The 72,089-nt window shown below is 32.0% G+C and overlaps 3 protein-coding genes and 1 pseudogene across 3 annotated transcripts; all 4 read left to right on the forward strand.

Moving 5' to 3' along the window:
* Positions 1-28,886: 28,886 nt before the first annotated feature.
* LOC114179596 (calcium-dependent mitochondrial ATP-magnesium/phosphate carrier protein 3-like) lies at positions 28,887-32,495 on the forward strand. Its single transcript, XM_028066002.2, has 5 exons — positions 28,887-29,162; positions 29,292-29,662; positions 30,862-31,650; positions 31,737-31,827; positions 31,946-32,495. The coding sequence occupies exons 2-5, from the start codon at positions 29,299-29,301 to the stop codon at positions 32,121-32,123; spliced, it is 1,422 nt and encodes a 473-aa protein (XP_027921803.2). The 5' UTR covers positions 28,887-29,162; positions 29,292-29,298; the 3' UTR covers positions 32,124-32,495.
* Positions 32,496-42,171: 9,676 nt separating this feature from the next.
* On the forward strand, positions 42,172-43,320 carry LOC114175185 (small ribosomal subunit protein eS27y-like). Its single transcript, XM_028059950.2, has 4 exons — positions 42,172-42,314; positions 42,528-42,629; positions 42,748-42,776; positions 43,051-43,320. Exons 1-4 carry the CDS (start codon positions 42,228-42,230, stop codon positions 43,175-43,177), a joined length of 345 nt encoding a protein of 114 aa, XP_027915751.2. The 5' UTR covers positions 42,172-42,227; the 3' UTR covers positions 43,178-43,320.
* Positions 43,321-51,183: 7,863 nt separating this feature from the next.
* Positions 51,184-51,736, forward strand: LOC146888828 (uncharacterized; annotated as a pseudogene).
* An 18,133-nt stretch (positions 51,737-69,869) lies between these two features.
* Positions 69,870-71,513, forward strand: LOC146888829 (uncharacterized). Its single transcript, XM_085666420.1, has 5 exons — positions 69,870-69,887; positions 70,001-70,183; positions 70,277-70,369; positions 70,471-70,578; positions 71,262-71,513. The coding sequence occupies exons 1-5, from the start codon at positions 69,870-69,872 to the stop codon at positions 71,511-71,513; spliced, it is 654 nt and encodes a 217-aa protein (XP_085522546.1).
* Positions 71,514-72,089: the final 576 nt, after the last annotated feature.

A 72,089-nucleotide genomic window follows, 5' to 3' on the forward strand; every position in this document is an offset into this window, starting at 1 on the left:
ATAAAATAAAATAACTAAAATATTAACCTTAACTAACTCACACTTTCTTTTGATTTAATTTATAAAATATAATAATATATTATTAATATATAATAACAATAATAATATTATTATTAAATAATTATTAATAGTGTTATTATTATATATTAATAATATTAATACTAATAATAATTAATAATAATTATATATTAATATATCAGTAATTATATTATTATTAATATATAATTATAATACTATTAATAATTATATATAAGAAATATTATTATATATTAATAATAATAATAATATTAATAAAAATATTATTAAATTATTATTATTATTATTATTATTAAGTATTAGTAATATTATTTTATATTAATAATAATATTAGTAATATAATATTAATAATAATGATATTATCATTATTATCTAATTATATTAATTATTACTCATATCACTAATAATAACTAATAATAATAATAATAATATAATATATAATAATATTATTATTATTATTTTATATTAATAATTTATTATTACATATTATAAATTAAATTAAAAGAAAGTGTTAGTTAGGTGACACTAGTATTTTATTTATAAAAGAAAATAACATGTGGCATGTTGTGTAAAATCTTAGAAAATTATATTTTAGAAGTGATAGTGGTTTAAAAATAGTGAGACTCCATTATTTTAATATTAAAAAGGTTTTAGTATAAATAGAATTGTTATAAATGAGTTTCATTATTTTAAAACACACAATCTCTCTAGAAACCACTTTTCTAGAACTCTTTGATTTCTCTCTAAAAGTTATGTCTTTATGGTCGTTTAATTGAAGAACTGAGATCGTAGAGTTGATCCTCTCTGTGAGCTCTTCAATTTGGACCGATCAGTTTCTACGCACATAAGTTAAGTTCCTGCTGTCTTTTTGGATTTTCTATTTTTGGTTGCATGTAAGCCCTCTTTCACTTGCATGCGTCGTTTTATTTATCAGTATGAGTCCCTGCTGATTAGTGATCATAATGATATGTCCTGATCATTCTTGTGATGTTTTTATGTGTAGATAGAACATCTTGTGGAGCTAGAGACGTCTGACGTCTATAGAGTTGTTTAATCAGGATACCAGGTAAGGGAAACTAATGTCTATTATGTCTCACAAACCTGTTATGAATGTTATTATATGATTATTCTGTAATTGACCGATGTGTTTAATATGTGAATTGGGTTGTGATGTTTGGAAACGATAAATACTTAGGTTTTATCTGTTATTTGAGAATAATTGTATGTTACGGATGCAATTGGATGCAATTTATGTGAATATTTTGATAGAATTAATGTTTGATACTCGAATGGTCTCTGATGGGGGGTTTTGGAGTTGTATGGATTGGTTGAATAGGTATAATTTTGCTTAAATAAGTTTTTGTAAAATTATGCAGATTTGCTTACTCGTTGGGCGAATGAGTTGATCTATAGAATTATGCAAAATACTGATCTGCAGAATTATACAGATTCGCATACTCGTTGGGCGAGTGCTACTCGCTGGGTGAATTTCCAAATCAGGAACTTCCAAACCTGGACTAGTGGTTGGGCGAGTGGTACTAATTGAGCAAGCATGGGCCAGTGGTTGGGCGAGTGTTACTCGCTGAGTGAGTAAGTCAGAACCTGAAACTTGTATTTTTGAGCTAAATTGGGTGGTATTTTAGTTATCATAAAAGCTTTGTAATTATTATGAATGATGAGTATATGATATGAGATTTTTATATGAGACTGAGTTGAGATTGGTTGATGCTAACCCAAGGAGGATTAGCAGTGATTGTGGTAGTGTATGCATTGAGGTAGGGATTGTCTTGGCAGTTATCTTGACGCTCTAATAACCATTCAAATTCTCAAGTAGAGAGGAATGGGGTATATGGTGAGAGGAGCAGGAGGTTCTAGCCTAGGGTTTTTCCTTGACCATAGGTGTTAACGGACTAACCTTGTATGTGGCAGAGTTTTGACTCTTAATATGTCGCTCTACAGAGGATGAGATGCCACTACAAGTGCAGAACTGACTAGATCCGACCTCAATGCATGTATCCGAATTAGTTGGGTCGTGTCCTATAAACATATGTATGTGAATATTTGCATGTTTGTAGTTGTTATATATATATTAATATTATATGGTTTAAGAAAATTCTTTAAAAGTCATTAGCTTACCCTTCTTCTATGTTTTTGTCTTATGTTGTATGTTTTCCTTTTGCGTTGATCACCTATTCGGTGGGAGCAGTGGTGGTTGCAGTTTCAAAGGCACCTCTAGAGGTTGAGAAGCCATCTTTTAGGTTAGAATGAGGTATCAGTGGGAAGCTGTTGTAAGTGGTTAGATTGTGTTTAGAGTTAGAAATATGTATAATTAATATATTTATATAGTTTGATTATTTGTAAGACTGTATTAATATACTTTATATATTTGTTTATCTGATTTGAACACTAAGGTGGAATATCGTATTTTATTAGTTTTAAACGGCTAAAATTGGGATGTTACATTTTGTTTGCCATATAGGATTATTTTTTAACGTCGTCCAAAAACAGGGACTAAAAATACTAATTTTGAAAGTGTAGGATCAAACATTGACAAAGTTTTAACCATGAACCATTTTTAAATTAAGGTCAAATTTCAGGAAAAAAAACATATTTTTTCTCCAAAAATATTACAATCTTGAAATCCACTTTCAGGAAAAAAAAAAACATATTTTTTCTCCAAAAATATTACAATCTTGAAATCCACTTCAAGGTAGTGGTGACATTAGCATACTACAATAAGTAATATAACCCATTCCACCTCAAAATAACAATCAAATTAGTATAATGATAAATATGTTCAAAGTAAAGGAAATAATAACATAGCTATTATTACAAATAAAAATACTTTAAGAACCCAAATAATATCTAAATTAAAAAAATTTAAATTATATTAGAACATTATTGTTTATAGAATTAGCAAAGCTTATAAGAATCCTAAAATGAAAACATGTACTTCAAATAACACATAAACACATATATAATATAAGCAACACATGCACATAAAAACTAATAATGCATAGTAAAACAATTAAAGGCAAAATAATCAACACGGTAAAGTTAATCAACTCTTAAAACCATAAAACAGAAGTAAGACGCATAGATAAAGTTCTCAACAGGAACGAGATGCCAACTAAAATAGATAATAACAACCATTTTGAAACCATGGAAGCAAATTCCAACTCAATGTACTTAATCTCAAACTATTACCTCTTTATTCAAAGGAACTTGCACCTAATATTTTTTTTTTTTGACAAAAAAAAGTCAGTATCATTATACAAAGCTAGAATCACAATCAAATAAGTGAAAAAGCAACTTCAAAGCATATCTATTTACTACTTGTCAATTAAATTCAATCATAACCATATTATAAATATTGTTTGAAAAACATCTCAAACAAAGTTATTAAATAATATAACCACAAAAAATTGATTTATGCAAGGAGTACAACAGGTATAAGCCCCATACTCATTTTCTTGAAATCATTTACAAATGTATATTGTCTTATATTAATTTTAAAGTCTTGCCTCTTGATTCACTTGCGTATTTTGAAGATAATATCCTTGTTTTTTCTCAAGGAAAGTCCAAACCTAAAATATTACAATTCTAAAATCAACTTCAAAGTAACTACATATGATATTAGCATGATACAATAAGTATTATAACCAAATCCACCTCAAAATAACGATTAAATTGTACGAATATAAAAAGGTACAAAGTAAAGAAACATAATAACATATTAATTATTGCAACTAAAACCATATGGTAAAAAATCATTGGGATCCCAAAATGAAAACATGTACTCCATGTAGCACATAAAACCATATGGTAAAAGTAACACTATAATAAAACAATTAAAGGTGAATAATCAACTCCTTAAAATTAACTAAGACTAAAATCCACAAAAAGAAGAAGAAGATAGTAATACATGGACATAATGTTCCCAATATGCACATGATACCAACTAAAATGAACATTAATAGCCATTTTAAACCATGGAAGCAAATATCCAACTCAATATACCTAATCTCAAATATTTACCTCTTTTTAAAGGAACATGCACCCAATATTCTTTTTGACAAAAAAAAAAACACAAATGTAATGATATAAAGCAAGAACCAGAATCAAAGAATTAAAAAGCAACTTAAAAGTGTGTTTATTTACCACTTGTTCAACTAAATTCAATCCTAACCATTTAATTGTTTTGAAACACAAAGTTGTCAAATAATATAACCACTCAAAATGATTTATGCAAGGAGTACAACATGTATAAGCCCCATATGCATACTTTTTGTTGAAATCATTTGCATATGTATATTCTTTTATCTCAATTTGAAAGTCTTACCTTTTGATTAGGTTTAATATTTTGGCGATTTATCCTTGTTTTTCTAAAGGAAAGTCCAAACCTAAATTATTAGAACTCGAAATCCACTTCAAAGTAATAGTGGCATTAGCACACTACAATAAGCATTATAACCAAATTCATATCAAAATAACAATTCAATCAGTATACATATAAAAATACACAAAGTAAAGGAAACATAATAATGTATTAATGATTACAACTAAAACAATATGAAAACAAAAATAACACTAGATTGAAATTATTATATCATAGCACTAATATTTACAAAATTAGAAAAGATTATTGAAATCCCAAAATAAAAACATGTACTTCAGATACCACATAAAATCATATAACATATTCAACACATGTACATAAAAGTTTCAACACGCACAAAAACATAGAAAGCTAAAAATCAACATCTTAAAATTAACTAACACTTAAAACTATAAAACAAAAGTAAAACATGAACATAAAGTTCTCAACATGCACCAAATACCAATTGAAATGGACACCAAAACAACCTCTTCTTCAAAGTAATAATGACATTAACAAATTACAACAAGTACTGTAACCAAATCCACTTCAAAATAACAATTTGTTGGTGTATGGTCGGGTACGTCCCGGCCCAGTAAGGGAAAAATGGTCGGGATCATCCCGACCCGAGTGAGGAATTTCTCATGCTCTGGCCCAATTGTTGGGGCATTGATCCAGCATGACGGAGACAACCCAATAAGTGTGATGACCGGGTACATCCCGGCCCTTTTGGCCGTGTACATCCCGGCCCAAGGGAGTGACAGACAAAAAATGGGATTATGGCGCAAGGGTACATAGGAGCAGTGCGCAATCTCAGCCAAAAAAGGAAGGAGTTGATATTTGGAGAAGTACAGACGGGCAAACCCCAAAAAGGAAGGAGTTGATATTTGGAGAAGTACAGACGGGCAAACCCCAAAAAGGAAGGAGTTAATATTTGGAGAAGTACAGACGGGCAAACCCCAAAAAGGAAGGAGTTGATAGTTAGAGAAGTACAAACGAGTAAATCCCAAAAAGGAAGGAGTTGATCTTTGGCAAAGCAGCAACATGCAATCTCAGTCAGAAAGGAAAGAATCGACGCGTATAAACTTAGTCAGAAAGGAAATAGTGGATTCTCGAATACAAATGGCCCACAAATAACAATAGCAGGTCCGTCAAGAAACTAGTATAAATTAAGACCTAGTGAGCACGTAAAGGTATGCTTTTCTCACTTTACCAATTACACCTCATATCGAATCATTATTTGACTTGAGCGTTGGAATGCCTACAGGTACGCCCGCCCTCGGAGTGCAGACGGTAGGGAGATCTAGGAGGAGTCCAGAGAGGAATAGAAGGAGGTTCGACACATAAGGTTCTTAAGATCGTCTGGTTCCGCACTAAAATAATATCGATCAGGTACAATTGACGCCTACTGTGGGGCTAGGCTATTCTCAAGAAAGATGGTGTCGACAAGAGCAGCGGTCGATCAAAATACAGTAGCAGCGAAGATGCAACGAGAGATGAATTGTCAGTTGGAGGAATTAAGACGAAGGAACGAGGAAGAGTTAAACGCCCTAAGAGAGGAGAACCAACGAATGCGAATGCAAATTGAGCAGAACTCCCAACAAAGGGAAGAATCCCATGCCAATGAAGAAGGAGAGGACGACACGGGGCGAGACGAGTCCCGAGTACAGCCCACCACCAACCAAACGGGCGCGAGACCCAGAGCAGCCAGACGCCACCCCTTTGTGGACGGGATCATGGAGGTGGAACTTCCCGCGCGCTAGAAGGGGTTGATTATGAGCCAATACGATGGCATTACTGATCCGGAGGAGCACGTGTACGTATTCACCACTCAAGTAGGGTTGTATACTTCAGATGATGCAATCCTCTGTCGTGTGTTCCCAACATGCCTAAAGGGACCTGCACTCAACTGGTTCACATGATTACCACCTAACTCTATCGATTGTTTCGATACGTTGCCTACCCGTTTTGGCATATAGTTTGCCACCAATAAACCATACCATCTCACTTCTCTAGCATTGGTGAATATACAACAGGAAAAAGAAGAGTCTTTGCGGGAGTTTGTGGAGTGATTTGGAAAGATATCTTTGAATATCTCTAATCTGAATCCTGAGGTCGCCATGCACCACCTTATAAGAGCATTGAAGCCTGGTCCCTTCGTTGACAGTCTATGCAAGAAGCCCGTGAGCAATTTGGATGAGCTTTGGACCAAGGCCACAAAATTCATGCAGATGGAGGAACTGAAAGAGCTCTGCAATACAACTCGATCAGACGCCCATGAGAAGAGGCACCATGATAGAGAACGGATGTTAGCACCCCGACCTAGCAACAGGTTTAAAGACTCTAGGCAATTGAAATACAGTAGATACACGCCTCTTATGTTCAATAGAGCCAGAATTCTAGAGGAAGCACTGAACACTGATATAATAACAGCCCCTCAAAGGGTTCTAACTCCCCCAAATGCAGATATCACTAAGCATTGTCGGTATCATCGAAATTATGGGCACACAACGAAAGATTGTTTTACCTTAAGAGACAAAATCGAGGAATTGATACAGGCGGGATACCTGAGAAGATTTGTGAAGCGGAAAGGAGGGGGATTCTCTTCCAAGAGAGAATGAGAGAGGCGCTATGAGGAGCAACCACGAAGGGCATCAGGATACCAAGAGAGGGAAGGAGAAGGCACCCGAAAAAGGGTCGAACCCAAAAAAGATGATGAGTGGGATATGAGAGAAAGACCGCTGAGAGGAGTAATCAATTATATTTCAGGAGGCTTTGCAAGACGTGGAGCCACTACGTCCGCAAGAAAGAAGTACGTACGAGTGATTCAAAGCGTTAATGATGTATCAGTATGTCCAAAGTGGCACATGCCACCCATCACGTTCTGAGACGATGATTTCTAAGCGATCGACCCCCAGCATGACGACCCAATGGTGATATCAGTAGAAATTGAGGACTTTGCGGTAAGGAAAACCTTGGTGGACCTGGGCAGTTCAATGGACATCCTATACTAGGACACTTTCAGAAAGCTTAGAATTCCAGAAGAGGAAATCCAACAGTACTCAGAGTCAATCGTGGGCTTTTCACGAGAGCGAGTGAATACGAAATGCTACATTGATTTGTTCACCAAGTTCGGGATAGGGGCATGATGCGAACAGTAAAAATTCAATACCTTATTGTTGACGCTCACATCTCTTATAACATTTTGCTAGGGAGACCCTCGATGAATACGCTTGGTGCAGTGGTATCTCCATATCACCTGGCCATGAAGTTTCCGTCAACTTCAGGGGACATAATCACTGTGCACGTAGACCAGCTGACTGCTCGCAGATGCTATGCAGACAGTTTGAGAGAAAGAACTAGGTCACCTCCCCGATGAATAGTGAATAATGTTGAGAAAGTCCTAGGGGAAGAAGGAGTAGACTTGGATCCTCGAGTCAGCAACGAGGTAAGAGTGGAACCAATCGAAAGCACGGAAAAATTACAGAGGAACATTGATTTGTTCACCTGGAGTGGATCCTCGAGTCAGCAACGAGGTAAGAGTGGATCCTCGAGTCAGCAACGAGCATCGATACACCCATGTCAGCCATACACTCGTAAATACCCTCGAGATGCAGGAAGTATTACAGAGGAACATTGATTTGTTCATCTGGAGCGCGACAGACATGCCAAGCATTGACCCGAGAGTAGTCAGCCATAAACTGTCTATTTTTCGAGAAGCTCCGCCCGTCGCTTAGAAGAGAAGAAATATAGGGTGAGAAGAAAGGGAGGCAGCAAAAGCAGAAGTACAAAAACTAATTTCGGCAGGATTCATCAAGGAGGCCATCTACACGACCTGACTAGCCAACGTAGTACTGGTGAAAAAGGCAAATGGCAAGTGGCGGATGTGTACAAACTACACCAACCTTAACAAAGCATGCCCTAAAGACACGTATCCTCTCCCCACTATCGACAGACTGGTAGACGGAGCGGCTGGGCACAAGATACTCAGTTTTTTGGATGCATACTCTAAGTACAATCAAATCCCAATGTATCCTCCTAATAAAGAGAAAACGACGTTCATCACAAAAGAAGCTAACTTCTATTATGAAGTCATGCCTTTTGGCCTAAAAAATGTTGGAGGCACATACCAGTGGCTGATGGACAAGGTGTTTCGTCATCTTATAGAAAGGTGTATGGAGGTCTACGTCGACGACATGGTGGTCATGTCGGATTCACTTGAGCAACACGTAAAAGATTTGGACGAGGTTTTGACGACCATACAGAAGTATGATATGAGACTGAATTCAGAAAAGTGTGTTTTCGGGGTTGCAGGCGGGAAATTCCTGGGTTTCATGTTAACCCACAGGGGAATAGAAGCCAATCCCGACAAGTGTCAAGCAGTTGTTGACATGCGAAGTCCAGCCAACATCAAGGAGATACATAGATTGGTGGAGAGGCTGACTGCATTATCACGTTTCATGCCTAAGTTAGCATAAAGGATTCAGCCAATGCTTAGGCTCATGAAGAAAGCACAAAGGTTCGTATGGGACGAAGTTTGCGAACAATGTTTTCAGGCGTTGAAGGAATACCTGTCCTCTCCCCTAGTATTGCAAAAGCCTAGCAAGGGAAAACCCCTTCTGGTATATCTGGCCATCTCCACCAATGCTATTAGCACAAACATTGTACAAGATCAGGAGGGGGACCAACGACTAGTGTACTTTATTAGCAAAGTCCTACATGACGTGGAATTGCAATACCAGACAGTAGAAAAGGTGATCCTGGCACTCGTAATAACAACCAGGTGACTACGACCGTATTTTCAAAGGTAAGAAGCAATAGTCAAATCTGACTATCCAATACACAAAGTATTGAGACGACCCGATTTAGCAGGCCGAATGGTCGGATTGTCCGTAGAACTGTCCGAGTATCATCTTCGATGCGAAGCCCGGAGGCCGATTAAAGCACAATGCCTCGCAGATTTTGTCCACGAATTAACAGGAGATCCTGACATGAGCGAGGAGGGTTGGATTCTGTCGGTGGATGGTTCCTCCAACACGAAAGGCGGGGGTGCTGGAATTGTTTTGCAGGGGCCAAATGATTTACTACTCGAGCAAGCCTTGCGATTTGGCTTCAAACCCTCTAATAACCAAGCAGAATATGAGGCGTTAATAGCAGGGTTGACCCTCACAGCGAACATGGGAGCGGATACAGTGACATGCAAAACTGATTCCTAGCTAATAGTAGGACACTTGGACGATACCTTCCAGGTAAGGACCCCCTCCTATTACGGTATTATAACGTTGTGCAAGGCATGTTGAACATGTTCAAAACAGCAAGCGTGAAGGATGTTGGCAAGTCTCAGAATTCCAGAGCCGACTTGCTCTCAAAATTGGCAATTACCAAAATAGAGGGGCAACATCATACAGTGATCCATGTCACACTCGACCGTCCTACTATAACTTTGGTAGATTACAATACTCCTGAGACAGTCGCACCAGAGGATGAGGAATGGATGGCTCCCATTATGCAGTTCATACAACATGGCGACAAAGGCGGAGATGACAACCCTGTCATGCGTAAAAAGGCTTCTCGATTCATGTTGATTGGCGAAGAATTGTACAAACGAGGCTTTTCCAACCCTTTGTTAAAATGCGTGACAAACAGCCAAGCTCAATATATTATGGAGGAGTTGCACACGAGGATTTGTGGCTTACATTCAGGATCTCGATCCATGACAGCCCGGGTGTTGCGAGCAGGATACTATTGGTCGACTGTAAATGAAGATTGCGAGAAGTACGTGAGGAAGTGGGCCCAATGCCAACAACCTGGTAACATGATACACCTCAAGTCAGAAGAATTGTATGGCATTACCTCCCCCTGGCCATTCGCCAAGTGGGGCATGGATATCCTAGGGCTCTTCAGCCCAGGGAAGGGTCAGGTGAAGTTTCTGTTGGTGGCCATAGACTACTTCACTAAGTGGATTGAGGAAGAGCCACTTGCCCTTATCACGGCCCACCAGGTGCAGAAGTTCGTCTAGAAGAATGTAGTGTGCAGGTTTGGCGTACCAAGCATCATCATAACAGATAATGGTAGACAATTTATCGACAAGGGGCTAGCTGAGTTCTATAAGGGACCCCATATCCAACATATTACCAGCTCGATCGAGCATCCACAAACAAATGGGCAAGTTGAAGTAGCAAACAAAGTCATATTGCGAAAGCTTAAGAAGAGGTTGGGAGATGCCAAAGGCAGGTGGGCTGACGAATTATTAGAGGTCCTATGGGCATATCACTGCACCCCGTAGTCTACAACGCAAGAGACACCCTACAAACTAGCCTATGGAGTAGACGCGATGATCCCAGTCGAGATTGGGGAGCCCTCTCTACGAAGGCACATGTTCAATACGCGCCTTAATGAAGAAAGTATGCTAATAAGCCTAGACCCTATTCAAGAATTCTGAGATCAAGTACGTATTCGGGAAGAGGAATCCAAGCTAAGAGCCCAGCACCACCACAATACCAAGGTCAAACCCCAGTCTTTCCACCAGGGAGATCTAGTGTGGCGCATGACAAGTGCCATCCGAAAGCATGAGGGGAAGTTCTCACCCAATTGGGAATGGCCATTCCGAATCAAAGAAGCTGTGGGAAACGACGCATACAGATTGGAGCACCTATCAGGTGCCTCTGTCCCGGCCACCTGGAACGTCTCACATCTCAAGTTTTATTGCAGTTAGTTTGTCAAGCACTTATTTTTTCAGACTTTTTAAATAATTTGTGATTTGATTGCGCAATAAATGATATACTCTTTCCTACCTTGATCTTTTTTCCCTAAGGAGGGTTTTTGGTCAAGAAGGTTTTAAGAGGCATCATAGCAATAAATAAAGCATGATTATTTCATTATCATCCTACGATTACATTATGTATTGCCAAAACACGCATACATTCCAATCAAGCACAACAATCAGTTAGTATTTTACACTCTCCTATGGGAAAGGAAGCTTCATCAAACTAGATGATCCCCCCATATCTGTATCAATGGGAAAGGACGCTTCATCAAGCATAATTATTTTTCTCAAAGTCCCTGCAGCACACTTTCAAGACATTACCTCCTGCCTCCTGTTATTGGCCTCCGCCAACTCCCTCTGCAAATTCTCTATCTCAGCAGTCAGCTTGCTTGTCTTTGGCAGTTGGCTTAGCATTGTATCCAGATGGCGACCCATCACCATTGCTCTGGCATGAAATTCATTTAGCGCATACAACACAGTCTTAGGACACATGGCTGAAACAATATCAGCCTCCTCTGACGATAATGAAACCTCTATGCCTTGATTAATTTTTAGTTGTGAATCAAACAATGCAGCCAAAGAGTCAGTCGCACTATCAACAGATGAAGTGCCTCAAGACTTATTGGGGGAAGATGGTCGGGGAGTACTTGGCCTTGTAGTGCGATCCTTACACTTACTTTTCTTCTTCTCCACAGTAGGAGGCATTAGATCGCTCTTCTGAGAGGACATTTCCGCGGGAACACAGCGATAACTCTCACCTCCTTTTCTTTTCTCCTCCTCCAGCTTTTTCCTTCTTAGTTCAAGAAACACTTCTTTACGAGAGGGACCAACAACAGCCATGATATTTGCAAATAGAAATAAGCGTTACTTAAAACATACCAGACGCATATCTATGGGTAGTCAAACGAACATACATACTGAAAAGATCATCGCGCGGATGAGAGGACCTAAACACACCAATAATTTTCTTGGAGGAGAGTTTCTTAGGCAATTGGTCCAAATAAGACAGCGCAGACAAGTACTCCTGGGTGAGGGATGTTCTCGGCCAAACTCGATACGGTGTGGTATTTTTAGTCCAGAAGAAAGGGAATTTGGGTTCGCCATCGTCAAAATAAAAATATTCAGCCCTAGCGAACCAGATGACTACCTTAAAAAATCCAGTCTTGAACCTTTTAAAAGACTGCGTATAAGACGCAAGCAGACACTGATGGTTTTGAGCCACTAGAGACAACCAGTTGACCAACTCCCTCGGGTGCGTACAATAGTACTGCAAGAAAACTTGCGGGGTGGGTTTCAAATGAAACACTCGGCAGATCAGTCGGAACGCCTGAAGGGACGCACAACTGTTAGGATGCAGCTGACTGGGTGCTACATTCAATACCCTTAGCACTCCCATTGTAAAGTCATCAAAAGGGAGACAAACATGCAAAACAGAGATTAAAGTCGAGTACATATAGAAAAAATCATGTGAATAACCTTCTCGACCGTGACATACATTGTCCCCACTCTTGGTTCGCTCTATACTAACGATGCGCTCATCTATTGTATCAGCTATAATGTCATATTTCTTACGAAAAGCAACTACATCGGCAGCCTTACTAAACCTAGATAAAGGGAGTTTCACCCGGGGATTTACCCATTCGTACCCCGGTTGACGCAAGGCCGAGAACTCCTCAGCACCTACGGAGTCTTCATCATCCCTCTGAGAACTATCACTACACGGTGAGTTGGACACGGTTCACTCCTCCTCTGAGTCACTATGCCTCCTGGAAAGATAATAAGCAGAGGAGGATGACATACCTGAAGTAGTGCAGACGGGATACACTCGGCTGGGGTTGGCTCACTTCCTAAGTGGATCCTTTGCCTCAACACCAAGACCCCACCTCTATTTATAGTGGACCACCTCCACAAGGACAACCCTCTTATAACCATGAGATCTCGCTCCATCCAACGGTTGTCGACACATCTCCTTTAACTCCCCAACTACTACATCTCATCATTATGACAAGACAGCCTCGAATGACAAGCCGAGTTAATACTTTCTCTTTCCTTACAATTAAAGCAAGTCTCATACATGCAAGTGGTTAGGAACACCTCAGTAACATTTCCATGACAGCACATCATAGCCTCTTATGAACTTTGTTCACTACGAGCCTAGGGGGGTTGGTGTTGGTGTATGGCCGGGTACGTCCCGGCCCAGTAAGGGAAAAATGGTCGGGATCATCCCGGCCCGAGTAAGGAAGCTCTCATGCTTTGGCCCAATTGTTGGGGCTTTGATCCAGCACGACGCAGACAACCTAATAAGTGTGATGACCAGGTACATCCCGACCCTTTTGGTCGTGTACATCCCGGTCCAAGGGAGTGATAGACGAAAAATGGGATTATGGTGCATGGGTATAGAGGAGCAGTGCACAATCTCAGCCAAAAAAGGAAGGAGTTGATATTTGGAGAAGTACAGATGGGCAAACCCCAAAAAGGAAGGAGTTGATAGTTAGAGAAGTACAAACGGGTAAATTCCAAAAAGGAAGGAGTTGATCTCTGGCAAAGCAGCAACATGCAATCTCAATCAGAAAGGAAAGAACCGACGCGTATAAACTTAGTCAGAAAGGAAAGAGTGGATTCTCGATTACAAACGGTCCGCAAATAACAATAGCAGGTTCGTCAAGAAACTAGTATAAATTAAGACCTAGTGAGCACGTAAAGGTATGCTTTTCTCACTTTACTAATTACACCTCATATCGAATCATTATTTGACTTGAGCATCGGAGTGCTTGTAGGTACCCCCACCCTCGGAGTGCAGACGGCAGGGAGATCCAGGAGGAGTCCAAAGAGGAACGAAAGGAGGTTCGACATAGAAGGTTCTTGAGATCGTTTGGTTCCACACTAAAATAGTATCGATCAGGTACACAATCAAATTAGTACAAATGTAAAATGCACTATGGAAAAATAATTACTATGACATAGTAATGACTACAACTATAACAATTTAAAAAGCCAAATCACATCCAAATTATAGCATTATTATTAACAGAATTGGCAAAACTTATGAGAATGCCCAAATTAAAACATAAATTTCAGATAGCTCATAAAACCATATAATAGAACCAACACATTAGCACGCAATCAATACCTTAAAATTCACTGACACTTAAAAACATAAAACAGAAGTAACACAAGCACAAAAAGCTCCTCTTAGCATGGATATGATACCTAATAATTTTGAAAAAACATGGTAGATAAAAATGAAAACATAAATTTAAAAACAAAACCAAAATCCTTAAACCTACCTTTTAACAACACCACGGTTGTAATAACACTTGCAAAAGTAGAAGAAGAAAGAATAGTGAATAAGCACCTAAAAAGTTAACAACATATTAAAACTTAAAAAAAACAATAATAGTAGATTAAAACCACAAAATAATTTTCCAAACAAAACCAAAATTTTTAGTAAATATGCATGTTTAAATATTTTAGTAAATCTACATATTTATTTTATTCCCGCACCATAAAAAACAGAAGAAGAATGAAAAAGCCCTAAAAACAACCATTTCCTAGGTGTATGCTCATCAAATTCCTACATTCAATGCATATAATGAATGACAAAAATTCATACAAAAGAAAGAAACATGTAATACTTCGTTTGAATCCATTCCATCGGTCTCAATCATGTATAGTGTTCGCGCCAAGAAGAAGAATGCCAATACATTATTTGAATACCAAAACCATAACTGAAACAACATGTTTGAATACCAAACAATGAGTAAAATTAACATTTTAATGTACCAAGACAATCAGAACAGAGGGGGTTTGAAATGAATAGTAAACCAAAAAATAGCATACGTGTTAGGAGCAAGTTGGGTATTTAATGGCGGTAAATGACGAAAAAACCCAAAAAAATAGATAGATGTCAAAATGTTAGGAATGGGAATTTTAGGATTTTTCCTACTACATTGTTTTCTTAGTTATATATAGTTGATATATAGTTGATAGTTATATATAGTTGATGCTCATCAAATACCTACATCAAAGTCCATGTAAAGAATAACTAAAACCAAAAGAAAAGAAAGACACAACATGTAAGCGTGTGAACTCGTTCCATCAGTCTCAGTCATGCACCGTGTTCGCATCAAGAAGAAGAATAATGAAAGTGCATTCAAAAACCACTGTGTAGACAAAAATGGAAAAATACAATAAAACCAAACTGGAACATTTACTATGTACTAATATTTTGGCCCATACTTGTTATAGCGACCCATTTTTATTAACACTCGTGATTTTGGTGATAATATTACTATTCTATTGTTGCGGGTTGCACAAGTGTCCCATGACGAAGATTAAGTGGGTCAAGTCATAATTCAAGAGTGAGATTCTTAGTAGGACAATTGCTGAGTGAGAGATTGTTGCATGATCCTAACTAAAGGCTATAGTTTTTTGGCCTAATGATAAATACTTAATCCTAACAATTGGTATCAAAACTAAGGTCATGAGTTTGAGGAGAGATTATTGCATGACCCTGACTAAAGACTATAGCTTTTGGCCTACTAATAAGCGCTCGATCCTAATATCTATCAATCGATCCTAATATCTATCACTTAGTATCATTCACATTTAAATACACAATGTAATACACTTAGTACATTAATTCAAAAGTAGTCAAATATTCTGTCAAAATAATTTAAACATGTATCACTAGGTGTGGTAGTTCTTTTCTATGATTTTTTTTCTTAAAGATTAAATGAAAAAAAGAATTGTAAATTCTGTTTACAAAAGAAAAAGTAAATAAAATATTCTATTAAGCTTTTTCTAGAATATTAAAAACTAGAAATCAATAAATCAATTCAATTTTCATAATACTATTTTTGTACTTTCTTTATAATAAATGTTTGATTCTTAAATTAATTATGAATATAAATTTGGTACGTTGTAGAAATTGTAAACATAAGTTTTTGAAATTAGAACTTGAAAACAATTTTAATATTTCAATAAAGAAGATTTAATGTGAATTTAGTGACAAACATAAAATAAAAATTCTAAGAAATACACAATACTTAAAAGTTTAGTGAAACATGAAATGTAAATATAAAAGTTATGGATTACCATAAAAAATACAAGAATTTGTATAAAAAGTTAAAGAGATGGGTAAAGCTCTATATGATTATTTTATTGTATGTGACTATTATGCTATCTTGTAAAGCTCTATTTGTCATCATTCACGTAAGACACATGCTCAACTTTTAACTAAGACAGAGCACGGTTCGGGTTGGATTTTTTAATATAATGAATTCATACAATCCGAATTCAAAGTTTTCAAATCCATATCCAACCATTATATTTGTTGGGTTATTCGGGTTGGGTTTATTCGGATTCGATTATATGTAAATGGATTATTTGGTTATTTGGATTAATATTACTAGCAAATTGAGACCTCCCTTCTTGAGGGTTGAAACAACCACGTGGGAGCTCTTGGCCGAGAAAAAGAATAGAACACTTGAATGTGTTAAGAGAAACAAACCCATAAAACAAGGAATTAATAGTTAGTGAAACCCAGAAATGTTGGATGGACCAAAAAGTTGTAAGTGCACATTTATGAATCCAAATATATGGTAACAAGTTAGTTTAATATATTGATAAGCGTAGGATTGAATTAATTTAAAAATTAATATGTGTGAAAGAAGTCTAAAAAGAAAAACTGATTTTGAAAGAATGCTTTTTGAGAAGAAAAACCAGATAAATTCCTATGAATCAGAACCTCAAAAACAGAAACCGATATAGTTTGGTAAATAGTTTTTGTATGTTTTCTTCTCTGCACAATAAATATTATTTTTCTCTGATCTGTTTCATGCCCAAACTGAATTATAAACTGATTGTTTTTTGGTTTTTGAATTATTTAAAATTGGAAAATGAAAAAAAAAAACAGTAAATTTAAAAAGGTAAAATTAATTAATGTAGTAATAATTTGTAATTGTTTGACAAAATAATTTTGAAAAATGCATGAGTATATGGTTAAATAATTGAAGTTAATTAATATTTTGTTGTTGAAAGTTTGTAAAGTAGCAATTGATAATTAGTGCATTGTGTACTTGAAATTAGAAAAAATAAATTGAATTTATAGGTTATTAAAATAGAATTCAAAAAAATAAAGAAAAAATTTATTGAGTAAAAAATTGTTGTTCAATAAAAACTTATTAATAGATGTGTAGTAAATAAAACAAGAATAAAGAAAGAGATGATTTAAGAGAATAGATTACAGTTAAATTTCACAAATGTGTATTTATACCGTTAAAAAATTAAAATAATTTGAGTAGACGAAATAATTTGAAAATAACTGAAGTAATAATAATCATAAAATTAATTTTATTTATTGTAAAATTTATTTAATTATTTAGACACCATTAGTAAAAAAGGTCAAATTGATTAAAATTTGATAAAAATGAGGACCTAATTGAACACAAAACAAAAATAGGACCTAACTGAAGTAATATTCAAACCTTTAATTATTTAAATGTAAAGATATAACGCAATAAATATACTTAAAAACGAAATGAAAATGGATAATTTTTTTTGGAAAGCAAATAAACCTAACTTACTTGACATAAATAAAAATGAAATGAAATAGAAAAGTTACAATATTTGCCTATATCTTATACATACTTTTTTTTTATTAAATTTGTAACGTCTCATTTAAATAATAACATAATTAAATGAAACATCACACAAGGTAAAAATAAAGAATAACGACGGGGAGTATAAATATCACTCCTTACAACAAAGTCACAGATACTAAGAGAGAAGTCTAATGCACACCACGATGTCATAGACGAAATAAGATAAAAGTCGAACAATACATAAAATGAATTCTCAAGGAACGAAGTAAAACATGGGCTACGACCCTAATAGAGAACTCGAAGAAGCGGGATCCGGCCCAAGATGAGTTATGCAGCGGAATCTCCATTACCCTGTTGACCACGAGGAGTTCTCACATCTGCTCACATCAATAAATTGATAATCATCGCAAAAAGAGAAAACCACACACAGAACATACAAACAAGCAGAAAGGGTAAGCTAAAGTAGAAAAACATTTTTATCATACAATCACATACACTTTCATAGCCCAAGGTACATATATCAACCAATCATGTTATGACTCGCAAACAAGCCTCTACGACTCAAGACACGACTTATCTAGATACATATAATTAGTCGGATTCATCGGATGTTTGCAATTGTGGTGGCCTCTACTGCTCTACCAAGCTAATATTCAAAGGGTCTCATCCTGCCACTCACAAAGTTAGCCTTAAAGTGTCCCAAGCCTACTGCTACTCACCACTTGAGTCAGTACGCTCTACATGAGACTAACTAAATCTTTAGAGTGTCAGGATGCAATCCTTACCTTTAATCCTTACTAAATTATATAACGAGGCACCACCACGAAACTCCTACTAATAGGGGTCATGGAATTACGTCCTGACCATAAGCCACCACCATGCAACCAACGTGGAATTACGCCCTGACCAATAAGGCACCACCATGAGATCTCACCTAGAGATTCATGGAATTATGCCCTGACCAATGAGGCACCACCACGAAACTATCATAGAATTACGTCCTGACCAATGAGGCACCACCATGAGATCTCACCTAGAGATTCATGGAATTACGTCCTGACCAATGAAGACACTACCAATTAAATCAAATAGGATCTCCCCCATGGAATCTCCTATATTCTCACACAAGCATTTGAAGACACATATTAAAATCATACAACATATTCCTCTTTTGGAAAATAACTAATTCTTATAATTTTTATCCAATCTAACTTAACAACACATTATGCAAACGATTTGGGATTTTAGAAATAAAACTGCAGCTTGTGTAAAGCTCCAAAAATTTTGTATTTATATTCAAATTAAATATGATTGAATCAAGAACCAAATGAAACAAGAACCAACTTAATTGAATAACTATAAAGAAAGTTATGCACCAAACAAGCAACAAAGGTAAATGTTGTCAACAACCAAACTATAGTGATCTTGCGATAAAACCTGCTCTCACTACAGAGCACTGATTCAAGATCCAACCGGTCAAAGTCAAGAACTATGTGTTAAGGATCATCTATTAAAATATCACATCGATCCAACGGTTAACAAAATAGGAACCTTCATTTTACGAAAAGTGTGCAGTGTTGTCAACAACCAAACTACAGTGACTTTGCGATAAAAACTTCTCTCACTACAGAGCCCCGATTCAAGATCCGACCGGTCAAAGTCAAGAATTATGTGTTACGAAAAAGCTGTTAAAAGTTTAGCTCAATCCAACGGTTAACGAAGTAGGAATCTTCATTTTATGAAAATTGTGCAGTGTAGAAAAAAAAAGTAGCGCCATATCAATCAAACACACTCATTCCAGAACGAAAATAAGTACACTGTATTTCAAAGAAAAGGAGTTCTTGTTAGGAATAAGACAATAAAAGAAAGAATAAATGAGAGAAAAATAGACATAGAGAATTTAACGTGGTTCGGCGTACAATGTGTATGCCTACGTCCACGACTACACTAGGAAGTATGTTTATTTCTAGTGTATTTCAAAGTTTTACATAGGGTCTCTTATATAGTAAAATAGAGAACCATATCTTACAATTCTAAGCGATGTGGGATTAAATCAAGCATATAATACTAACAATTCTCCCACTTGGGATTTGATTTACATTACCACCTAGTGTAGTGCCTTCATCATCAATTTTCTCGAAGGCTAGTTGAGGCAATACAAAGCCTCAACTTAGTTGTTGTGACAGTCTTGGTCAACATATCAACTGGATTCTTTACACCTGGAATCTTCAACAAAAACAAGTCTCCGTCATTTATCAAGTTTATGATAAAATGATACTTCAATTCAATGTGCTTGCATCTAGAGTGAAGAATTGGATTTTTAGCAAGACAAATGGCACTTTGACTGTCACTGAACAATGGAGATTCATTTTGCCCTTTTCCTAATTCTTTTAGAATATTCCTCAACCATATAATCTCTTTTGTTGCTTCTGAGATAGCTAAATATTCAGCTTTAGTGGTTGAGAGGGAGACTCTTCCTTGAAGTTTGGACTTCCAATTGATAGTTGTACCACCTAACGTAAAAATGTAACTTGTTGTGCTCTTTCTACCATCCAAATCACCTCCCAAATCTGCATCAGAAAACCTCTATAAAGTGAGATTACTTCTTTTAAAAGACAAATGCATCTTTGATGTGCCCTTCAAATATCTTAATATCCACTTCACGCCTTCTCAATGCTCCTTTCCGGGATTTGATAGAAACCTGCTCACAACTACCACTGCATGTGTTATATCAGGTCTGGTGCAAACCATAACATACATCAAGCTCCCTACTGTAGATGCATATGGCACTTTAGACATGTGACTTTCTTCTTCCTCTATTTGAGAAGATTGCCTTTTTTAGAACTTTAAGTGAGTCTCCAAAGGTGTATTCCTGGTTTTAACATTTCCAACATTAAACCTGCTAAGCAATTTTTCTATATATTTTTCCTGAGATAAGTTTAGAATACCTTCAGATTTATACCAAGAATTTGCTTGGCTGGACCAAGATCTTTCATTTCAAAATTTTCTGATAATTGTTTCTTCAACCTGTCAATTTCTGTCATATTAGCACCAACAATCAACATGTCATCAACATACAAGGCAAGAATGAAATAGTTGTTAACATATTTCTTCACGTAACAATAATGATCTTCTTCACATATGTGAAATCCTGAGTTTCTCATAAACTCATTAAACTTCTTGTACCATTGTCTCGGTACTTATTTCAATCCATACAAACTTTTTTTCACATTAGTTTTACATTTGGTATCAGAGCAAGGTTAAATACCTTTGCCTTGTTTTTTAATTTGTCTTGGTTATCATTTTTAATTCATTATTTTTGTTTTTCTTGTGTTTGATATCAGACATAATATTATCGGCGTTGGATGTGTCACTTTAATGAGGTGATGCTAACCCAATGTTGGGTTTTGGGGTTATAGGTATAAAAGATCTCAGAGCATCTGCATTACGACACTTTGAGGCTTTATCAGAATCACTTTAGGAATCTGAGATTTATTTTGTGTACACTACAAAAAAATGTGTAAATACCAATGATTATTTTTGTAACCGCCGTTATTTACTTGAGTGACGATTTCCAAAAATGTCGTAATTTTTGTCGTCACAATGTATAATATGACAGTTATAGATAAACTGTTGCAACAACCACCATTTTATATTACGTATACAATGACGATTTGAAGAGGTAAAAAACGTCATTTAAAACTAATGTAATATTTTAACTACATAACAAATATAATGGGAAAAATGACGCTTTAAACCGATACTATTATCATTGTATTATAATATTTTTAATTGTCACTAATATAATTAATTATAATTAATTTTCATATTAATTACATCATTATCAAGTGTATCAAGTATCCTAATTTTAATATTTAATTATTTATTCTTTTTTAATATTTATTTAAAATATATAAAAAATTATAACACTATAAAATAAAAATTAACAAACTAACTTGTTTCATTGTCAATATAATATAACTACACTAAAGTACCAAATTACTAATTAAATCATCCAAAAAAGAAAAAAAAACAACATTAAGAGCACCAAAATATTAAAGCATCTAAAAAAAAGGACAATACTAAAAGTTCTAAGTCTAAGATGTTTTGCTTCCACCACTTGATTCTACTATATCATGCGGAGATGGCACGTCACTTCCAACATCTAGTGATGAGTGAGTGAAATTGAAATAAATTAAGAGATCCATACAATAAGTTTAAGTATTACTAATGTAAATTATACCTCATTAATAGATGGAGGTACCAAACTAGCAGCCATTGCAACAAGATGTTCTGGAACATCTTCTTTAGAAGCAATATAGGCAAGCAGTGTTTGCATTTGGAACATCTTCTTTAGAAACAATATTGTCCATCAACAAAGCATCAACATTTGTATTTCCTTCATCACGTATCATATTAGCTTGCACACCATCATCTTTAGTAGCCTTGTAAAATGAATTGGGTAAAAGAGGGTCAAACCATTCTAAAGCTTAATTTTTTGAAACAAAAATATTTTTTAAAAACTTAAATACTGCTATATATTTTATCGTAATATATTGTGATACATGGGAGATAACACTTTTGGAGGACCTGTCACCATGATTCTTGTATCTATTTTCTTGTATTGATTGATAATGGGATAAATGGACCAAGTGAGAGAATGTTGAAAATCTTCCAAATATGTGATATGAGATGATATGAGATACTCACATGGTTAATTATTTTAATTATTTCCATATATGTAGTCCATTTGTCAATCAATTCATAATTGTTATATAATTTTTTATATTGTAATATCATATAAATGTATTTTTAGTCATCAAATATGCTCTCTTTTACTGTATACTATACCATTGAATTTTAGAGAGTGAAGATTTGAAACAAAAAACACATTTAAGTTAAAGATTCTCATGCTTGAAGGTTAATTCTTAATATTTTTTCACATTAGTTTTACCTATTCCATAATTAATTGTTCAACTTTTATAATTTCTTTCATTTAATAAATAAATGTTCTATTCAATTATACCTTTTTAATTAAATAGACCGGTCCAATTAAGAAATTTCTACTAATACATTAATATTCAAAATTTTGGTAACATATTTTTAAAATAATTAAACTCAAATATTGAAAAAAAAAAACTAAAATAATCCAATACTTTAATTTTTACATGCACATCTATTTCTAACATTTCTTACAAATAAAATTACAAGTAAAACAATTTTTACTTTTTTCGTTATTATTAACTCAATTTATTTAATAAAGAAAAATATTTTTTAAAATATACATTTACTTTGTTTAACTTTATTCATATTAATTCAATTTTTTTCAATACAAATTTTTTAAACTTTAAATTATACATTCATCTTAAAAATTAATTTCACTTTTTTAACTCATCAAGTCAAGTAATTTCCTAAATAAAAATACATTTACAAAATAAATTTTAAAAAATCAACCACAAATATGAAGATTATTTTATACTAGCGTGCATTTTTTATATGCATAATATTATATTAGTAGGTGATAATATTATAATATTATTAAGTTAATATATATATATATATATATATATATATATTAAAATTATATTTATTAAAAATAAAGTGAAATATATCAGAACAGATCAAAGAATAATTATTGATAAATAAAGAAGAAGAGAAGAAGCAGAGACATCTGATTTTATAAAAAAGTTTGTAAAAATAACGGTTAATTTTTAAATATTTAATAAATTATTATATTTAAAGGATAAAATCGATACTTTAAAAAATGGACACAAAAAGAGAATTCCCTTTATATTGTTATGAAATAAAGTGAATAACATAGAGAATGACGACAGATAATAGAGAAGAGAAGAAACAAGAGAGAATAGAGAATGAGAGAATAGGGAGCAACTCATCTATATATTATTATTATTGATAGGAAGGGTCCTATTTATAGATACAATAGGTAATCCATAAAGGAAACAAATCAACTTAGTTAATACAAATATTTACCATAAAGAGTAATGTAATGAATCATATGAGTAAATGTATCAAATCAATGGACAATCATTAATTCATAACACTCCCCTTTGAGTGTCCATTGATAAAGAATGTGCCTCGTTAAAACCTTACTAGGAAAAACCCTTTGGGATAAAAAAAAACCTAGTGAAGGAAAAAGAGTACAACATTATGTATTCTTTAATACAATATTGTTCATCACATATTCTATTTCTCCCCCTCATGTAAACTTACATCATTAAGGAGACAGAATTCGAATTTGTGAGTCATTTGCTCAAAAGTTCTTCTTGGCAAAAACTTTCCAAATAGACTTGTCATATTTTCAGATGAATGAATTTTTGGATGTCTATATCATCCTTTCAATTGAACAATACACTATTATGTTCATATATGGTTGTTGATTCCATCTTTGTTGGAATAGTCACAAGTTTCTTGCACATGTTGCATTATAGGCCTTAACCAAACATATTCGCAATTTTTCTCGTAATTTTGTATGATTAGACGATATTGCTACTATGGTTTGTTTCATATACCATCATGAAACCATTGTGCTACCACATGTGAACAAACATCTTGTTTGTGATCAACCATTATGACATTGTAAGAATATGTAAAATAACATGCATATCCATAACCCATTGGTCTGAATCTGAATCATTTGGATGGAATAAGCTCATATTCGTAGTACCCTTAAAGTAACGAAGTATATGTTTTACTCCAAACTATTTTCTTCTTGTAGTTGAAGAACTATATCTTGCTTAACAAATTTACAGCAAATGCAATATTACATCGAGTATAATTAGCAAGATACATTAGTGTTTCTATGACACTAAGATATGGTGCTTCTAGACCAAGAAGATCTTCATCATTTTCTTGAGGTCTAAGAAGAGTCTTTATCAACATCTAACGACCTCACAATTATTGGAGTGCATAATGGACATGACTTGTCCATTTAGAACATTTTAAGCACCTTAATTATATAAGCTTCTTGACGTATAAAAATACCTTTATTTAAATACTTAATTTCTAATTTCAAATAAGACTTTGCCCTTCAAAGATCATTCATTTCAAATAATTTTTTTGAGTAATCAATTGCCTTTGTGAGCTCATTAGGAATTCCAACGATGTTTATGTCATCTACATAAACAATAATTATGGCAAATTCATTATTTGGATCTTTTCATATAAATACAAGAACAAATAGGATCATTTCTATATCCTTCTTTTAATAAGTATACAAAAAGACGGTTATGCCACACACGTCTTGATCTCTTTAATCAATAAAAGAGCATGTTCAATATTTTATTGAATAACCCTCTTTAGAATTTGTCTGGTTGGGCAAATAAAATCCTTCAGGGATTTTCATATAAATATGATTCTCAAAAGAACCGTACAAATAGGTTGTAACATCATTCATTAGATGTAAATGCAAACCTTGTTGTGCAACTAGAATAATCGAATATTGCAATGTTGTTGCATCCAATACTAGTGAACATGTTTTTTTTTTCACTAATCAATACAAGGTTTTGTGAACAACCTTGAGCAACCAATTATGCTTTGTATCTAACAATTTCATCATTTTTAATTTGATTTTTGTGCAAAAATCCATATGTACCCAATGGGTTTCACAACTTCAGGAGTGCGAACTATACGTCCAAAAACCTTTCGTTTAGCAAACAAATATAATTATGCTTCTTGCATATTTTCATTTTGGCCAATCTTTTCTTTGCCGACAATCTTTTGTTGATCATTGCTTATTGATCCTCATTGTCATTCATAGCATTCATCGCTATGTTATAAGTAAAAGTTTCGTCAATGTTAACTTCATTTTGATTCCATATTGTATGATTCATGACATAATTTATTGAGATCTCATCATTTCCAACCATTTCAGGTACCTGAAGTTCTTCTGGAACCGAACCATTAATTATGCCAAATGAATCTTTTGGGATTTCAACCTTTTCGATTAGGTTATTTTGCATATTAGCCCCCTTTCTCATTCAAGAGTTTTTATCTTTGGAACCAATAGGTCTACCACGCTTCAAACGTGTTCACATGAGTTTTTCAACCCTTTTTTTTCGCATCATAATAACTGATCATGTCAATCAAGGCGATCATTTTGATTTGTAAACTTCTGGTTTACCATGACATGCATTTAAATTTTACTAATAAACTTGTAGTACAAACTATAAGAGAATGTTGATAATTTCTCCAATACACTTTCTTTTTCAACTTAATCATAGAGATATAAAGATATTTCATATCTTTTTCATTGTTTGTCTCAATATAATATCCATTTAGACAAATATCATTGAAACTTAATAAGTTTCTATTCAACTTCTTGGTAGAAGTATAATAGCTCTTCTAGAGTCTTCAAATATATTTGTAGTACTATAAATAATACTAACATCGATGTCTCACATTATCAAACAAGAGAAAAATTTATTACTCTTGAGAATTGTAAAAGTTGTTGCACAATCAATAAGACACATATCTTTTGGTACTAGTGCAAAACATTCGTTTTTCATATAAACATAAATATCAATATGAGATTTTTTTTTTCAACACTTTCATAATCAATTAGGTGATCAATGCTTTCATTTGCTTTAGCAAAGAAAATAACAATATCAAGATGAGTAGCATCCATATGGCCATAATCAGAATCACCATCTTCATAAGCAAAGTGTGTTTCTATGTTCTTCTCATTATTTATAAGATGCTCTGGTGTACAATAAGTACAACTCAAATGGCCTTTATCATCGTAATGATAATATATACCTTCATCTTTTTGTCAATATTTTAACATTTTTCTTTTCCTTTTTTTTCACATTATCGTGCCACTTCTGGTGACAAAATGTGTCTTTGAAATTATCTTTGTAACCATGTCCAAAATCAAGATCATGATCGATCATGAAAATATAAATAAAATGTTGCTGCATTCACTTCTGGGAATGGAGCAGAACCAATTTGGACAGGTTTCATTATTTTTTATCAAAAGCTCATTGCTTTTTCAACCATACAAAGGCATGAAATAAATTCATAATATTGATTGCTGCATTCAGATTAGGCGAATCTCATGATTTTTCATCAAAAGCTTTATTGCTTTGTCCAGCCAGCCATACATAGGCATGAAATAAATTCACAATATTTGTGAAATCTCTTTTCACAATATTTTTGTTATGAGCAAATTAGTTGCTTAGATGCTTTATTTCTTTATTTAATGGCATCCCAATACCCATTGCATCTAAATGTTGTTCAACATTTAAAATCTGATATAAGGAATTCTTCTTTGTAATATCAAGGGTCACAAATCCAAATTTTGCAACGTTTCGCGTGTTTAGAACTATCACATAAAATAATAATAATAATAATCATAATAATCACCTTCATAATAAAAATAAAAATAATAAGACGGAGATGAAAATTGATAAAGTTAAACAATTCTTATCGCAAGAGGAAGAATATAAGTTAAAATTATAATTTGAGAAAGGATTAGAAAGAGCCTGGATTGAGACACGCAGAGCACTGTTGTTATAAAGAAAAAACTTCCACTAGTCCTCAATTGGTTGAAGCATCGTGCTGATAACGTGTTATGAAATAAAGTGAATAACATAGAGAATGACGACAGATAATAGAGAAGAGAAGAAACAAGAGAGAATAGAGAATGAGAGAATAGGGAGCAACTCATCTGTGTATTATTATTATTGATAAGAAGAGTCCTATTTATAGATACAATATGTAATCCATAAAGGAAACAAATCAATTTAGTTAATACAAATATTTACTATAAGGAGTAATCAATCATGAGTAAATTTATCAAATCAATGGACAATCATTAATTCATAACATATATATTATTATAGATTATATTATATTATATTATATATATATATATATATATATATATATATTTATACTCCATCGTTTATACAATTTAAAACAAAATAAAAATCAGTTCATTTGACATATCATTTAATACCTTTATTTTATAAATTAATTTAATTTTGTTAACCCTTATATAGATTTTTTTCTCATTTTTTTATAAAATTCCCTAAATAATAAAAATAAAAAAGTCAGTTCAGAATTGGATTTCGCAAACTGAATTTTAACTAGTATTTCGACGGAAGATGACAAAACCACGTTCAGAATTCAGCTTTTGAACACCAAATTCTGACTTTTTCAACACGTGCTGCTTTGTAAATATAATAAGCCCTCCTATCCTGGTAAATAAAAAATGGAACATTACTGCTGCAGACAAAAACCGCATAATAAAATATGTTTCTTTCCTCTCACGTTTCTATCCCATATACAAAAACACGCGCTCAACACTCTGTTACTCTTTTTCTTCATACAAAATTAATACCATTTTCATAAATACTCTTACTTCTTCTACTCTTTTTGATGTAGTTTATCTCTCTGAATATTTTAAATAAAATCAAACTGAAACTGGAACAACGAACAAATCTTAATCATTATTTTTTTTTCTAGTATATATGTTTATTTTCATATGGAAACCCCATTTTAATCTTGAAAATAAAGAGTGATGTGTCTTTGAAAATGAAAATTTGAAAATAATTATTTATCGGTATTTTAGTTAACTACAGACATTCTGATTTTCTTTATTGCACGGGTATATGATCTAATGTTTTTTAAATAAGTAAAAAATGTGAATTTATTATTTTAAAACAATTAAAGAGTTTTTGGTCGGAATAAGGAAATAAATAAATAAAAAAGTAAAAAGAAACCAGTGTAATTTATTTTTTACTTTTAGCCTCTAAAATTACAATGACACAATGAGAAATTAAAATGAGTGATAGTTTATTTTTAAACATTTTTGTAATAGTATCACTATAAAACACCAAAATTTAAATATGCCAACGAAAAAGATCGTTATTATTTGTTAGGTTGCAAAAAATCGCCTGCGACCATGTGTACAACGCGCAACCACCAAACGTGCCAAAACCAAAGGCAAAGTTAAATAAAATAAAAAAGAAATCTGGAAACATCGAAAATAATTATAATAATAATAATAATATAAATAAATAAATAAATAAATATATAAAAAGAAACCTTCCACACTCCAAAATTTTCTGCATCTCTCACCCTGTCCGATTCATTGCAATCACATCCTAAAATCTATTCACTTATTTATTATTATTTTATTTGTGTGTAATAACTATTCACGAAGAAGCATAAGCACTTTTGGCGATGACGATGCGCGTGTTCTTCCACGTATCGGCCAACATCGCCGGCGACCCCTCTCATTGCCGCCGGTTGCAATATCACTCATGAAAACGTAATTTCTGAAACAAGAAAAGTCTCTGTCCGTCGTTTACGTCCTCCACGGTCGTTTCCACGTTTCATTGAATCCCTTTCCAAGGTTAAAGCAAAACGCACGCATGCTCTTATTCTCTCCTTCATTCGATCCCTATTAAATCAAATTCCCATCTTTATATTTTCCACATTCAAAATCACTCATTGTTGTGTTTTTCTTTCTTTCTCGCTTCAGAATTGCGATGAAGAAGGCGTCACCTGTGACGTTGGATCACGTGCTTCTTGCGTCGCAGGAGACAAAGGAGGCGCGTGAGGCGCGGATTCGGGGCCTCTTCGAATTCTTCGACAGGGAAAATCGCGGGTTCTTGGACTACGCGCTCATTGAGGCGGGTCTGTCGGCGCTTCAGATTCCGTCGGAGTACAAGTACGCCAGGGATTTGTTGAACGCTTGCGATGCGAACCATGATGGGAGAGTGGATTTCCAAGAGTTCAGGAGGTACATGGACGACAAGGAGTTGGAGATTTACCGCATTTTCCAGGCCATCGATGTAGCGCACAATGGCTGCATTTTGCCGGAGGAGCTTTGGGAGGCTCTCGTAAAAGCAGGCATGGTTTCATTTTATTGCAAACTCACTCGTGATTTTGTTGATGTTTCAGTGTTTCGGTTGTCTTGTGTTTGATTTTGTTTGTAGGTTAGTTTGACATAGAATTGTGTTGTGTAAATTGTTTTTGAAATCCATGTTCACCACTGACATGACAAAGAAAAACTGTGTAATATGTAGAGGTTACTCTCACTTCAGTTTACGAGCTAGGTTGAGTTTTAGATGGACTTAAACTCAAATACTAAGATAATACCAGAGTTTATTGTAGTGATTTGTTGGACTCATTGTAGGTCACTCATTATCAGACTGTTATTAATTATATCACTTACAAATTATGTTATCTAGTTCTAAGTGCGAGGGTCTTGCGTTGGAGTTTACTTTTTAATTAGTAATATATATGATCAAAATAGTGTACATTAGCGGAGTTTTAACAAAGGTATGGTATTTAATGAAGGGGAAACATTCATTATATTGAAAAAAAAAGAAAAATCTAATAATTGTTATTTTTTAAATAAAGAACTACCTTAAAAGAATAGTGACATTAAAATAATAATAAAAATCAGATAGCGGATACTACGTGCTCCTTATGAAAAGTTTGATTGCCATGGTTTGAGTTGTTTGACGGTTTAAAAAAGTGGTCCAAGTTATGTTCATCTCAAGTCACAAGTCTTTACCAGACTCTCATACTTAGTCTTTTGCATCTTCTTCGAAATTTGTATAAATTCAGAGAAGTCCCCAACTCTTATTACATTTTTATTGTAGTGATGAGATTGTTGAACTTTTTGGCACATCTCTTCCTAATGAATGCAATTTAACTGCAAGGATTGGTCGCCTAGGCTTTGGTTGCATTGTAGAAAGTTGAATGGAAAAGGAAAATGAAAATCACCCATTAAAACAACCTTTCCCTTGCATGTAGCCTTATCGACTAACTGATTAATCTGATTTTAGGTTCTTTTGATCTGTAGTTATAACTGAGTACTGTAAGATAAATCGAAGTTCAACTTTATATTGCTAACTAAATTTTTCCTTGTTATTTTACCGACAAATGAACACAATATAAGCCCTCTGTATCTGATAGCGAAAGTTGAATTTGGATTGCTGGTCTTTAATTATTTAGTGCACTGTTGTTGTGTGACTAAGATTTTGTTAATTCTGTGATGTGATGTATTTCATTCAATAAGTTGCGCTAGTATTCTATTGTAGGGATAAAGATTGATGATGAGGAACTTGCCCGCTTTGTTGAGCATGTTGATAAGGATAATAATGGTGTTATAACATTTGAAGAATGGAGGGATTTTCTGCTGCTTTACCCTCACGAGGCAACTATGGAGAACATTTACCATTATTTGGAGCGGTTATGTATGGTTGATATTGGGGAACAGTCTGTTATTCCAGCAGGCATTAGTAAGCACTTTCATGCCAGTAGGTATCTGATTGCAGGAGGAGTAGCAGGTGCTACATCACGCACAGCAACTGCACCACTTGATCGTCTAAAGGTTGTAATGCAAGTCCAAACAACACGAGCTCACATAATGCCTGCGATAAAAGCTATATGGAAAGAGGGTGGTTTGTTAGGATTTTTTCGAGGGAATGGCTTAAATGTTCTAAAGGTTGCCCCTGAGAGTGCCATTAGATTTTATAGCTATGAGATGTTGAAGACCTTTATTGTAAGGGCCAAAGGGGAAGAGACACAGGCTAATATTGGAGCTAAGGGGCGGCTACTAGCTGGTGGTATTGCTGGTGCTATAGCTCAAACTGTAATATATCCCATGGATCTTGTTAAAACGCGACTGCAGACCTATGCTTGTGAAAGCAGACGAATTCCTAGTCTTGGAACCCTTTCAAAAGATATTTGGCTTCAGGAAGGACCCCGAGCATTTTACAGGGGATTGATTCCTTCTCTTCTTGGCATTATCCCTTATGCTGGTATAGATCTTGCTGCGTATGAAACCTTGAAGGATATGTCCAAGCAGTATATTATTCGTGATGGAGGTAAAATAAAAAACTTATTCACCTGTGATGTTCCGTATCAGTTATTGCCTTCAATTTTTGTAATTAGATTTTATGGCATTCTGTAGAACCTGGTCCTCTAGTGCAATTAGGATGTGGGACTGTATCCGGAGCTGTTGGAGCAACGTGCGTTTACCCACTACAGGTTGTTAGAACAAGGTAATTTTGGCTGTTATGTGTTGTAGCTTTCTATGTAAACTGTTGCTTACATATGTAGTGACTTCAACACTTATTGCTTTCTATGGAAATTAGAAAATGAAACCCATGTCGATTTCAGAATGCAGGCTCAACGCTCTTATAAGGGAATGGGTGATGTATTCAGGAAAACCTATAAAAATGAAGGCATTAGGGGATTCTACAAAGGAATATTTCCTAACTTACTCAAGGTTGTACCCTCAGCAAGTATCACCTACATGGTTTATGAGAGTATGAAAAAAAGTTTGCATTTGGAGTGAAAAAATTTACTGCATGGTAATTAATCTTATTGACATGGCTGACCGTTGGCATCTATACATTGGGAATGGTTTTGCAGTGAAGATATTGGTGACAAGAATAAAATCTACAATTGCTTATTGTGACAATTGTCTAAATTCATTATTTTTTTAAATAGCATTAAATCCTTCAAAATTCTTAGGGGTCAAAATTGGTTTGTCCGGCTTGGTTCTTCATTAAACTAAAATGAAGTTTCATATCTATTAGCTGAATTTTTGTAAGATAGAGAAGCACACTGTACTCAGTTAGGATCCGATTTTGTAATTGTAATTTTGTAACATTTAGTGGCTGATATTGATCATCTAACTCTTAAATTGATTGTTTCATTTGTTAAACTTGTCATGCCCCTTTATTTGTTATTTTCTTTAGGGTTTTTAATATAGTACCTATCTGTATGTCACTCTGGTTATGCATTCTATAACGTTATTTTAAATCTGCTTGATTTCTATTTTAAAGGTTTAGTATTATTCTGTTCCTAAGCTTTTGTGGTCTTGGGGTTGTTATGGGAAGTACCGAATATTTGTACTAATCTATAATCCTTAACAGGACTGGAGTGGAAGGGAACGGGATGTTTTAGCTATGGGTAACGATTTTTTGACAAACAAAATATTGACAACTTGTCTCACTTTTATGAAATATTTTTTTTTCACAAGAAAGAAAACCTATGTTGCTATTGTAAGTGAAACCCAAAATGAAACCCTTGAGAAATTCAAATTAACTTTCGAAACTTCTTTTTCTCGTTTTCTTCACGTTCGACCGTTCTTTATTTTGTTTTTTTTTTTCTCCAATCTTTGTTGATGGTGCTCGTCCACACTTATTCATAGGAAAACCATAAATCTCTTTCTCTTTCGCGAAATTGTTCCCTATTTATGGTTAGTTTCATTTTTTAAACTTGAATCTATTCTTCCACAATTTCTGTCCTAAATTTGAAATATTCATTTGTGATTGTTTTTGTTCTTCGCTCAAATATTGATTGTGCTTCAGTTGTGTGTTATTATAACAAGTTGTAGATATTTTTTTTGGAGTAAATAGGCTTTCAATTGATACTTGGCTTGAGTGAAAAGCACATGTGCACTTGAACCAACGTAAATTGAGTTTTTCCACAACTTTAAATGGAGTCATGGTGTGCCAAATAAAAACAACTTAAAATTCTATTCCAAAACTATGTACCAAACATCATCTAATTAAGTGACAAACACAATTATACTTTTTGCATGGTAATAGAATCAGTTAATTCTTCAAAAGGTTTTTTAATCAGTATTTGGCTTGGGTTAGAAGTGCATGTGCACTTGAACCAATAGTGTTTCTCCATGACATGGTATGAAGTCATGGTGTGCCAAATAAAAGGAACTTAATTTTTTTTTTTCAAAAACTATGTACCAAAACATCATCTAATAAGTGGCAAACGTAGTTATACTTTTTGCACAGAAATAGAATTAGTTAATTCTTCACGAGGTTTTTTAATCAGTACTTGGCTTAGGTTTGAAGTGCATGTGCACTTTAACCAATGGTGTGTAGAGTGGGTTTCCCCATGACTTTAAATGGACATGGTGTGCCAAATAAAAGGAACTAAAAATGCTTTTGAAATATTATGTACCAAAAATCATCTAATTAAGTGTCACACACAGTTATAGTTTTTGGACACAAATATAATCACTTAATTCTTGAAAAGGTCTTTCACTCAGTAGTTGGATTGGGTGACAAGATCATATGCACTTCCACCAAGGTTGTGTGGTGTGGGTTTCCCCATGAGTTTAAATATACATAGTCTGCAAAATAAATGGAAGAAAAAACTTTGTTGAAAAATTATGTATTCAACATGGTGTAATTCAGTGGTAAACGCTATTATAGTTTTTGCATACAAATAGAATCAGTTAATCCTTCATAAGGTCTTCAACGAGTACTTCGCATGGCTGAGAAGTGCATATGCACTTCCACCAAGGTTGTGTGGTGTGGGTTTCCCGATGAGTTTAAAAGGACATTATCTACCAAATAAAAGAAACAAAAGATTATGTTGAAAAATTATGTGTTCAACATGGTGTAATTAAGTGGCCAACGCAATTATAGTTTTTGCACATGAATAAAATCAGTTAATCCTTGATAAGGATTTTCACTCTGTATGTTGTAACATCCCTAAGGAATATTACTTAAAAATAAATACTAAAAGAATTAAATTGTATCAAAAGTCGTATTAATAATAATCCCAACGCGGGAAAATTTAAAATCTATTAAAAAGCGCGCCAAAACTCATAACTTAAACCATAAAGTGTTACAAGTTCTCGAAGTTTGTGTTCATAAATAAAAGCATAAAAATACATGTGAGTAAATCCTAGCTCTAATCCCAAAGCTAGCCCTCACTCCGTCGCCTGGACATCCTCAGCATCACTTGTGTCAACATCTGCTCCCGTGCAACGAATCACACGATCATCGTCATACACAAACAGAAAGGGTGAGCTGAGAAAATAAAATAACAGGTATATAAAACACAAGATAAATCATATACCCATCTTATTCATTCTACATAGTTCTTAGCAAGACCTTAACCCCAAGGTTTTTCAGCCTTCAAATCACACAAATGGCTAGCCTTGGACTCGGGAATATGATGCTCACACGAACCTGCCCGCTCGTGGTCCTGCCTCTACGAACCTCCCCGCTCGTAGTCCTGCTCTACGAACCTCCCCGTTCGTAGTCCTGCTCTACGAACCTGCCCGCCCGTAGTCCAACACATGTGATCCACCAGCCCCGTACCTTCCCGCACGTGGCATCTCTTAGACGTGAGCACGGAACATACGAACCTACCTTGCTCGTATCCCCACGTGAGAGTAACTAGATATGAACCTCCCGGCTCATACCATCACATGTTAACCACCATCCATGAACCTATCCGCTCATGGCACAGCATCTCTCGATCCAAGTGTAGAAGCATTGCTCAAACAACATACCAAGCAACCAAAGGTCAGTAGCATTTCCGCCTGGCTCGGCCCACACGCCGCCAGGCAAAACTATTCCAGACCGCCTGGCGGTATCCACTAACCGCCAGGCGCCAGCGTCATTCCAGAGTCATTGTTTTCTTGTCACTGCCTGGCGGAGCACACCGTGCCGCTAGGCGCCCCTCGGTGCAGTGTCCTCTCACGCTAAGCCTATTGCTTGGCGGTTATTAGTGGACCGCCAGACGCCATACCAGAAGCACTCTGCAGCTGGTTTCGGCACTCAAGTTGGTTGGTTCTACAATCCAAATTTCTCTAAGGCAATTCCCCTTTGGGTCTCAGCACTCAATCCTGATCTATTGCCATCCCCAATCTATTTTTGGTGTCGCTATAGCCCATCTTTATCATTCGTACATTTCAACTAGAGATCTATTTATACCTAAGTCATGACGTTAAGTCTTAATTCACCAATGACAGATCCCATTCTCATACCTCCCCTTTTCACAATTACACTCGTCCATAAACCCCATATGCTAAATCAACAGTACATGTATCCATCCATCCTTCACCCTATCTTCCCACTCCTCTTACCCATTTCACTAGAATTCTAGGTTCCAACTTATCTACCATTCTTCACAACTAACTCCTCCTCACTATCATTAACCCACAATATCCACTAACACTTTAGCGTCAGGTTCAGTTTCTATTAAACAATAAAATGTTCTAGTGGCGTCCTTCTTACTCATTACCTCTCATCCAAACATAATCCACCTCCTATCCCTTGACCTTACCTCCTTGCAAGCTACCTCTCCTTCCTAACTTCTCACCCATAATTTTCTCCCTTCCACTACACCAACCTTTTCGCTCATCAAGGTCCTCTCTCCTTCTCGCAGAAATTCCCAGTACAACACCCAACCAGAACTGCCACCCCTCATCGCCTGGCGGACAGCACAGAACCGCCAGGCGATATACCAGTACCAGGCCACTTGCATGCATTTCTGCACTCCCCACGAACCTATCTCACTCTTCTTCTTCCCCGATAATCACCACACTTACCTTTATGTCCTTTTTAACACCCAATCTTAACGAAATTATATTCTTCACATTCCTAAATTCCATTTACTCCCTAATCAATCCCAACAATCCCATATACGAAATTCCAATATGATCACAAACATCCCAAGCAAGAAATCCAGGGCAATCACCCATCACACAATTATATAAAATCATTTGGGACTCCGCAATTCGTTATATTCACCCAAATTAGCATTAAAACCATCCAACAGAACGCAACCAATGTCGCGCCGCCGGGCAGGAACTCATCGCCGCCAAGCGACCCAAACCAAAACAAGAACATTCGCCCACCTCTGATGAGCCGCGTAGCGGTAGGGATTAAACCGCCAGGCAGTTTCTGGGAAAAAACCCAGAAACCCGATCAAACAGTGTAGAAAATAGGTGGAAGGCATGCAGTTTTAATCACCAAAGCACAATACAGTGTAAATGCATCTAAAACATCGAAAATAACTCCCTTTACCTGGAATTCCTTGCTAAACCACAAATTCTTGATGTAGTCCCAATCCAAAAGCTTTCTTAGCCCTCTTTTGCATGTCCAATACGTGTTCCAGCCTCTCCACCTCTTTACAACCAGTTTTTACCCTTCTAAAGATTCAGTATCCTACCCTTGCACGCAATTATAGTACCCTTTGCCTCTCCAACTAGCCTTTTCTCTCTCAATTACTACCTAATTAAGTGTGCTTAATGCTAAAAACGAAAATACCTTAAGTATATTGTCAGTGACTACTCAAGAACCATTATTGGATGGTTTCTAACCTATTAGACTGCCTCCCTATGCAGCTAGGGTTTCTACGTCCCTTCAATACCATGCAACCAAAAATTTGCCAAAAAGAAAATTAGTTTTGTTCTTAATAAGGGTTGAACCCACAACCAATCAATTAACAATTCAAGTACATAACCAACTCAACCAATTCACATTTATGATAACTCCTACAAATTTAGAAATTTACCATCACGTCAAGCATTCAATATGTGACAAAATGCATAATTAAAATAACACACAAATGACATACATAGGACTTGAACCCAAGTCCTCTCACACAATAAAGTACTCTTAACCACATGAGCTAGTACTTTTCCACGTCATAGTTCCACACATTAATTACTTTAAATGTTTCTATTACCCGCCATAATTAAATAATTATTTAAATAACTATTTAATTTTTCTTGGGTCTTACATTACCCCCACCTTTAAAGATTTTCGTCCTCGAAAATAAGACTTACCAGGAAATAAGTGCGGATAAGACTGCCTCATGCGATCCTCCATCTCCCAGGTCATCTCCTGAGTAGTCTCATCCCATAGCACCTTCACGGTCCGGATTTCCTTCCCACACAGTTGTTTCACTTGTGAGTCTAGAATTTGCACTGGTCCGATGCTCACCGTCAAATCCTCCCGAATCTGAATATCATCTGACTCCAGGACGTGCGATGGATCTGCAATGTATTTCCTCAACTGGGAAACGTGAAACACATTATGCAGATTCGCCAGGTGTGGTGGCAGAGCGATCTCATAAAAGGAACAAAAAAAATGTTATGAATTCAACATGGTGTAATTAAGTGGCAAACAATGTTATAATGTTTAAACAAAAATGGAATCAGTTAATTCTTCACAAGGTCTTTCACGCAATACTTGGCATGGCTGAGAAGTGCATCTGCACTTCCACCAAGGTTGTGTAAAGTGGGTTTCCCCATGAGTTTAAATGGACTTGGTGTACCAAACATGGTGTAATTAAGTGGCAAACTCATTTTTAGTTATTGCACACATATGGAATCATTTAATTATTCACAAAGTCTTTTAGTATGTAGTTCGTTTGGTTGAGAAGTGCATGTTCACTTGAACCAAAGGCATCTAGTGTGGGTTTCCTCGTGACTTTAAATCAAGATGGTATGTGAAATCAAAGGGAATGAAAATTGATTTGAAAAAGTATGTACCAAATGTAGTGTATATAAGTGTCAAATGCAAGTACAATTTATGCACATAAATTGAATCAGCTAATTCTTGAGAAGTTCTTTCACTATATACTTAGCTTGGTTGACATATGCCTTTCAACCAAGGGTGTCAGGTGTGGCTATCCCCATGACTTTAAAAAAAAGATGGTCTATGACAAGAAAACGAACAAAAAGGGTTTTTGAAGAACTATGTACCAAATGTAGTCAAAATAAGTGGCAAACGCAGTTAAGGTTTTGCACAACAAAGGATGTAGTCATTGAACATGTATATTTGGTTGGGTGACACTTTGTATTAAATTTGTGAAATATGGATAATTATATATCCACTTTATGTACTTCTTAGAAGTCAACATTTTTGCACAAAGTTCTTATAGCATAATACATAATTGTAATAGCCATACAAAAGTTCACCTTCCATAATGTACTTCACACAACAACTTTGTAACATAAACCTATTGTGCACTAAATATAAAGATGTCATTAAAACAAAACTCAACCACAGACTATAGACTATTTACATCATTGCCTGTGATTCTAAATAGTAAAGTGCTTAAGTACAAAGTCTCTATGGATATTATCTTCATCCATAATCCACTAACAAATGTATTGCTCCATGATTTCTTGTAAGTTTTCCTGCAAAGTGAGTAGTTGAAGTCATAAATAAGTCCAATATGGTAAAAAGAAGTAAAAATCATAGCTTCTAATATAACAATCTATCTACTTACACATGTGTATGAAGAGATGCTTCTTCCATCATATATATTTCATGATTGAATAATCAAAAGGACTATGTCACAAAAATTCAACCCTTTCTATGTAGCACCCAAGCACTAGCCATGATTGTAGAGTAGATACCTGGATAATCCACCATAATTACATAATACATCGTCATATAAAACTATAACCTCATTTCATGACTTCTAAAATTAGTAATAAATCATAAACCTATCATAAAACAGTGCAAAAATATCAAACACCAAACAAAGACTTTATGTGGCAAACGTAGTTAAACTTTTTTCATAAAAATAATATATAACTTCCTATAAATACAATTCAAAAGCAACATTTATCCAACAAGTCTCTCTACATATCTAATCACACATTTCATCTGGAAAAAGCTGTACACATACGTTTACCATTTGTGACTATTGTAAAAATGTATAAATATAGAAGTTCATCAATGTCTAAGATTATAAACATCAAACAAATGAAGCACAAATTCTTCACATATTTTGGTCATACAAAACAAAAGCGTAAAAGACTTCCCTAAATGCTTCAATTTTGTTCTACAGTGGTAATAGGTGAAAGCTCCATAACAAAGTGATAAACTCTATTAATATTAAACCCATCTAATGATACTTTGATCAATGCCAACCACACCACAACAAAGCATTTCAAAAAAAGAGGGGATTCCTAAGAAAACCCTAAACACAACTGAAAATAAAGAACTCAAAATCAAAATTTGTGAAAGGAAGAGACTTTACCTCAACCCTCGTGAACCAATGCTCCAAGAACGAAAACCACCCAATAAACCAAACACCACTGTGGTTAACGAGACAGAATCGCAACTTCAAACCAAAGAGAACAAAATTGAAAACAATAACGATCACAATTGAAGCACAATCAACATTTGGGTGGAGAACAAAAACAATCACACATGGGTATTTCAAATTCAGGGCAAAAATTGTGGAGGAATATATTCAAGTTTAAAAAACGAAACTAACCATAAATATGGAATGATTTCAAAAAAGAGAAAGAGACTTATTATGGTTTTCCTATGAACAAATGTGGACGAACACCATCAACAAAGATTAAGGAAGCGAGAAAATAAAATGAAGAATAGTTGAACATGAAGAAAACGAGAGGAAGAAGTTTCAAAAGTTGATTTGAATTTCTCAATAATTTCATTTTGGGTTTTATTTGCAAAAGTAAACAACATAGATTTTCTTTTTACAAAAAAATATTTCATAAAAGTGGGACGCGTCACTTTGTCAATGTTTTATTTGTCAAGTCATCGTTTTCCTTTAGATATAGAAATTGTACCTATCTACTTAAAAGATACATCTTGAAAAATGAGAAACTCATCCCGGATGACGGTATTATTACAATATAGTTATTAATAACCACTTAATTAAGTGACTTGTAAGAAAAATAATAACATATTTATTTAATTTTTTTCATAACTTAGGATACTTTCAATTATATATTTAAAATTTTCTATATTTTTCAATTAATTTGTTATTATTTATTTTTGTTGTTAAATTGGTGGCGTAATTATTATTTTTGCTTAGTCAATACTTATTGTTTCTACATGAAAAATGAAAAATGACTTAATTAAATTTTCAATTCTTTATAAAATTAAGTATTTTCAATTTAATCTTTATTAAAAATTTATATTGTACTGAGTATAGATAATATTTATATTTTAAAGTTGAATATTTGTTATTAATTGAGATAACGTGATTATTTTGGTTTTGCAATTTTATAAAAATACTATATACTTGGATAATAAGAACAATAAAGCTTTGAAACTCTAATTATTTTTATTAAAAATGACATTATTTATTTTTATATGGAATATTAACCTCATAATTTTTTTCGAACAATTGACAAAATAAAAAAGTTGTGAAAGAGATAAAAAATAAAGAAATTATAATCTTTTCGATGTCATAATAAAGAGAAATTGATGAGTAAAGGAAAATTTAACACTTTGAATTAAAAATTCATAAATAGGAATAAAAAGTTATGAAGAAGAGAAGAATTATTGCATAAACATATAATTTTTGTGTTATATAAATCTTCTTGGTTGATGGAGTTTATATGTTTGCTCATGTTTCTTATCAATTATTATTGTAATGATATAATTAATTGTATGATTATGGTAATCAGGTCCTTAGAATTGCTCTATTTCACCAAATTTGTTAATGCTTAATATATATGGGTATATTATTAGTTATGCGGTCAATTGTTTGTAAAATAGTTATTAATAAATAATATTATCTTTTTACATATAATGTATGTTATATGATAAAGATTTAAAAAATATCTTAAGTATTAATTCCACATTTTGAAATTTAAAGCGTCTTCCGAATATTATTTAATTTTATTATCATTCCTTATTGTTTAAGTTTTTTCTTGACTCAAATAATTCTATCAAATAGGAGAGTTACAGTTATACTAGTATATGACCTTTAGAAATTAGTATTTAATAGGAACCGATTTCTTAAAGAAAAAACGTTCATTTTCATATTTATTTAGATATATAAGTTTATATCATTTGTGCTTTTAAATAAACACTCATTATAATTTTTTTATAAGATTTTTATATTGTAAATATTATTAAGTTATTCAAATATATACACTTATTTGTTATTTAAATGGTCATTATAAATAAATTATTTTTTCCAAATATATATATATATATATATATATATATATATATATATATATATTTTACTTGAAAAATAAAAAAATATTTTATATATCTATATATTATTTAATTTAAAAATTATTACGCATATTATACGTAACTTAATATTTCTTATGTCTCTTTGTATTATTGTGAACTTATTACAAGTTCACTGTATTATGATGTATGCTATTATGTATTACAATGTTTATAAAAAACTATTAATGTTATACAACAACAAGTTTTTTGAAAAAAAGAACGTAGATCCCATCAAATTGTAATCAACAGAGTATTTGGTAAAATAAAATATTAATATTAATATCATTTCATTTAAAAAATAGCTATGGTATAAAAAGTATATGTTACTGTAAAAAATATTCTAATCAAAGTTAAAATATTTCATTTTTATAAATAAAAAAAATGACAGTGATGATAAAATATCTATTGAAATAGTATTTACAGGAAAACAAATCTGAAAAATACATATTTTTAAAATATTTTAATATTAATGTCGTTTTAAAATTATTCCTAAATTAAAATTATATATTTTAATTTAAAATAGTAGCTTTGGTATAAATTGTTTTATTTCATTCCTAATCTTTTATTCAGAAATAATTTGTTTTTCTTTGGGAATAAATCATACTTTTGGGCCGGCCCGTTGAGAGCAATATTTTGGACACACATTCCAATTTATACAATTACATTTGATGCTAATTCTAAACCTTTTTCTTCTGCAGCCGCAACTCACTCCTTCTTTAGGGTTTTTAGCTCTTCCAATTTCTTTGGCCAACATGGTGAGTACCCTTTTCAACACATTAGATCTAACTTTGTTTTGCCTTTGTTTTCATCTTTCGTTTGCATATGTTTATTAGTTAGAGAAGACATGTTCGAAAGATAGTTGAATATGTTAACATTTGTTCATTCTTCCATTTTCCCTTTTCACGTTGTGTGTTGTTGGCCGATTTTCTGAGTTTTATTTTAACCCCTTCATTGTATGGGTTTAATAGGTTCTTCAAAATGATATTGATTTACTAAATCCTCCCGCTGAGATTGAGAAGAGGAAACACAAACTCAAGCGTCTTGTTCAGTCCCCAAATTCTTTCTTCATGGTATTGTCACATATATGCACCAACTATGTTTTTAATCTTCCTCTTGAATTGGGTATTACTCTGATAATTTTTTAGTTTTTGTCCAACTGTGTTTGTTGACCTTTTCCTTCTCGTGCAGGATGTTAAGTGTCAGGGTTGCTTTAACATGTAAGTTGTTTCTGTGCTTTTATTCAATTATTTGGGAACTAAGTTAGTTTAATTGTATTCTTTTTTATTGATTTTAATTGGGGACCAGGCCAGTTAGATGTATTTTTTGTATTGATTTTAATTGGGAATTAGGTCAGTTGGATTGTATAGTTTTGATTGATTTTAATTGGGTACTAGGTCGGTTGGGTTGTGTATTTTTGATTGATTTTGATTGGGAACTAGGTCAGTTGGATTGTATTTTTTTTGATTGAGTGGTATGGAATTTTTACTGCAGAACGACTGTGTTTAGTCACTCCCAGACTGTTGTTGTATGTGGGAACTGCCAGACTGTGTTGTGCCAGCCAACTGGTGGACGGGCAAGATTAACTGAGGGATGCTCTTTTAGGAAGAAGGGAGATTGAAAGTTGTTATCTTTTTTTCTTGTTTGAGTGTAGAGTTTCAGAAATGCCTTCTCTGGTTTTGTTTATGATATATTAATTGTTAGAATGGATGACTTCAACCCTCAACATTATCCAGACATTAAGGATTACACCTAATTTTTCAATTCTCTTTTTCTCCTGTTTTGTTCACGGGGCTATGTTAGATGCTTATTTTTCAATTAGAGCTTGAACTATGGAATATCTCGGTGTATTTCTCTTCAATATGTGGTAGATGTTCTGTATGAATTTATTGGGGAGCTTTTTAGTTGTGTGAATTCGAGAAACTTGAATATTAAAAATATTATTCAGAAAATAAAGTGAGTGATTATATTGTAATATGGAAAATTGCAGATATCAGAGTGAGAAATATTATGTTTTTGGCTAAAATCTTAGTTGTCCATGATCTACAAGTATAATCATAAAAAGTGTTTCAGTATAATTTTGTTGTCATTTTTCAAATAAAAATGATAAATGAATAAAAATGCACCACCCTTTTTTCTATTATTATTTGTTGAGTCATGAGTGATTAAAAGACAATGAAATGAGAAGGAAGAAAAGGGAAAAGTTGGTGTTTTGAAAAGAGAAACATGGAGAAAAACAATTAAAAAAGAGGACCAGTTATGAAGGAAAATGAGGTAAATAGAGTGAAGAAGTTGATAGTCAGAGGGAATGCAAAGCTAAAGTGGAGAACAATTATACGAAGGAAGAGTAAAAGAGTAAGTGGAAGAATAACAGTGAGGAAGAAAAAATAGCGAGGATAAGTAAAAGGAATAAGCACAAAAGAGGAAGATGAGTCTGGTGGGATTCTAGTTCAAAGGTAACCTCATGTTTTAGAGTTTGTGAGTGGGTGTTTGTTTAGAGTTCAGTTTTGTTATGGTAGTGATGAATTGTATACTTTTATTTATTTATAATTATTAGTATTAGTAAAGAAGACGAATGATAGTTCTAGATTACGTGTAGATTATAGACAGATGAATAAACTCATCGCTAGTAACAAATATCTCTGTCAAAGATAGATGATTTAATGGATGAGCTTTTTAGAGTCGTGGTTGGTTAAGTTTTAGTTGTTAGTTTTTGTCTCAGAAGATGATTAATATGGTTGTCTGTCATGTAGTTAATTATATTTTTGGCAGTAGTTATTTTATTAAGAGGTAGATTTGTTGTGTTTGTTGTTAATTATATTTTTGGCAGTAGTTATTTTATTATGAGGTAGATTTGTTGTGTTTGTTAATTGTTTAAGTGAGTGGTTAATTGCTTAAGTAAAAGATTAGCATAAATAACTGTTATAGTTAATTGTGTTTAATGTGATGTTAATAATGGAGAGCCTATGGTGACATGTAGTAAGTGATGGAAATATTTAAGGCTAAGTTGTTTGATCTCATAATTTGGAATAGAGATTGGAATGACTTTCCTAAGTAATTTGATACATAATTGTTCTAATTTTGCATTTGTATAACTCGGGGATTATAGAAAAATTTTGGCTAAAAGAAATATCCAAAATGTTTTAAAAGATATGATAGGCCTTTTGCTTGTGTTCGTAATTTTTTCTGTTTTTTATGTTTGATTTTTATTCTTTCCTACATACATATTTGATTGATGTTGAGATTTTCTTGTCGGTATTAAAATATTTGATTGATGGTTGCTTGTCGATTATTTTAAACTTTGTAAATCTTTAACATGCTTACAAAATGTATGAGAATGAAAAAGATCTTCTAATTTCAAAATTTTAGGTGTTTTTACATAATTATTTGTTAATATATTGATTAAATTTTGTTATCAATCATATTGCTTGAAATTAAATACTGTAGAAGAATGCAGAGACTTAGTTATATATATCAAATTGATTAATAGAACAACTTACGTTAATCAAATTATTAATATAACATTTACGTTAGTTGATAATTATGTTATAAAGAACAATGTTTTTTTGTTAAGTAAATGGTTCATACAAATGATTTATTACATTTACCTTGTATATCTTTTAGTAAGAATGACTAATATTGTTTCTTTAAGGGTTAATATAGGTGATGTTGTATATGTTTGAAAATACTAATAAAAAAGTTTCTTGTCAAAATTATGGCTTATACTATTACACTCATGATGGATAATTTTCTTTTAACATTATTAAAATGAGGAGTAAAAGATTTATTCAAGAAGTTAAAAGAGAATGCTCAACGATATATTAGTAAACGTTAAATTTAGGGTTAGTATTGTAGAGTAATTCAATGAGTTAACTTTTTTAAATAGAAAGGGTTAATTTGGTTAGATGAATGATTATAAGCTCTATTAGTGAGAATTCATATTTTTGTTACGTGAAAGACTACTACAATAATATCTAATGAAATTTTACGTGTTTGCTACTTAGTTGATATGCAGTTTATTATTCTTTTAAACTGTATTAAATACTTACAATAAAGTATTTAATACTTGACAAGTTGTTGCATGAAATGAAAAGAAAAAGTATAAAGGTGATCTACACCTTGATTTGTTTAATATGTGATTTTGAAGTTATTCGTTTCATAAATTAATTCCAACAATTATTTTTCCAATGTTTATAAATGATTCAGAACCTTTTTTTTTTCAAATTGACTGTACAAAGATAAATTCAGATAACTTGTAGAGAAAAACCATAATTTTAATAGGTTAAAATAATTTTAATTCGTTAAAATAAAAAAGATGTTTTCCTACTAAGTTTTAATTCATCAAGACTTTAATGATTAATGGATTAAAATCACTTTAAATTTTAAGAAATTAAAATACTATTTTGTTATACTAAAACAATATCAATTTAAGTGAAATTAAAATATTAAAATAAATTCTCAATTGATTAAAATATTTTTGTTCGCAAACCCAACTTAAGAACATTTTAATAGATTGAAAACATTTTTAATCCATTAAATAAAAACTTAACATTTTAAAAAAGTTAAAACACTTCCAAATGAATTATTCATTTAATAAGATCAATGATACAAAAACCACGTACAATAATATATTTAAACTATAAATTACAACCAACAGTCAATATCAAATATGGGATTGATATCTTCAACATTTGCATCATTATCAACATAACATTGTGATCGGAAGTATATATAAAAGTTTTAAACTTCAAACTTCTATAACAATAAAATCTCCTTATTAGATGATGATAACTTCATGATGACAACCATTTTATCTTTCCATTCGGTATACATTCAATTTAATGGTTATAATTCCTAAAAAATAAATACACTATATTTCTTCCATTTTTTTCATATTATCAAGTGGACCATGATCCATGGGTAAAAGAAGAAGAAAAACATAAGTTAACGTAATAAAACATAAACGTCCTTTTAAAATCTCACACCTAGTCCTACAACTTCTCTGAATAATGAAGCAAACTCAAACACTTTTTTTTTTTATCAATTAAGCAAAACAAAGGACTAGCTAGCTTTCCTCACCTCTTTCATGTTGCTTCTTATTTCTTTTTTCCTGTGCTTTTCAAATGCTTCGTTGAGGTGAGTTTTTTTTTTTTTTTTTAATGTTTTTATTGGCAATTGTTAATTGTGTAAGGGAAGTTGAACCCACAACATCTTCCACCCTCCTTTTTAAAGGACACCAAACCAATCTTATTTCCCAAATTATTAGCAATGAACCCACAACATTCTCTTTTATTATCTTTTTTATTATCTTTTTTCTAATCACTAGACCACCTTATCATTATTCTATAAATAATAATAATTATTCTATAATTATTATTATCTTTATTATTATAATATTATAAAAATATTATCACTACAAAATAATATGATATTTATGATGGTTAAACTTGTAAATTTTAGCAGTTAAAAGTTGTCACAAATGCAATTTTAAACGACTAAAAGCCCAAAAACATAGAGACATAATCAATTTCTCAAAAAAAAAAAACCCAAAGTCCAAAGACATAAACTAATTTTCCTAAAAATTATCCTTCAAATGTGCTCCAAGCCATGATCTTTATATCCTTTGAATTTCTAATTGCTTGTAGCATCAGGAGCCTTGACTAGATTTGATCTTCCAATCTCTTGCTCCTTGCCGTTGTCATAGGTCCTTTAAATTGTAAAGGTTTATCTTCAAGTTCTTCTTGTATGGAATCTTGGGATAGTCCTCTATCATTCTCTCCTTCTTGAAGAGAATTTGTCATCAAATTCGTACCACTTGAAGTTTAGGAGATAGTCTTCTATCATACCCTCCTTAAAGAGAATTTGTCCTCAAATTTGTCTCACTTGAAGATTCCTTATCATTCTCCCTTGTTTGGAGAGAATTTGACCCGAATTCTGGAAGGTCCTCCTGGGTCAAATACCCACCTTATAGTGATATTGTTGATGGCTCTGCAGTCATTGCACATCCTCCACAATCTATCTTTCATAGGTACTAGAATTGCTAGAATAGCACAAGGACTTAAACTTTCCCGAACCGATCCTTTTTCCATAAGTTGCTCCATTTGCTTTTGTATCTCTTTAGTTTCTTCTAGTTTACTCCTATAGGTTGGCCTATTAAGAAGGACTACACCCTAAATGAGATCTATATTATACCCAGTACCCCTTTTAGGAGGTAAACCATGAGGGATGTCTTTAGGAAAAACATCATCATACTTCTTGAGAAGTTGCGCCATACCTAAAGACAAATAAGCTTGCACAAAAGAGAGACAAATATTGTTAGGCATAAGCAAATATAAGGGTTGTTTCTTAATCAATGTTATGGTTATCTCTTTTTCTCTCAAGAAAAGGCTTTTATCACTTTTTTATTTTTTTACTTGCCTTTTTTTGGAATTTTCTCTCTTCCTTCTTTTCTCTCTTGCTCTCTTCTCACTCTGATCTTAATTTGATCCTCACAAACCTCTCTAGGAGATAAAGGTGTTAGGGACACCTTCTGCCCCTTAAACAAGAAAGAATACTTATTGGTTAAACCATCATAGGTTACCTTTCTATCATATTGCCAAGGGCTCCCCAACAACAAGTGACTCGCCTCCATAGGTACCACATCACATACTACCTCATCGACATATTTACCTATAGAGAAAGCAATGTTCACTTGCTTATCTACCACCAATTCTCCATCATCACTCAACCATTGCAAAGTATAAGGACTAGGGTGCATAGATGTCACCAAACCAAGCTTCTCCACTAGCCGTTTACTTGTTACATTTGTACAACTTCCTCTATTAATGATGAGTGAACACACCTTTCCCATAACCGTACATCTAGAATGGAAAATATTTCTTTTTTGGGTGTCATCTTCCTCCTTATTCATACTACCCAACAATCTCCTAACCATCAAGAGATCTCCCTCCAAAGGTGGTACTTCACACTCTCTTTCCTCCCCATCACCGCTAGATGATTCACTCGCGGAATGCTCATTAATGGACTCATCATTCTCCAACAACATCATAGTTCTTCTGTTGGAACATTCAGCTGCTATATGTCCTCTACCCAAACATTTAAAACATTTTTTTGAACTAGAACGTGAAGAATCATCATTATTAGATTGAGAAGTTACTTTACCATTTGAAGAATCCTTCTCCCTAGATTTAGGAATGATAGAAGTAACTTCCTCCTTCTTATATTTTTCCTTATCTCTCCATGAGGGGGATGACTTCTTTTAGGCGTTTCTTCTCTTGAGTTGTTGTTTCACTTTGGTGGCTTGATGAATAAGATCATCTAAAGCCTTATAATGGTGCATTTCCACCACATCTTGAATCTCCTATTTAATCCATTCAAGAATCTAGCCATTGTATAGGTGTTTCTTCCACTTCAGCTTTCATCAAGGTGACCTCCATCTCTTGAACGTACTCTTCAACACTCCTATTTCCTTGTGTAAGTCTTTGTAATTTGTTGAAGATCTCCTTTTTTATAATAAGAAGGCACAAATCTTTCCTTCATAGTTACCTTTAATTTCTCCCATGTAGAGATTGGCAATTGCCTTCTTCTAGCTATGTCCACGGTGATTTGATTCCACCAATTCATAACATAGCCTTCAAACTCCAAGGAAGCCATAAGAACCTTATCATCATCTTCATAGTCGTAAGAGCTAAAAATTTGGTCAAGCTTCATTTCCCATGTCTGGTAGGCTTCCGGGTCATTAGCTCCATTAAATTTAGGAATTATAATCTTTCTCCACATCTTATCTCTTTGAGGTGTGTGGTTCCCAAACTCCTTTCGTCTTTGGCCTCACCTTAGTCTAAAATCATGCTTCTTTTCATCATTATCCCTCCTAAACATGTGGTTCCTAAATGTCTCTCGTCTTTGGCCTCTCCTTGGTCTAAAAACATGTTCCTCTTCATCGTTATGAGAAGAATGGTCTGAATCATCATGTCTCATTCTTCTTCTCTCCACCTCCTCTAATCTCACGCTCACATCTTCATTAGACTTTTGGAGCCTTTTCAACTGTTGTTAATTGTGTTGTTGCATTTGATTCATTGGTAATGCGAGCTTATCAAGTGCAACCATAATTGTCGCAGTCTTAGGTGATAGAGGATCACTATTCTGGGAAGAAGTCATGTTCTGTAAAAAAATGTTAGTAATAATATTTTTTTTGTGGACCTCACCACTCTTATAAGTGTTTCACTTAATTTCCACTCGTGTATCACACTTATAGGTTTTTTCTTGAATGTACTCTCTTGCCTTTTACCACTCAAATTCCTGTTAGGCTTGGCAAAAAACTCTAGTAACTTAAGCAAAAAGTGAACAAACTATATGAAAAGCGTTGCGAGATCTAAATCTTGACTCAAGAGGTTAAATAAATACAAAAATCTTTACAAAACTTCAAGGAATTTTAAAAACACAAAACAAGAAAATTAAAATTAGAAAATAATAGGACTACCAAAGAGAGTTAAAGGAGACAACACGAAGACTTTAAGAGAAAGACTGATTGCAAGTAAATATCAATAAACCACAAATAAAATTGCAACAAAAAGTTGTGTTGAACTACCATTTTTTTTGGATCCTTGTTTTTTTTTTCAATATATATTTGTTTCCGTTTGACTTGATCCACATTTTTTTTGCAGTTCAACACAAAAAAATAAACAATTTATCCTTCAAACCCCCAGACTCATGTAAATCAAAGTAAGTGCACTTGCAAATCCTCAAACACAAAAACAAATAATTTTCACGAATAAAATGTAGAAATACACAATTTAAACAAATACTAGAAAAAATACGACAAATTAAAAATTCAACCAAATTGAAAAAAAAACTTAAGGGTTTGACTCCTTACAAATAAGAATAATGAAACAACAACATTTCAAAACAAAGCACAGAACACACAAACATTCAAAAATTTTAGGTTTTTCTTTTATATGACAAAAAAGTAAGATATAAGAAGAAATTCAAACCAGAACCTTGCTCTGGATACTAGATGATACGATTCTATATAGGAAAGAGTATGATCGTTTCTTTATTTGAATCCTAAAGAGGCATGACACAAATAAATCAAAGAAGAACGTGAAATAAGACAGAGATGAAGGACGCCACAATCTAGCAGATTGATAAGTCAAGTGAAGATTCACCACAAAGATGTTAATCTTTGATAAGAACCTGAGGCCTAAGCCAAGAACCAAGAAAATCCTTTCTTTAATGAAATCAAATCCAATATATGACTAAAATTGTCCACATTAGTTCTTGGTATCTCTATATATAGGCACATAAGTTTAAGAAAACCTGAAAGCCCTATAGAAGGCCCGAGCCCAAAAACATAAAAACATAAAATAATTTATAAAAGAAAGCCCAAAGTCTAAAAACATAGAAACATAACTAATTTCTAAAAAAAAAACCCAAAGTTCAAAAACATAAACTAATTTTCCTAAAAACTATCCTTCAAATGTGCTCCAAGCCATGATCTTTATATCCTTTGAATTTCCAATTGCTTGTAGCATCAGAAACCTTGACTAGATTTGATATTCCAATCTCTTGCTCCTTGGCCTTGTCATAGGTCTTTTAAATTGTAAAGGTTCATCTTCAAGTTCTTCTTGTATGGAATCTTGGAATAGTCCTCTATCAAGTGTTGATTTAATTATCGGAGTAACTTAGGTAGCTTCCTTGGGTGAAGTTTAGGTTAATTTGAAAAAGTCGACTATGAGTTTCAATGAGAAAGGGCAAATAGTGCACATTAAGGGCGACCTAACCTTAACAAAAAAGGTTGTTTCTCCAAAAGCTTTATTGAAAGAGATTGAGATAGAAGTTTTAACTTTAATATGGGATTTGGGAAATACAGTTGGAAATGCGGGAAGACCTAGAGGAAAAGTTAACTCCAAAACAACAGACCAAATTGGAGAGTATATTGGAGGAATGTGGAGAGGTATTTTGAGAACCTTAGGGGTTACCACCAAGCAGGCATATGGACCATAAAATCCCAATTAAGACGGGAATAGACCCTATTAATGCTAGGTCTTACCGTTATGCACATTTATTGAAGACAAAGATTGAGAAACAGGTTGTGGAAATGCTAAGAACAAGGATTATCAAACCCAATAATAGCCTTTACTCAAGCCCTGTTATTTTAGTCAAGAAGAGGGATTGTAGTTAGAGGTTTTGCATTGACTATCGGACATTGAATAAGGCTACCATTCCTGACAAGTTTTCGATACCAGTGGTCGAAGAATTGTCAGATGAACTACATGGGGCTAGGTTCTTCTCGAAAGTGGATCTTAAAGTAGGGTACCACCAGATTAGGATAGAGTTAGGAGATATCCACAAAACAACCTTCCGCACCCATCAAGGTCACTTTGAATTTATAGTGATGTCGTTTGGGCTCACTAACGCACCTACAACCTTTCAATGTGTTATGAACACAATTTTGAAGCCATACTTGAAAAATGTGTATTAGTATTTTTTGATGATATACTAAAACATGTATTTGGGACTCTTATGATCACTAAAACCTTCAAACTTATCACCATAGACATAATGTTTCCATATTTTAAGTTAAAAAACAATGACAACTAATTCTAGATCATGGGTTGGATAATTTTTCTCACATGCTTTTAGTGGCCTAGAAGCATATGCTATTACCCTTCTATCTTGCATAAGAAAACACACTAATCCCATTCTGGAAGCATCGTAAAATATCACAAAGTGTCCAGTAGGATCAGGTAATGCTTAAACAAAATAGGTTGTTAATCTTTTCATAAGTTCTTAAAATCTATTTTTTCTGTCTACATAAAAAGTATGATCTTTCTTGGAGGCATAACTATTTTAGAAAATCATTAAATGAATCTTCTATATTACCCTGCTAAATAAAGAAAACTACAAACCTCAATCACTTGTAGTGATTCCCATTGCAAAACTACTTATACTTTGGTTAGACCTATTGATACTTCTTCTTTGGAATTCACATGCCCTAAGGATTTCACTTCCTCTAACCAAAATTCATACTTAGACAGTTTAGCATACAATGATTTGTCTTTCAAAATTTACAAGACAGTCCAATGGTGCTCTTGATGCTCTCCAAGAGTCTTAGAATAAATAAAAATGTTATCTATAAAAAAAATGAAATGATCTAAAAATGGACGAAAAATCGTATTCATATATTCCATAAATATTGCATGAGCATTAGTCACACACCAAAAGCCATCATTCGATACTCCTAATGACCATACCTAGTTCAAAATGCAGTTTTTTGTATATCTTATACTTTTACTTTATTCTGGTGATATCTTGACTTCAAATCTATTTTAGAAAACACAGAGGCTTATCTTAGGTTTATTAATTTAGAGGGTGATATCCCATATTGTGTTATAGAAATTGGTTCAGTTCTAAGTATCAAATCTATTGAAAATTCAATTTTCATAGAAGATAATAGTAATTATCCTTGAATTTCAAAAGTTCCTCAAAATTTAGAAATATTATTGATTTTTCTACACAATTTAGAAGGACTTGATGGAAGGTATCCGGTCCATACCTAAGATCTCATTTAATTGAGACAAAGGTAGACAAACTAAATTTACAATAAATTTTCTATTTTCAATGAACGAAGGACAATTCAAACAAAATTTATTGGTAATTACATATTTACTCGTGGGAGTTGAAATAACCAAACTAGTGTCTAGAAAGAGGTTGATAAGTCAAGGTCTTGAAAAAAATCATTAGAAATGAATGAATAAGTAGCGCCTGAATCATACAATACATTTAAAGTTTTACCTTTAATAAAAAACACACCTTAAATTAGATCATGGTTTTGAGAAACTTCAACCCAGTCACGGTGTAGACTCTTCCTGTTGTGGTAGGTCTTGTCTTGGGTGTAGTAGGATTGAAATGTGGCTTCTTTTGTCTACACTCAGAGAGTACATGACCATGTTTTCCACATTTGAAATAGATAGGTCATTTAAGATTAGAATCTTTAATATAATCACCTTGTCCGTACTTAAAGAATCTTATATGACTATTTACATGCCTACTAGAATTTTTTGAAGAAGATTGGCTGGGTTGAGATCTCCATTGGGGATGGTTATAAGGTTTTCCCTCATTGTGTCTCTTTTTATTTGTCTAGGGTCCAAAATTGGTTTGTTCTTTTGAATGTTTTCAAAATATTCAAAAACTCTACACTTGTGAATAAGTGTATGAAATTAGAAATTTCTAGTATCCCTACTACTTTCCTATATTCAGGCCTAAGTCCATTTTCAAACTTTATACACTTCATCCTCTCCTCTAGGTGATAAAAAATTATGATATTTTCCTAATTCTTCAATCTTGGAAGCATATTCTCCTATGTCATACTTCCTCTTTTTAACTGTATAAACTCTATTTCTTTTGCTCTCTTCATATCATTTGGAAAATATTTTTCTAAAAACTTTGTTCTAAATAATTCACAAGTAATAATTATTCTCCCACTTCAAGTAATCTTTTGGTACTATCCCACCAATATTCAACTTCTCTAATCAACATAAACACAACATAATTCACCTTTTGGTTGTTAATACATTTCATAACTCGAAATATTCTTTTCATTTCCTTCGGAAAATTGTGAAGGTTTATTTCTCCTAAATTCAGCTAAACCTTGTGACTTAGTGGTTCCTTCAAGTCTTTAGTTCCTTACTAAAGGAGTAGCCATGTCTATGATAACTTGCAATGCTTCAGTCAATTCATTGTTCCTCCTATTATTTGCTATCTAGAATTGTTAACTTAGTACTTATATAAAAAAAATCTTATGATGAACGATAAGTATCGCATAAAAGGTTGTTCTGATACCATCTTAGTGTGATGTCCCTTCACTTATATACGCTAATCTAATTTTTTATTATTATTTAATATATATATATATATATATATATATATATATATATAATACTTGAAATTTGATAAAATAAACTTAAAGAGGAATTTATACATATGTCATTTATCCTTGTCTAACATAATTAATTATTCGTTATTATTATATAGTACTTAAATTTTTATAAAACATAGATCTATACATAGGAACATAATTATGTATATGTCTATATATTACAATGTTACATCAAATAATTTATAGCAACCTTATTTATTTTACAAGAGGAAGGGGAAGGGATGTTATTTAATAAGAAGAAAATGCTTCATTAATAACCAATTTTAGTAACCAAAAGTTGTTAGTCACTATAATGACCAATTTAGATACCAATTTACAAAGTAAAAAATTATTGGTCACAAAAATAGTCGCTATTATGAATAAAAAAATTATAATTGGTCCATAAATTAGTCTTTAAAATTAGTTACCTAGGTTTTGGCTACCAAAATGACCTAGATCTAAATTGGTATCTAATTAATTAACGACCAATTTAATGACCAATTATAATTTTTTATTTATAATAGTGACTATTTTAGTAACTAATAATTTTTTAATTTTTATATTAGTCTCTAAATTTGTTACTATAGTAACTAACAAATTTTGGTCACTAGAAGTGGTTACTAATGAAGTATTTTCTTGTAGTGTGTATTTACAATTCCTTCTTTATCTGATATTACTTTTATTAATCTTGAAACAGTCGGAGGGGAAAGGTTCGTAAGAGGATTGACATGGATAGTTGACGGCATGTAAAAAGAGACCATTATTGGTCTTTCCAAAAAGAGGGGGCATCTGGGGTGGTTAGAAACGTAAGTGTTGAGAAATCCATCTCTTGAAATATTATAGAATTATTAACAACATTAGTCTACAACTCGTTCTTGGAAAAACGATAATAACTTTTGATATGAAGGGTTTTAGAACTTTTGGTGCTTCCATTTTTTTTTCGTACACAACATAAAATAGGGAAATGAAACAATATGATGTCATAACATTGAAAAATAGAAACAAATACCCTTTTAAATGCACATATTCCATTTTATCATAGTTTATAAAGATTTAAATTAATTTTGTAGTGACTAGTCGAGATAAATAAATTTCACCATGACCAATAGAGTAATCTAAGAACATCTAATCTAGAGTGAAACTTACTAGTTGGAATCTTCAAGATCATCTAACTACAATAATCAAATATTTATTTATCATAAATTTTATCGTTACCATAAGCATATAAAATAATAAATATTTGAAACCAAACAATATAATAGAATAAATAAATATCAAGGATCAATGTGTAATTGAAAAAAAAAACATAATTAAATAAATAAGATCAATACATAATTAAAGATAAATATAAATTAGATAAATAAGATTATGCATAATAAAAATAAATATAAATAAATAAAAAGAACTATTAAGTAAGTAGATGTAAATATAATTAAATAAATGTGTTCAATAAAAAAAGGAGAGATGAGGTTTAGGACACTTCAAGGAGTAAATATAAAAAATAAAATAAATATGAATAGATAAATAAATAAAATCGTTAAGATGATAAGTATGTCGTTACCTTACCTTATGATATTGTAGAAAAATTACTTCCTTTTTAGTATTCCAGATTTCCATTTTATTCCAATTCAAATAGAACGAAATTGACTTCTGATGAAAGTTCTAGGATTTTAAGGTATTAAAAGCTTGTTTTAATGGATCGAAATGTTTAAACTTGTATTTTGACAAGACTATGGACATTTTAACCGATTAAAAATAAGTTTCACACGGTTAAAATGAATTCACATTCATTTAAATCAATCCAATCATTTTGAATACAATTTTAAAACATGAAACATCAATATCAAGCATTATCTACTTACTAACACTAGTCCTAAGTTTAAGGACAACTTAAACAAAACAATAACAATAAATAATAAAATCTTCATCTAGACACTTGTTCAAAGAACTTGGAAGCATAAAATCAACTCTTCACCAAGTTCAACACAACCTCCACTTTTCATCTCTGTCTGCACAATCATTATGTTTTTACCTTTTCACCTTTTCAATGTTGCTAAAATAGGAGAAGTTAGAACTATTTTTGTTAAAATTGCTCTTAGTTCCCTTTTAATTTATTTGCTTGTGTATGTGTTTAGCCATCCTTGCCATAACATTCATAAGCATTCTTCTAATTCAAGTTGTTCATAATCTTTGATATAGACATGTTCTTTGGTTATTGTTTTATGAATTCTTGTTATGTTTTTTCTGTTAGGACTATCGAGGAAGAGATTCACCGAGGAGTTACAACATCAATGAGATCTGAATCCAATCACATAAGACATTGACACCAATCTCAATTTAAAACCTTAAGGTAATGGATTTATGGGTCTTTACCCTTATATAGTGTTCTACTTTCTCATTTCTAACCAATGTGAGACTTAGACTCACACTTAGATTCTTAACATTTTCAATTATAAGAAAGGAGGAGATAACTGTGACCCAAATATAGTCTAATCCCTGTAATAACAAACTAGCGTAACACAGGCGCTATCGCGCCTGTGTGTATGTATTTTTTAAATATACGTGACATTATATTAGTAGGTGATAATATTATAATGTTATTAAGTTAATATATATATATATATATATATATATTAGAATTATATTTATTAAAAATAAAGTGAAATATATCAGAACAGATAAAAGAATAATCATTAATAAATAAAGAAGCAGAGACATATGATTTTATAAAATTTTTGTAAAAGTAACGGTTAATTTTAAAAAATTTAAAAAATTGTTATATTTAAAGGGTAAAATCGGTATTTTGAAAAGTGGACACAAAAAGGGGAATCCCTTTATATATTGTTATAGATATTAGAATTATATTTATTAAAAATAAAGTGAAATATATCAGAGCAGATAAAAGAATAACCATTAATAAATAAAGAAGAAGAGAAGAAGTAGAGACATATGATTTTATAAATTTTTTGTAAAAGTAACGATCAAATTTTAAAAATTTAATAAATTGTTATATTTAAAGGGTAAAATCGGTATTTTGAAAAATGGACACAAAAAGGGAATCCCTTTATATATTGTTATAGATATTGATTATGTGTTGCTAACGTGCGTTTTATGTAAGCTATACATATAGTGTATCAGATCATCAAGTGGTCTTTGCCGATCTTACACATTCTATTAGCCTTTAGATTTTAAGGTTAAATGTCTTGTGTAATGACAATCATAATCATAATTGCTTTCTAAACATATAACGAATCAAGATTGGTAAAACATGCAATATATGGAATATACTCTTTGAATGATCATATTAGAAAATAAAGAAGGAAACAAAATAAGAAGTGTTGCAATTTATAATGCAACTGGATCATGATGTTATTAAATGCTTTTGAATTATTTCCTTACGAGATAAAATATTAAGCTTTAAAACATTAAAGCTTTGGTCTAAAAGATTATAGTCAACAAAACTCATCATGTGATCTATGAAGTTGGCAAAGATGAATAAAGAATAATCGATCGAAGTTAGTTTGAAGCAATAATAATCTTCAAAGACCTATATAAAGGATTAAAGTTAAACTTGAAAAATACTTAAATAACCGATTATCACTTAGAATAATCGTTTATTCCATAAGCTTTTCTCAAGAAATTATTTTTCAATAAGATAATCGATTATTACTAAGAATAATCAATTATTCAAATGTGTAACATCCCATTTAATAAAGAATAAATCATATAAATGAAACATCACATATAATATAATATAATATAAAAGAGCAACACCATGAAGTATATATGTATCAACCATTACAGTCATCCAAAATATACTTGAAGAGAAAGACTAAGGCACACCACGATGCCATGAACAAAATTTAAAAGTTCAATAGTTGTCCAAAAGCTTGCTTATAGAGCAAGAGATTACAAATCAACAAAAGTTCTTCAAACATGAGCTTAATAGTGAGCCAAACTTCAACTCATGACCAACAAAGCTGCAACGTTTCCATCGTCAATGCGATCACCAGGGGTTCCCATATCTGCTCACACCAAGGAATTGGTGATCATTACAAAAAGAAAAACCACACAAGAAGACAAACACAAGCAAAGAGGGTAAGTTAGAGTAAAAAGATTTTTATCACACAATTAAAATTCAAGAACACACTAATCATCCAAGCATGTAGAGCAATCAACAAGACTCTAAGACTCAATTTATCCGGATACATATAATAGATCAGATTCACCATATGCTTGCGCTTGTGGTGGCCTCTACTGCTCTGTAGAGCCATTGCCAATGAGTTTCATCATACCACGCACAAGGTTATCCTTCAAACATCTGAGGCCATTATCCTTTCAAAGACTAGGGCCTCCTATTACTCTCACCACTTGAGTAAATCCACTCTAAATGAGACTAACTGACTCTTTAGAGTTTCAGGATGCAATTCTTACTTGAATCCTTAACTAATTATATACATTACAACACCACCATGAAATCTCACCAAGAGACTCATGGAATTACGTCTATCTCATACCACAACCATGTCTCTCCAACCAACCACAAGTTTATCAAGCATAAAAATCTCATGCCAATATCCAACCAACCAAGCAACCATGATTCATGACTTTATTCATACCAAGCTCATCAATTCCAATCCCATCATATCATATAGAACATACAAGGCATCATACTTAAGCTTGTTAAAACAATAAACCATCCAATTATTGGGAACATACCAATATTCAACTAACTTTGTCAATTTCGTTCAGGCTAAGGAGCTCTTGCTCAAGCGAGAGGAACCCCTCGCTCAAGCTACCAGCTCTCGCTTGGGCAAGATTGCAAACAGAGAGCACATTGAGGTCTCACTCAAGCTAGCCCATCTCGCTCAGGCGAGATGCCTTCGAATAGGCGAGCCCTTGAAACAGAGAGGGGGTGAGTTGCTACTATTCTCGCTTAGGCGAGAGCTCCTCACTTAGGCGAGAGCTCTTCGTTTGGGCAAAAAATAGCTCACTTAGATGAGCATAACAAATTCCACCTACTCTCACGCATGCAAAGCCAGATTCAAACAACTCTAGCAGCACAAACAACATATTATCACATGACCAACAACATGATAACGTAAAACAGACCAAATAGGAAAACTAACTTAAAAACAATGAAACCCGAGCTTCCCTTACTTGGACAAATGCTAGTAAATGACACAAGCACCCAACAAATGAGCACCACAGCTCCAGGAACAAATTTGTGAGCTGGAAATACTGACACCAGATCGAAAATGAGGTTATTAAGATGAACCCTAGTTGGAACCACGACAATAAAGCTAGAGAAGAGGAAGTATGAGTTGAGGACCAACTTACGTTAATTGGAGTTTAGCTAGCTTGGTGAAGAGAGAAGTGAGGAAGGGAGCTGTCTTGCAAAGTGAAGGCAAAATGGAAAACCAAGAGGCTAGAAAGGGTCTTGGGGCACCCTATGAGCTGGCCTTAGGCCCAACAGATAAGACTAGGCCCTTAAATGTTAAGAACAGAAAAAGTGGGCCTTACACTTCAACAGTTCTCCATAAATCATAATCATCATTAAGTCTTCAACTTTTCTCATTTATTATCATCATTAAAACTTTACTTGTCTTTAAGATTGAGAATAAAATATCCATCTTCTTCTTTAATCAATAAAGAAGTTGTCTTACATCACTAAGTTTATATTTTGGAATAAAGGCCTATTAACAATATTCTTCTAAAATGCTTCTATTCACATATATAATAATAAAAAAATTCATTTTACATTCGAAAACCGGTAATTAACTCATCCAAATATAAGTGATCTATTAATGAATAGAAGAATTTTCAACAAAAAAATAACTTGTTCTCACTCATTTTCTTTATAACTAATCTAAAACTTGAGTAACCTAAGAATAAGCTCTTAATACCAATTGTTAAAATATAGACAGATCTTAAAAGCGGGATAAATTAAACTCTTAAATTTTTGTAAAAAAGTGATTGATTTGATTTAGTAAAAGTTAACCATTCTTCTAAAATTGGTCAATTCATCTCTCACTTGACTCAACACATATAAATTTTTTGTAATTTTCTCTTATAAATGTTTAAAAAATAATTTCCAAACATTTTTTAATATAATATTAGAATAAAAATATGTAAGATCTATTTTAGGATATTATTTGTCACTTTTTCATGATGGTGTACATTTAGACCTTTCACCAATTAAACATACACATATACATACACACATATATATATATATATATATATATATATATATATATATATATATATATATATATATATATATATATATATATATATATATATATAATTAGAATAAGATTAGTGAGGTGGGTGATCTTAACAAGTCTAGAAGATTTTTCAAATTATACATTAAAGTTTGAGAAAATTGGAAAGAGACAAACTTCATTTGAAAAATGATATTGAGTGGGAGATAAAAATTACAAAGGAAACTTCCTTGGATACTTTAACAAGGAATTCTTCAATCTTTATGATAAAAAATGAGCAGCTTTGATGTACTATGTTGACATAAGAGATATTGTTCTATGCAGAAAACAAAAACTACATAATGCGAGAGGAAACACAAATAACAATTGATTATTATCTCTTAGTTATATGATAAAAATTAATCCGTCACTACAAGTATTTACCACAACAATTGTACTATCTCTATAGCTATAATTATAAGCATTATTGAGGATTACTGGTAAATCTTTATTGCATCAACTTAGCATGGTTAGTCTTATATAAAGGTATTCATACGCAAGCTACGATATTCTTTATGTGAATATATATGATGATGTCTGTTGCAATATAGATTATAAGTTATTATTTCCATGTCTGTTTCCCAACTTTCTAGAGCATGATATCAATTAATTTAATGAGTTAGTTCTAACATCAATGAGAAATTACGAGGAAGCTTAATCAAACTCTTTTGATAATGAACGTTTCATTATCTGGATAAGAACTTAAGTAACTTTGCATAATGTGAACTATAAAGGTGTTTTTGGTTGGGTGCATATCGAGTGTAGATAACTTTAGAAATATATCCATCATCTCCAATATTTAGTTAAAAGTGTAAATTAAAATATCTTAATTTATTTTAAAAAATGGAATTTAAGAATTACTCATCGTTCACGAAATGAATGAGTTGATGCTATAAGGAGGTGAACTTGATCTTAACATTGAATTCTACTTTCTTAGAATTCTATAGGATACAAGTGAATCACGCAAGAACACGCAAAAGGTAGTTGTGCTGGTTTTAAAGTCCACAGAATTGCACCATTAAGTAGGATGAGCTTATACTTTTAGCTGAAGGGTGGAATTATTTTAGGATAATATCCCTTGAACTAAAGTGGACTTGAACATATCTAAATACATGTGACATGCAAAGTAATGTATTATAAGAAAATATGAATTTAAATTCTAGTGTTGATTAAATTGAGACTGCTAATAAAGTTAGTTAAGCCTAATGTAATGTTAAAGATTTTTTTTTAATTTGAGTAGGAAAATATAAAATCAGTTCAAAAAAGTGTCTCAAATTGGTTTTTATTTTGAAAAAAATTGATGCAACGAAGTCTTTTTATAATAGTAATGTTAAAGAGGTGTCACATGTTAGTTCATATTTTACTTTTTGTTTTTATTAACACATTTTAACTTTTAATTTTTAATTTTTGTTAATAAAAAAATGAAATTTGTCAAGTGTGAAACTGATATGGTGTCACGTGGCTAGATAGTATGATGTGGTAGTGGCAATGCCATGTGTCACTATCACGTCAGGTGTCATTGTCTTATTCTCAATATGATCCCTGTATTTTTATTGTCTCAATTCAGTCTCAATTTTTTTAAAATTAAACAATTTTGTCCTTCTCCTCATTGAAATCAAATTTAATTTTTATATAAATATTATGCAAATATTTTTATTAAATTTGATATTTTTATTAAATATTTTTATTAAAATTAAGTTTATTTAAATTTATATTTTACATTGAATTTTATGTAAAATTATTTTAAAGTTGTTAATAGAAAATAATATCAATAGAAAAAAATTCAAAATTAATTTCAACTACCAAATATTCCAAACTTGTTTATAAATTAATTTCATAAAATAAAATAAATTTATATGAATTTAAATAACTCATCATGAAATAAAATAAAATAAACTTGTTGATAAACTTTTTCAATTTTTTTAAATAATTGTATATTTTAAAAATGTGTAAAATTTGCTAGTGAAATGCTTCAAGAGCAAAACATGTCTACATTTAGAATTTTTTATTTTTAATTGTTATTGCTTTCCTAGTTTTAAAAGTCAATTTTAGTTTATTTGTTATCTCTATTTTAATGGCTTATTTCTAGAACCACGTTGTTAGTGAGAATTTATTCTTAAGTTTTATAAATTGTAATATTTTCATTTCAAATAATATGATCAGATATTCATCTATTCTTTGTTAAGAAAATTATGTTTTTCTTAAAATGTTCCAACAATTGGTATCATATCGCTTTTCTTATGCGATCTCTATAATGGATTCTGAAAGTTTTTCTTAAGTAGCGCTATTCCAATTTTCAATAGGGAGAAATATGATATCTCAGATGTCAAAGGCGTGGGATCTTTGGAGAGCTATACAAGAGGATTATGAAGTATTGCCACTACCCAATTATCCTAACTTGGCCCATATCAAGAATCATAAGGAGAAAAAAACCCATAAAGCAAAGGCAAAATCATGTCTTTTTGCTTAGGATCATGACTCTCAAATATGCAAAAGCAATTTTGGGATTATCTAAAATCGAAATATGTTGGAGATGAAAGAATTTGAATCAAGCAAGTGGTTAATTTAACTAGAGAATTTGAGCTTCAGAGGATGAAAGAATCTGAAATCATCAAGAAATATTCAGACAAATTGTTGGCTATTGCCAACAAGATAAAGTTGTAAGGTAGTGATTTTGCAAGTTAAAGAATTGTTGAGAAAATTCTAGTAACTGTACAAGATATGTATGAATCATCTATTGCTTCGTTGGAGAACACAAAGAAATTGTCTAAAATCACTCTTGAAGAAGTGATACACGCCTTTGTGGCCTAAGAACAACGAAGATTGATGATGAATGATCATGCTATTGCAAGTTCTCTTCTAGCCAAGAGCCAACAAGCAAAAAAATTACAAAAATGATTCAATCAACAGTCAGAGCAAATCAAATAATTACACAAACAAAATAGTGAAAATAAACGCTTTCCACCTTGTCAGCATTACGGCAAAAAGGGTCACCCTCCATTCAGATGTTCAATGAGACCTGATGCTAAATACATAAAGTATAATCAGATGAGAGGTGAAGATATTTATATAAAAGTGATTGATTTAATTTAGTAAAAGTTAATCATTCTTCTAAAATTGGTCAATTCACCTCTCACTTGACTCAGCACATATATATTTATCGTAATTTTCTCTTATAAATGTTTAAAAATCTTTTCCAAACACTTTTTATATGATATTAGAATAAAAATATTTAAAATCTATTTTATGTGTAAGTTTTTCATAGTGATATAAATTTAGCCCTTTCATCAACACCAATTAAAAACACACACACACACACACACATATATATATATATATATATATATATATATATATATATATATATATATATATAATTACGAATAAGATTAGTGAGGTAGATGGTCTTAATAAGTCTAGAAGATTTTTCAAATTATGCATTAAATTTTGAGAAAATTGGAAAAGGACAAACAACATTTGGAAAATGATATTGAGTGGGAGATAGAAATTGCAAAGGAAACTTCCTAGGATACTTTAACAATGAATCCTTCAATCTTTATGATAAAAAATGAGCAGCTTTGATGAATTGATTATTATCTCTTAGTTATATGATAAATCTTAATCCGTCACTGCAAGTATTTACCACGACAATTCTAAATACAAGCATTCATAAAAATATAATTGCACTATCTCTATAACTATAATTATAAGCATTATTGATGGTAAAATATTTATTGCATCAACTTAGCATATATATATATATATATATATATATATATATATATATATATATATATATATATATATAATGTCTGTTGGAATATAGATTATAATTTATTATTTCCATGAAAAAAAAAAATAGGTTACCCAACTTTCTAGAGCATGATATCCATTAATTTAATGAGTTAGTTCTAGCATCAATGAGAAATTACGAAGAAGCTTCATCAAACTCTTTTGATAATGAATGTTTCATTATCTGATCGAGAACTTAAGTAACTTTGCATAGGATTTTTCATAGGATTTTTTGTGACAAAATTTTAGTGATAAATTTTATATTTATTATTAACTATACTCTATTAGTGACTAATTTTATATTTGTCATAAATAATATTAATAATGGTAACAAAATTAAAAATTTGTCACAATAAATATAAAATTAATAGTGATAAATATTAAATTTGTCACTGATTATATATTATATGTAATCATTTATAATTTATCATAATATTTTTAAATGATAAAATATACATGTCACAAATAATTATTTAATAATATAAATTGTCATGGGATAGAATTATTTTTATTTTAAAAGAAATATAATTAATAAAAAAGTATGAATGTTTAATAATTAATAATAATAATATAATATTAATTTTTATTATGATGATAACATTCCTACTCTTAAAAAAAAGTAAATTATTTTTATTGTATAACAATGTAATTAATAGTCGTGAATACAAAATTTGTAACTATTTATATATAAATTGTCATTATTTTTAATTTATTAAAAATGACAAAATATACTTTTCACAAATGATTACTTATTAATATAAATATGATAAAAGTATTTCTTTATAAGAATATAATTAATAACAAATTTATTTAATTTTTGTAAATTAAGAATGATCATATAATATTAATTATTATTGTTATTTTTATATTATTAATTTTTGTTAAAAAAGAAAAAAAAAAAACATGTTTTGCAATATAAGTTGAAGCCAGTTCTTTCACCAGATACTTTATTTCCACTATGCCACTTTATAATCACTAATTTTGTCATCCTAATGTATTAAAGTACCTATTAATTCATATTTTATACTTTTTATTATTATATAATAAATAACATGTCCACTTCAAATTAAATTTAACATATAACATTTAAATAGTTAAATAGGTAGATGGATAAAAATAAATAAATACATAACATTTATTAATCTAGATAATCAAAATAATAAACATAGCTAATAACAAAGTTTTACAAATGGTATAAAATAATAATCAATTATCATCACTATCATTTTCCTCAATATTATTATTTTCTTCATCTTCTGATAAATCAATACTTTCATCACCACTTTCTTCGTTGTTGTTAGAAATAACTTTCATAGGTATCATTGGATTTTCATTAGTTGTGGATTAAACTAAGTCATTTCTGTGCAATGGAAAATCATGCTCATGTGACACATTAGATATCAATGAGATTGAGCCAATGTCTTCATTTTCTTGACACACCTCATTTGTAGATTCCATTGGCATATCATACCAATCTCGTGGTTTTGTTTTTACTACTACTAGCCAATTAGGATCTTTGGTGTCTTTAACATAATACACTTGTTGAGCTTGACTAGCTAAGACATATGGCTCATTGGTCCTCAATTTACACTTACTATTAATTAGAATAAATCCATATTTGTCTTTCTTGTATCCTCTCCCCTTAAAATGCACATCCCACTAATCACATTTAAATAAATGACATTATTTCCATTTAAGTAACTTAATTCAATAATATCTGTCAAGACACCAAAGTAGTCTAAATTACTTGTATTCTCGTCACCTCTAACTAAAACTCCACTATTTTGTGATTTCAAGGACATGTCTCGATCTTTGACATTGAACCTCCAGCCATTTATCAAATAACTTGTATATCGAAAAACACATGAATCTGGTTCACAAGCCAAGTGGAATAACGACTCATTTATTCTTATGTCACATTCTCTTTTCAAAAGTGCAACCTGGGAAAAAAAAATAGCTAAATGTGCTCAATCTATGTAATAATAGTAAACATATATTTAATTAATTCTTACATATTTTTTGAACCATTTGAAAAATTCTCTTTGATGCCTTTGTTCCACATTTTGTGAATTTGCTTTCTCCAATTCTTGTTTGTCTAATCTGATAATAAATACATTGTTATAATGAATTATATATAACCAAAATAATAGGAATATTTAATTTAATAAAATCACTTACTCAAGGAAAGGTGGACTTCATCACAATTTTGGAGAACATAATTTCTTGCTTGCTCATGTTCAACTGCATTTAACTCAACATATTTTTTTGCATGTAGTGGTTTTCCAAGTTGTAGAAAAACTTTTAGCTTTGATTTATCTAATTGATGTAGATCACCTTCATGATTTCTTCCATGTCTATTTAATCTTGTCTCAACTCCATCCAAATATCTTGAACAAAAGTGCACACACTCTTGTGCAATATAAGCTTCAGCGATACATCCTTCTGGTCAAGCCTTATTTCTTACATATGATTTGAGCCTGCAAAGGTACCTTTCAATTAGATACATCCAACGATATTTCACTAGTCCTGCAATCTTTGCCTCATGTACTAAATGAATGGGTAAATGGACCATTATGTCAAAAAAGGATGGTGGAAATATTTTCTCCAACTTACATAAGGTTAAAACTATAGTTTTTTCTAGCATGTCTAAGGTGTCTAGACTCAATGTTTTAGAGCATAACTCTCTAAAACAAAAACTTAATTCAATTAGGGTCTCACAAACTTCCTTTTGAAGAACATCGCGTATTGAAAGAGGGAGAAAGCGATGTAGAAATACATGACAATCATGACATTCCATCCCATATATTTTCTCACCTTGGACATCTGTACATCGAGAAATATTGGATGAGTAACCATCTAGAACCTTCAAATCAACTAGAAATTGACAAAATGCATGTTTTTCCTGAGATGACATGGTATAACATGCATACGGATATGTGTATTTTCCTTCTTCACTCATAGTCACATGAAGCTCTGGACATATACCCACATAGGTAAGATCAAATCGAGAGTTGATATTATCTTTTGTCTTATTTTCAAGATCCATCAATGTTCCTATTATGTTGTCACAAATATTTTTTTTTTCAATATGCATGACATCTAGATTGTGACGTAATTTTAGACATTTCCAATAAGGCAACTCAACCAGGATATAATTCTGGTCGCTCATTTTATTTTTTGGACTTGTTGTATAATGTGTTTCCTTGATTTCTTTTGCATCTTTCACATTAATATCATTTTCAAGATCATGTAACATATTATGAATGCCATCCATACAAGTTAATTTATCACCATCTCCATGATATTATTTTGCTACTTCTCCATGAAGATCCCATATAACAATATTTTTTTATCCCAATGATGATCAAGTGCTCGTATATGGTTTTTTTACTCCGAAAAAGAATATTACTACATTTCCTACACGGACAGCGAAGTAACTTTCCTTCCTCAAAGCCATTAAATGCAAATTCAATAAAGTCAAGAACTCCTTTTTCGTATAAAGGATATGTCCTATCAATAATTTGCATCCACTTTTTATCTAAATCCATTCCTATACAAGAAAAATATTATATGTTCACTATGTAAAATCAAAAGAAAATCATAATCAAAACATATAAAATTATATAATTGATAAATAACGAATATTTACTAATTGCTTGAAGAAATAACAATAGTTTCATTTGTTCTTATCAGGAATGAGTGACGATGGAAAGTATGATATTTTGAAAAACTGAACTTGAAGTTTTGAGGGTTTATCACCAAGTTGTTGATGCAGATGGTGAAAATATAATTGAGTATTGAAGTGAACGAGAAAATTGACTAAATATTCTATATAAGATTAATAAGTATTTATAAACTTTTGAATCTAAACTAATATACTAAAAATAATATTTAAAATAAACCAAAGATATAATTAGTTATTGACTACTTCCTACTAAATCGAGAACTAATTATTGCTATCATACATTGAATAAGAGATAAAGATTATGATATATTTTCAGTTAAAACTATATTCAAATATCTCATACCAATTTAAATATTTAATATACTAAATCCAATATTAAATATACTAAATCCAATATTAAATATACTAAATTTCACCTCCAACGAAAGTCCATCTCACGCTGCATTCAATTCTAATAGATTTGTTTGATATATATATTTTTCAAATTTTGATAAAATTGCTTATATATTGTTTCTACTATGCTGTTTTCAAATTTGTTATCTATCACGCTCCAACCATATATCTTATTTTCAAATTTTATCTATCACCTCCAACTTGCTTATTTGTTGCCGTTTGTTTTCCTTTATTGATTGTTGTCGTTCAAGGTCTGAGTTTTTTATTGCTACTAATTTGTGTAATATGAATCAATTGCAATGTGAATTTCGATTAGCATAATAAGTTCCAAAGAGGGTGCTTGCAGTTGGGTTTAATAGGCAAGCGTTTTTCTTTTTTTCAGAATGTCGTGTGGCTTAAACTGGTAGACCGGACCATGCACCCATGTTTTCTCTACATTAATATATGAAATAAAGACATTTTTTATGCATAGACCAAACATTTTTCTACTATGATTTATTTTAAAAAAAATTTTTGTTTTATTTGAGTGATAGGAAAGTATGTCTAAGTACGAAGAAGAAAGACTACAAAGAATTATAAAGAATAAAGCAAAATTAGAGGCTTTGGGATTACCATGTTTAGCTTATCCTTTGAAATCTTTAACCCATAATATCAAAAAGAAGAAGGGAAAAGAAAGAGGTGAAGAGGATGATGAAGAGTATAGACCCGAAGAGTTGAAAGAGTATCAATCTTCAAGTGAAGAAGGTGAAACTTACAATAAAAAGAAGGTACCTAATTTATATTTTGTTGATGGTTTCTTTTTAAAGAACTAATTTATATTTTTCTTTAATTATTGTTTAATTTTTATTCTTACATGTGATAGATTACGAGACCATTAAAATTAAATTCTAAAAGGGTTAATGCCTCCAAGTCCATTAATGTTGGACAACTTGAAGCAAGTACAAGTACATATGTAACATGCTTTTTTAAAATTAAATGATCATTATGAACATTGTTATTGATTGGCTTTTACTCCTTCTTTTTAGTTGAACATGTTGTTAAGAAAAGACGTGGACGTACTATTAATTCCAAATTTCCAAAGAAAAGGGAAAAGTTAATGGTATTGGGGAAATGTTTTGACATCCAATTCCCTCCCCCATACTTTAAGCTTTATGGAAAACATGCAAAGTATTTTAAAGCTGAAGCAACTGTATGTTTATGTCAGAAAGCTCCATTACAAGTTATGACTTGGAAAGATATATGTGATGATGATTTAAGTGCAATGTGGAAGCATATGAAGGTTAGTATAATTTCATTAATTTAAGTGTAAATTTGAATTTATATATTTACATATTTGTAATGTGTTATAAAACTTATTTAGCAATTACTATTTCATAAATTTATGACTTTTAGGATGCATTTGGTTTGGTTGAAGAAAATAAAGAGTATGCAATGAAACAATTGCAAAAGCAATTTAGAAATAAACACCATCATCTTTATAAAGCATATCTTCAAAAGAAAGGTAGACCACATGATGTACCTCCTGAAGATTGGAATTGGTTAATACATAACAAATGGAATGATTCTAAATTGAAGGTAAAGTTATTTTTTATTATATATCTTAAATTTGAGATTTATTTTTTATTTACTTTTATAGTATAACATTAAATTATTTTTTTATCTATACAGGAAAGGAGGTTAAAAAACAAAGCTAGCCGGAGTAAAAGAGAAATTAAGTCAATTATTGAAACAAAATCAATTATTCAAAAAGCATATGAAATGGTAATTATACTAACTTATATGTTTTTATTTTATTTAATCAACTTAGTTTCTTCGTTATTTAATCTAAGTTTGTGTCAATTTATTTTATTTATTTTTAATAGAAAGAAGAATTAGGAAGTGATGAATGGCCAAGTGCAATAGACGTGTGGAAGGATACCCGTATGAGAGTTGATGGAACTTGGTGCATTCCAAATGGAGAAGAAATCATGGTATGCAAAAAAAATACTTTTAATTTTTATGTCAATTTCCTTTTATTAGGGGTTATAATTGTTGTAATATTGTTATTAGGGGTTAAAAAAGTTTTTTTTTTTTTATGGTAGGAAGAGTACATATATTATGAGAACTAGTATCTCGAGTGATTAGTTATTTGTGTTGTGTGATTTTCCACAAGATCTATCTTTTTAGTATTGTTCCATTTCATTACTCTTCTTTGACTTTATTTATTATTTAAGACAACACAATAGTTATTATTATGTTTGTGATGTCCATTTTTCCTTGTGACCCATTAGTAACGATAGATGATTATGAATATAAATGTGTCTTAAAAGTTATTGCACTAATATAATATTCCACTTTTCATGAATTATTGTTTGTGAAATATTGACTATTTATTCATTTAATTTAAATGTTTTTATCTGATTTTAAGATATATTGAATGAATTTATTTGTCTTAGTTTTATTTAATAGATAAATTGTTACTAATTGGAAACTAAGTAAATGTATATTAAAATGTTATGCATAACTATTTTATGATGTTACTTTTAGAGTGTCATTGTATCATTTAAATTGCTTTATTATTTGAATCTATTTATTTTGTTTACTAATATTCATAACGATTTTATGTTGACGTTATGACATTTATAGTGTTAATTATTTTGAAAACATTTTCTAGGATAATTTGAAGAATGTGGGTGAAGTGTATGGTGAAGAAATTGAAAAGGCACATATCCCAATCGTAAAGCATTTTCAATTTGTGCTAGGAACAAAACCAAGTCATTCCCAAGGTATAGGTAATATATCATTGGCAAAAAGGAATGTGGAGAAACAATTATTTCAAAGTCAAATTCATAATGCACAGAAGAGAGCACAAGATTTAGAGTTAGAAGTGCTCAAGTTGAGTAACATCATACAAAAGCAACTGTAAGGGGAATTACAATCTCAATGTGAGTTACTTCAAGTTCAACAGCTTACTATGAAAAGTCAACAAGATCAAATGAAACAAGAAATTGAAGTGGAGATGAAGCACCGAATGACAAATACGTTAAAATAAATATTAATTAAAATAAATGGAATGGATATCATGTTTCACTATTTATTGTTATTTTTTAAATTCTTGTTTCATTTAAATATTTTGAAGTAGATGTAGGTACAATGGATATCATGTTTGGAATCATCTAATATTTATTGTTTTTTTTGCCACTTACAATGTAATAGATATTTTATATTTTATATTTGATGTTTCTTTATTTTAATTAATATTTATTTTATAGTGGCCACCCTCCATTCAAATGTTGGAATGGACTTGATGCTAAATGCATCAAGTGCAATCAGATGGCACGTGAAGCAATTATATGTATGAGAAAAAAATCCTTAGCAAGAGGAAAAAGCTAAGGTTGTTAATCAGGAGGAGGAGGATTATCTATTTGTTGCCGCATGTTTTGCAAGCAACGTAGAAAGGGAGAGTTAATTGATTGATAGTGGCTACACATATCATATAACC

Source organism: Vigna unguiculata, chromosome 1 (assembly GCF_037176805.1).
Source record: "Vigna unguiculata cultivar grain cowpea cultivar isolate G323 ecotype 2 chromosome 1, ASM3717680v1, whole genome shotgun sequence".
NCBI classification, from domain to species: Eukaryota; Viridiplantae; Streptophyta; class Magnoliopsida; order Fabales; family Fabaceae; genus Vigna; species Vigna unguiculata.

What these genes read in the sequence shown, in the direction of transcription:
- LOC114179596 (XM_028066002.2), top strand. Translation starts at nt 29,299, where the DNA reads ATGAAGAAGGCGTCACCTGTGACGTTGGATCACGTGCTTCTTGCGTCG. An exon ending in GTATATTATTCGTGATGGAG is followed by an intron (nt 31,651 to 31,736) that starts GTAAAATAAAAA and finishes GGCATTCTGTAG; the next exon opens with AACCTGGTCCTCTAGTGCAA. An exon ending in CTACAGGTTGTTAGAACAAG is followed by an intron (nt 31,828 to 31,945) that starts GTAATTTTGGCT and finishes TGTCGATTTCAG; the next exon opens with AATGCAGGCTCAACGCTCTT.
- LOC114175185 (XM_028059950.2), top strand. Translation starts at nt 42,228, where the DNA reads ATGCTAATTCTAAACCTTTTTCTTCTGCAGCCGCAACTCACTCCTTCT. An exon ending in CAATTTCTTTGGCCAACATG is followed by an intron (nt 42,315 to 42,527) that starts GTGAGTACCCTT and finishes TGGGTTTAATAG; the next exon opens with GTTCTTCAAAATGATATTGA. An exon ending in CCCCAAATTCTTTCTTCATG is followed by an intron (nt 42,630 to 42,747) that starts GTATTGTCACAT and finishes CTTCTCGTGCAG; the next exon opens with GATGTTAAGTGTCAGGGTTG.
- LOC146888829 (XM_085666420.1), top strand. An exon ending in GGAATGATTCTAAATTGAAG is followed by an intron (nt 70,184 to 70,276) that starts GTAAAGTTATTT and finishes TTATCTATACAG; the next exon opens with GAAAGGAGGTTAAAAAACAA. An exon ending in TTCAAAAAGCATATGAAATG is followed by an intron (nt 70,370 to 70,470) that starts GTAATTATACTA and finishes TATTTTTAATAG; the next exon opens with AAAGAAGAATTAGGAAGTGA.